The 60,948-nt window shown below is 39.9% G+C and overlaps 2 protein-coding genes across 2 annotated transcripts; both read right to left on the bottom strand.

The window, feature by feature from the left end:
* Window positions 1–3,201: 3,201 nt before the first annotated feature.
* LOC105160092 (uncharacterized) lies at window positions 3,202–7,232 on the bottom strand. Its single transcript, XM_011077356.1, has 4 exons — window positions 7,028–7,232; window positions 5,392–6,964; window positions 5,100–5,241; window positions 3,202–4,932 (listed from the first exon to the last, which is right to left on the bottom strand). The coding sequence occupies exons 1-4, from the start codon at window positions 7,230–7,232 to the stop codon at window positions 3,202–3,204; spliced, it is 3,651 nt and encodes a 1,216-aa protein (XP_011075658.1).
* Window positions 7,233–32,047: 24,815 nt separating this feature from the next.
* On the bottom strand, window positions 32,048–34,698 carry LOC105160035 (PLASMODESMATA CALLOSE-BINDING PROTEIN 2). The gene is made up of 4 exons (XM_011077298.3): window positions 34,424–34,698; window positions 33,842–34,081; window positions 33,645–33,684; window positions 32,048–32,650 (listed from the first exon to the last, which is right to left on the bottom strand). Exons 1-4 carry the CDS (start codon window positions 34,476–34,478, stop codon window positions 32,329–32,331), a joined length of 657 nt encoding a protein of 218 aa, XP_011075600.1. The 5' UTR covers window positions 34,479–34,698; the 3' UTR covers window positions 32,048–32,328.
* Between the last annotated feature and the right edge of the window lie 26,250 nt (window positions 34,699–60,948).

The following is a 60,948-nucleotide window of genomic DNA, read 5'->3' as shown; positions in this document are numbered from 1 at the left end:
CCTTCTTAGACCATTCCTCCAAACCTTCCTTAAATGAGTGTACAAGCTTGGTTACCTATGTGGTCCAGAAACATTTAAACATAAAGACGCTATCAAATGCATTAGATGTAGCAAATGTCTGCACATATATATGAACTATCGATGCATTGGTTAAAAAGATAAGTAGTTGTTACAACGAAGCCTTAACCAACCATCAATCATGAACTTATAAGGCCATCATATAACTAAGAACAACATGAATCATTACATACACACAAATACAGCCAAAAGTGACACTCTTATAAACAAGACCGTCGTGCTTTGTTATGTTGATCGCCAACATGGTAAATCCTAAAAGGTACCTAAAGTTGCAGTGCTTACAGGGTTAGCATTAGGTTATTTACACAAATTGGGTCCTTAAGTTTTAGCTGCTGCACTTTTGGTTCACAACAAAGCTTCTACATTTGGCTGTGAATTATTAATCGCTTGCATTTAACAGAGTAATGGGTTGATTGTGCTTACATAAACTTCACATCAGTATCTGTAGTCTTTAAGAATAGCAGTTGAAATTAGTGTCAGAATCTCACTTTTAGATGGAAAAAAGAAAAACAGAAATCAGAAAAACACTTTAGCCTTAAGACTAAGAGACAAAGCAATGAGCAACTATACAAATGCAGATAAATTTACCTCTGAAAATTTAGAATAACATGAACAAACAATTAGCTAAAGAAAAAGGACATAATTCAAACCACATCCACATAATCTACATCAAGAAAACAAGTGACTTTACCATGTCAAAATGTAATTCCACCGTACAAAACCATGCATATACTGGAAAACTAGATACCTACTTTCACTGTGTCATCTGCCAAATGAGCCTCTGCGACATCACACAACTTCCCAGTGATATATGAGGCAGAATACTTGCCATCTGCAGTCTCGTATTCACCCAAGACCCAACAAATTACCTGCAACATAAAACAAGTAAAGAAAGCAATGAATCAACACAGCAAGCAAGCGAGGGAACCTCTCTGGTGGGAATAGAGAGAGAGAGAGAGAGAGAGAGAGCAAATCAGAAAAAAAAGAATAAGTAAAAAACAATATAGTAACTGAAAATGGGGCGACATAAGAAAAGGGATGGGAACTGGCCTGACAGAACTTACATTGAAAAATAATAAAAGGTATCCTAGATGTGCTATAACATACTTGAAGAAAGGCAGATGAAAGTTTTGGCTCTCCCATGATTTGAAGATACGACTCCACCTGCACTCAACAGATTACAAAAGATTCTTATGAGAAGTGCTAAAAAGAGCACAACCATCCACTCAAAAGAACAACTAGCACTACCAATGAACAAATGAATTGGTTCGCAATAAGTTTCAGATCTATTAACAAGTTGCATATTTTCGAGAGCAAATACAATAAAAGGGTTTTGGGGGTAGCTGATCATAAATCAATCTTGAGTAGCATAATCATTCATGATACATGTACTCAGAGCTCCGCAACTTAGTACATTACCAAATGAAACAATATTTGAGCAGAAGCTCATCAGCTTCAATATTATCCAAACGGACTAAATACAGGATTATCACGAATAACGTCTACATAAGACCAAACTGTACAGAAAATCCTAAAAGTAGTATCTAAAATCCCATCCCACATGACGTACCAGAGAAGCTTACTCATCCGTCCAGATAGTTAGATGCCAAAATCCCAGAGATTGCAACTACATGCTCATGTACATAAGTCCAACATTTTACATAGCAACAGGCATATCATGATTTGAGAAAGGAATAGTAAAGGCATATGCAGACAGTATGTCTACTGTTGTAGGCAATTTTAGTATATAGCCATATTGCACTCGGAGAATCAAAATAATCAATCGTCCTCTAAAATGCTCCGATACGTTATGACTTAGATATCCACCAAATTACTTACATTTAGCTCTAACTAGCATGCATCATTCCACAGCACAACAGAGTAAGTAGCATTCCAATTTGTGATTAAAAAAATCATATATTACATAAATGAAGCTATTATTTGCATATATCTCAACTTTAATGTCATAATCATTATCTTACCAGAGGATTTCTGCACAGGGGCGTGATATCCTGTAACAAACGGAAAATTTCACAGTTAAACTTAAGAAAATTCAGAAATGGGGATGAGGAGAATGCAGAGAATGAGATGAGAAAAGAACCAGAATTTCATTAAAATTGATAAAACATGTCTTCCTTACAATTCGTTTCTCCCTTTTACAATCAAAGCTCACAATGTTCAGACAAACGTGTACGGAATAAAAGCTGAAATTCATTAAAAATCCTAGCAGACTGCAAGTCTGTGTTGTCCTCCCTCTACTGCAATTGGTTCTTCAATTTCGCATGTATGAGGCTTTCCCAAAATGAGGACGACAGCAGCTGCACAACGGCTCACTCCTTCTCCGCCGTCCACGTGTCAGTTGATTGTTCAAATCGGGAACAATCGACCTCTCCAAAATCCCCAATCTTTTCGTCCTCAGCATTACGCCCTAATTGCTGCAAAACGACGTCGCCCGGAATGCTCGATTTAAAATTTGCCCCAATTGCTTTGGCGCCCTTGATCTGACGGTTCCCGTCTCTTCCTTCCATCTGACGGTTCCCGTCTCTTCCTTCCATCTGACGGCTTTCATTTAAAGTTGCATTTCTTCCCTGAAACACGACATTCCTTCCTCCTTTTTTAGATCCTTGTCCCCAAGGATCAAAACTTAGAAACTTAGCAGCAATTGCATGATAATCCTCCCAAGTGGCCTGCTCGGGAGTGGAGTGCGACCATTGGATTAACACCTGAGAGACTCCAACATTGTTTCTGGGCACTAACCTTCTTCCTAAGATTGCAATGGAGTAGACTTTAAACACCTCATCCTCAAGTTCAGGCAAGTTAACTAATGGGAAATACTTAGAGCCAATCTTTTTTTTCATAACGAAACATGGAAAACAGGGTGGATTTTGGACCCTGCTGGTAATTCAAGCCTATAAGCCACCCTTCCAATCCTTTCAATGACTCTGTAAGGGCCAAAATACTTGGCAGATAGCTTCAGCTGTTTCCTTAAGGCTACAGAGGTCTGCTTGTATAGCTGGAGTTTAAGGAATACCTCATCACCTACCTGAAACTCCCTTTCTGTCGTCTTCTTGTCTGCGTACAACTTCATTCTTTGCTGAGCTTGTTCAGATTTTCCTTCAGCAACTACAACACCTTGGTTCTTTCTTGCACAAGTTCAGCAACATCAGAGTGATGACTTTGCAAATATGGTCCTATGGGAAGCTGTTGAGGTGGATATCCATAAAGAGCCTGAAAAGGAGTGGCCTTCAACCCCGTATGATAGTTGGTATTGAACCAAAGCTCAGCTAAAGTGAGCCACTGAGCCCATTTCTTGGGTTTCTGCAGACACATGCACCTTAGGTAGTTTTCAAGGCATTGATTTATCCTTTGTGTTTGTCCATCAGTTTGTGGGTGGTATGAGTAGGACATGTCCAGTGAGACACCTGATGAGGTGAATAACTCCTTCCAAAACCTGCTGGGCAAAACCTTCTCCCTATCTGAAATGATACTGATAGGCAATCCATGGAGCTTATAAATGTTATCAAAAAACACCTTAGCAATGGAGGTAGCTGTGTAAGGGTGTTTTAGTGCTAGGAAGTGAGAGTACTTGGGTAACCTGTCCACTACCACCAGGATAGAATCCTTACCATCCGAATTGGGCAAGCCTTCAATGAAATCCATAGAGACACATGACCATGCTTGTTCAGGAACAGGTAAGGGCTGCAGCAACCCTGGGTATGGGTTGTTCTCATGTTTAGCCCTCTGACAAATTTCGCACCTTCTCACCCATTCTTGTACATCCACCTTCATGGTAGGCCAATAGAATAAGGGTTTAAGTCTTTGATAAGTACCCTGCATGCCTGAATGACCACCCAATGCAGAATCATGCATTGTCTTGAGGACCTTTTCTCTGATCCCTCCATGGCTTCCTACACATATACTTCCTTCCTTCTTCAGCACTCCATTTTCATAAATATAGTCTGGAAATGAAGTGGTGTCAAGAATTTTGGACTGTATGATAGTCTGAAAAAGGGTATTCCCTTCATAACTCAATTGAACCTCTTGGATCCACAATGGGATCTGAGTAGATATAACATGTGTTTGAGGGTCCTCCTCCTGATAAATCCTCCTGGAGAGGGCATCTGCAGCCCTATTCTCCTTGCCCTTCTTGTAATGAACTTCATAACTGAGCCCCAACAGTTTGGTCACCCCCTTTTGCTGCAACACTGAATCTATCCTCAGGTCAAGAAGGTGTTTAAGACTCTTTTGATCAGTCCTTATGATGAAATGGTTACCCAAAAGGTAATGTCTCCACCTTGTAACTGCTAAGAGAAGGGCCAGAAACTCCTTCTCATAAGTGGACAACCCCATATTCTTGGGAGCTAATACTTTGCTGAGATAAGCTATGGGTCTCCCTCCTTGCATCAATACAGCCCCTATTCCCTTCCCACTGGCATTAGTCTCCACAATGAAAGGCTGAGAGAAATCAGGCATGGCTAGCACAGGAGCTGAAACCATCAGTTCCTTGAGATGGTTAAAAGCCTTCTCAGCCTCTACATTCCATTCAAAAGAATCCTTCTTCAGTAATGAAGTGAGGGGCTTACTAATGATCCCATAACCTTGTATGAATCTTCGGTAGTAACTAGTGAGACCCAAAAATCCTCTTAATGCCTTGACATTTGTTGGTACAGGCCAATTGAGCATGCATTCAATCTTCAATGGATCTGTAGCCACACCTTGGTGTGAAATTACATGCCCCAAGTATTCTATCTCCTTCGAGCAAAGGAACATTTTCTCTTCTTGGCAAATAACTGGTGTTTTCTGAGAAGGTCCATCACTTTTCTGAGGTGTATCAAATGCAAACCCCAGTCCTTGCTATAGATCAATATATCATCAAAGAAAACCAATACAAACTTCCTCAAATAAGGCTCAAAAATAGCATTCATCAGAGATTGGAAAGTGGATGGAGTATTACATAATTCAAAAGGCATAACAAGAAATTCATAGTGGCCATTGTGAGTTATGAAACTAGTTTTAGGTACATCTTCTTTCCTCATTTTGATCTGAAAGTAACCAGACCTCAGATCAATCTTTGAAAAATATGTAGCCCCATGTAACTCATCCAACAGCTCATCAATAATGGGAATGGGAAAATTGTGCTTCACTGTAAGTTTGTTGAGATACCTGTAATCAACACACATCCTCCAGCCCCCATCCTTCTTCTTAACCAGCAATACAGGAGAAGCAAAAGAACTCTGACTAGGTCTGATAATGCCACTGTTTAACATTTCCTTCACAATCTTCTCTATTTCAGTTTTCTGTCCTTATGCATACCTGTAGGGGTGTTGTCTTCTAGGTATGGCCTCAAGTAGTAGCTCAATACGGTGCTCAATTTCTCTTTCAGGGGGAAGAGAATGAGGTTCCTTGACTATGTCCTCAAACTCCTGCAAAACCTCTTGCACCCTGGTATTACCTGCAGCTTCAGTTGAAGTGCTGTGACTCAACAATAATTCCCCTTGTGCTTTAGGGCTTCTTCCTCTAACAAGCTTTGATAGGGAGTGTGTGGTTACTGCCTTGGATCCTGTTTTACCACTGAGAGCCTTTAGGATCACCTTGCTGGAATCTTGACTAAGGGTCACCCTACCCTGGTGGAAGTCAAGCTCAATCGGATTGTGTAATCCTAGCCAATCACAGCCTAGGACCAGATCATACCCTCCCAACTTGATCAGCTTAACTGGATGCGTAAACTTGTGTCCTTGAATCTCCCAGCTAAATTTGTGACAAGCTAGTTGACTGGTAAGTTTGCTCCCATCTGCTACTCTTACCATCATGGGGTGTGTCCTTACTAGTTTACACCCTAAAAGGTTGGCCACCTTTTCATCAAGAAAGCAATGTGTGCTACCACTGTCAATGAGGATGAGGATCTCTTTATCCTCCACAGTTCCTTCAAGTCTCAATGTTCTATAATTGAAATCCCCCTTCATAGCATGTAAGGACACAGATACATCCCCTTCATTTTCCAGTTCTATCTCAATGGCTTGCTTCCCTTGCTCCTCTTCACCATTATCCTTATCTCCTCCATCTTCCAGCAACATGTAAACTTGTCTGTATTTACACCTATGTCCAGGGGTATAGGGTTCATCACACCTATAACACAAGTTCTTCTCTCTTTTTGCCCTGACTTCAGCTTCAGTTAAGAACCTGGTAGGTTGTGCTGGTGATCTCTGTGGTGGATTCTTGTTGGGTGGTTTGAAAGGTGGCTTGGGTGGTAAATTTCTGGTAGGGTGGTGGGCTCTTTTGAGTATAGCATTGACTGTTTGTTCTTGGTTTCTGGCAAGGTTAATGGCTTGGTACAAGGAGGTAGGTTCACAGTTTGTTACATAAAACTTCACTTCATCCTTAAGACCACTGATGAACTTCATCATGAAGAAGTCCTCATCTAGATTCCTGTTGAAGATGAGCATCTGATCCTTCAGTTCTTCAAACCTCTCAAGATAATTATCCACTGTAGTCTCATGATGCAGCCTATTGAACTCAGTTGTCACCTTAGCATTGTTAAGGGCTTCAAACCTCCCCAATACATTGGCTACAAACTCTTCCCATGTCCTGAACTCCTTCTTCTCCACGTACCCTTGGTACCATAGTTCAGCCTTACCTTGCATATAAATGGAAGCCATAGACACCCTTTGGTCCTCAGGTATTGGTATTAGCTGAAAATACCTCGAGCATCTCCTCACCCATCCTCTTGCATTTTCCCCATCAAAGTGTGGAAACTCTAGCCTGTTCAAGATATTATATGTCCCAGAACTCTGATTCCCACTGGGTTCATGCCTTGAACTGCTTCCTCCTTCTTGTCTGAGGACATTGTGTGGTGTGGCCCTGAAATTTGATCCCTTGTCAACAGTTGCTGTTAATCATTCTCCTAGTATCGATTTATTTCTATTATACTGCTGCATTTGATCAGCCATACTTTGTAGTTTTTGCTGTAAGCTGGCCATGTTATGCTCCATATTGAGCATTGAAGCTTGAAGGCCCTCTTGTACTTCTAACATTTGGTCCATCCTTCCATGGAGTTCATCCACACTAGCTTCCCTCTTTGCTCTTTCATCTAAGAACATAATGTCTGCTTTCTTTTGAGCTTCTTGCAGTTCTTTTAAGCGTGTCCCATAAGCCATTTTCTTTTAATATTTCAACTTCTTAAGGTCCAAGGAAAGTCTGGCTCTAAGGCCAATTGTAACAAACGGAAAATTTCACAGTTAAACTTAAGAAACTTCAGAAATGGGGATGAGGAGAATGCAGAGAATGAGATGAGAAAAGAACCAGAATTTCATTAAAATTGATAAAACATGTCTTCCTTACAATTTGTTTCTCCCGTTTACAATCAAGGCTCACAATGTTCAGACAAAAGTGTAAGGAATAAAAGCTTAAATTCATTAAAAATCCTAGCAGACTGCAAGTCTGTGTTGTCCTCCCTCTACTGCAATTGGTTCTTCAATTTCGCATGTCTGAGGCTTTCCCAAAATGAGGACGACAGCAGCTGCACAACGGCTCACTCCTTCTCCATCGTCCACGTGTCAGTTGATTGTTCAAATCAGGAACAATCGACCTCTCCAAAATTCCCAATCTTTTCCTCCTCAGCATTACGCCCTAATTGCTACAAAACGACGTTGCCCGGAATGCTCGATTTAAAATTTGCCCCAATTGCTTTGGCGCCCTTGATCTGACGGTTCCCGTCTCTTCCTTCCATTTGACGGCTTTCATTTAAAGTCGCATTTCTTCCCTGAAACACGACATATCCATGGGAAAAAACCCATATGATGTCGCGGCGTGGTGAAAGTCAGACCTGAATCTGGATCATTGGATTGGGCCAAGAAGGATTGTTCAAACAGCAGTAACATTTTGCAATACCATAATTTGAGGCCTCCTTCTCGCACTGTCTCTCCCTCTTGCTTTTCTTGGTTTTCTTTCTTTTGGATGAGAAATGAACACAAGAAAAAAGAAATGAAGGTGAGAGGGTTTCACCATGTGGGTGTGGGTGGGGTTTGATGGTGGGGAGAAAACGGTAGTTTAAGGGTTTTTAACAATGGGGTTTTCCTTTCTTGGATTTGTACCCACATCCGTCGGTGCTTCTCCCGCGGGTGCTGCCGTGCAACGGGATACCATCACATTCGACACCTTGAGTTGGCTATACCACCAAGAACTTCACCTGCTTTCCTTGACTTTTTTCCTCGGAGAAGTGAACAGAGGAGAAGGGAAATGGTTTGATGGTGGGGTTGAGTGAGGGTATTTTGGCGGTGGGAGGATGGAACTGCACCGTCTCTTCTTCGCCGGCTTTGGCTTTATTGGAGGGAGAAAATCTGTACAAGTATTCGAGGGCTTACGAGGGGTATTGGTTGAGGTGTGAGAAAGAAAATTGCAAGAAGGGTTTTACTAGTATGGAGATGCTGTAAATGCCGCTGATTGTGCCGGCATATCAGTGCTGTGGAGGTTTGTGGCGTGGAGAGTGGAGGAGGGAAATGGATGCCGGCCATGTTTGGGTGCGTTTTGTGGAAACTTGGAGAGTGGGAAGCAAAGAAGAAGACAAGAAGACAAACCATAATAATAATAATTCATTCTAATCCTAAACTAACTATATATCTGATAATAATTCATTCTAATCCTAAACTAACTATATATCTGAACTAAGTTGATGCTTTGAGCATTACGCTCTCTATTAGTGCCACCATTTCAACTTCTACTTTTATGAGGAAAATTAATTATAAATCAATACAATAGTAAAAATTATATATATATACATATATTAAAGTTTGAGTATTTTGAAAAAACAGTTTAATATTTATTATATTATCATACAAAATTGCTTATAATTTTTTACTTTAAAATGATTTAATTTAAACAATTAAAAAATAAAAATTATAATTTTCAATAATAAGTTGATGACACATACACACTATTTCCAATACATACAATAGTACCCCAAAGTTTGTTTCTGTTACTCAAAGTTCAAAGAATTTGTTAATATTAATAAAAAAATTAGATGAAAATTCATGATTCCCCCCTTCACTTATTATTAACTTATTGCAGATCAAACAAATCTTTTTATAGTCAAACTACCCTACATCTTCACATGTTAATACATGTAAGGTAGTATATTTTCTAGTTTAGTCAGAAAGTATTATTTTACCTGAAATAAATTAATTTGGCGTAAATCTAAATTGTCATCCTTTTTTTAAAAAAATATCAGCAATTTTTATGAATTTTAAGTGACGAATGGGTAAATTTATTAGACGGAAGCAAATCTCATGAATACTAAATGTAAATTTCTAAACCACATGAGATCTACGTGTAATTACACCAAATCTCAGGGAAAAACAATGTAATTATTTGGGTCAAACTGCAGAAAATCCCCATGTGGTTTAAAAACTCAGCAAAAGCCCCCCTTCTGATTTGAAAATAGGCAAAACACCCCCTGTGTCTAATAAATTCAGCTCAATCGCCCCTGTTCGTTAAATATGACCAACGACGTTAACTTTTTTATAAAATAACCATTATACACTTAATATATTTTATTTGTTATTTTATTGACAGTTGGATTTAAATTGATCATACTAGAACAATCAAAACTGATAAGTTAATTTTAACTGTTAGATCTTACATTTATTAAAAAAATTAAAAGTTCATATTTTATTAATTAATAATATATATTATAAAAAGATATTAGAAAAAAAATTAAACCCCCATCCACCCACCCACCCCTCGCTGCCCCCTTTCTTCCCCCCTGCGCATGCCCCGCGCCACCACCCGTTGCCTCCCCCCTCTCCCCACGTCCCACCTCCCCCCGCATATGGGGGCGACTGTCACCCAAGCAAAGAAAGAACATCGCCCTTCTGTGTAGGGAAAGAGGTTGACGGCATCGTTGGACAGCAGTCGTCGCTGTTGACCCCATTTTTTAATTTTTTTTAATTAATTTAATTTTATTAATTAAATATATTTTAATCAATTAAAAATAATTTTAGATAATTATAACAAACATGCAGAAAAGGAAAGAGGAAAACCCAAACTTGTGATAAATTATAAACCTCTTAATAAAGTCTTAAAATGGATAAGATATTCGATTCCTAATAAGAAGGATCTGTTAGATAGATTACACAGGGCAACAATTTTCTCAAAATCTGACTTAAAATCAGGATATTGGCAAATTCAAATAAATGAATCAGATAGGTACAAAACATCATTTACAGTCCTATTTGGACATTATGAATGGAATGTTATGCAATTTGGATTAAAAAATGCACCTTCAGAATTTCAGTATATTATGAATGATATTTTTAATCAATTCTCTAATTTTATCATCGTTTATATTGATGATATCTTAGTCTTCTCAAATAGTATCGAAGACCATTTTAAGCACTTAGAAATGTTTAAAAACTTAGTTATCCAAAATGATTTGGTATTATCAAAATAAAAAATGAGTATTTTTCAGACAAAAGTTAGATTTCTTGAACATCATATTAAAAAGGGAGAAATTATACCCATCAATAGAAGTATTGAATTTGCAGATAAATTCCCCGATAAGATCATTGATAAAACTCAATTACAGATATGTTTAGACAGTCTGAATTATATAGCCCCATACTATAACAATCTTGCTCAAGATATAACAATATTGTATGATAGGCTTAAGAAGAATATATCAGAATGGACTGATGAACATACAAAAGCAATTAGATTAATTAAACAGAAGGTAAAATCATTACAATGTCTAACTCTTGCTAATCCAAACTGGAACAAAGTTATTGAAACAAATGCCTCTGATATTGGATTTGGAGGAATACTAAAACAAATTGATGAAAATAAGCAAGAATACTTAGTTAGATTCCATTCGGGGAAATGGAAAGCAGCCCAAAGAAACTATGCTACGGTTGCTAAATAAGTTCTTGCTATTGTTAAATGTGTATTGAAATTTTAAGATGATTTACTTAATCAAGAATTCACCATTAGGACAAATTTATGTTTCATAAAAATTTTAAACATGATGTTTCTAAACAAATGTTTGCTAGATGGCAAGCACATCTTGCCCCATTTAATTTTTCTATTGAACATATTAAAGGAGAGACAAATAGTCTCCCTGATTTCCTATCAAGAGAATATATTGATGGAAATAAATCCGCATGAATTTGGAAATGAAATGCTTAGAGGGATGAATATTTCCTCAAAAATTCCAAATGGTTGGATGGAAGAATTAGTTATAGGAGAAAGATTTTTTATGAACGGAGTCCATTGGCCTATTTACCAATGGAAATTCTGGGATGAACCAATTGAATATAAGACAAGATTGAAAAGAACTCAAAAAATAATCAAAAAGCGAATTGATAAAATCAAGAAAATAATTTCTGACATTCTCATATAATTTCCAGATGCAAACATCATTGCAGAAAATCATATTAAACAACTTTGGATAGAAAATTTGCTATACCATCAGCAAATTGCTGGTTATTATGTTGGCTAATGAATTATCTTTATTTTTCAGGAATGCTCCCCCAAAGTAGAAGAGGAAGAAATTCCTCCTCTAATCAAAGAGGAGGTAGGTTTCGAGCATGTGATATTGTCAGACATGAAAATAGGACCTTAGTAAGGAAAATATTTCCAAAATTGGAAAATTTAATAACATCCCTAAAGAAAAAAATGAACTCTTCAAACAGTTTTTTGAATTTAAAAAGGAACATAAAAAATTAACAATTGATGAATCATCAGTATCTTATGCAAAGATAGTGCAAGAAGATGAAGATAAATTAATTAATTACAAATTTAGTGAACACTACGATATAATTATACTTCTTGAAAATGATGGTTTGAGATGGGAAAATGATCCTGGTATCTAATGAAAAGGTACCTTAATGTTGCATCTTTTTCAGCAGGGTCATACAAACCTAGGGCATATTATGAATGTATCCTTAAGGCAACTCAGAGTGTTGCAATTAATCACACATTCTCCAGCAATGTGAAGGAATTTAATTATTCAAAAGCAGTAATTAAAAAATTTATCATTACTGTTGAATGGGGAATTAACCCATTAGGAAAAAAAGAATACTTTCACCCAGAATCAAAAAATACAATAAAGTTTAATTACTAGGACTATGTTGAAGCATTGAATAAAGCTTTTCTTTATGAAAATTATAAAAGAAAACATACATGGTTTTTTAAAATTTGCCCATTGATTTTCCAACAAGAAATATCGAATTGGGTATTCCAATGGTGGATAAGTTTTGGTCCATAAATTTCTATTCTTCCTGAAATCTTCCAGGAATACTATACGGAATGGCTAAATTATTCGCCAAAAACAATCCAAGCAGAAAAATCGAGAAGATGGATTGAAGGAATGGCTTCTATTTATTTTTTTATGGAATTCTCTATCCCATGGATCTGAAAGTGGCTACCAGACGTAGGAATTAGCCTACAAAAAATCCCATGCATAAAAAAGAAGGTATTGTTCAAAATTTTGGAACAAGTTGATGCAAATTAATCTCGAGACCAAGAAATACTATGGTCAAGAAATCATCAATGACATGGAAGAAAAATTGCAAGAATATAAAATTCTTGCAGAAAAAGAAGAGAATTAGACACCTAATCCTTTTGAACATATCTCCCAAAGAATTCTGAATAAGGGGTAATCACGAAAGATCAAATGATTGAGGAATACCTCAAGCAAATGCAAAATGATCTCAAAAAGAATCTTTCGGGAATTGCTTCTCCTATGGAGGCTTCAAGCAAAAATGGAGAAAATAAACTTTCTTGTCTCGCTGGAGAATCTCAGAATCCATTGGAGAAATTTTCTCAAGAGGGAATTTCTTGATAATTTACTCAAAGGAATCTGGGAGACATTAAAGGAAAAATCAAAAATGGAAATTTCAGAATCATATGAAGATAAAGAAGACCTCAAGCAATCGGGATGCGAATCAGAAGAAAGCAACTTCTCCAAACTAATGAAGAAATAAGGTGACAGCAGAGCAAGTCAATAAAATTGACCAAATGACACGTGCCAACAATGAAGCAACACTTGGCAAATGAAGGCCATGCAGACGTGAAAAAATAATTTCAAGTTCGGACCATCTGGTTATAAATATAACCCTTTCTCCCCTTTTTTGGAGAGCCCTCAGAAGTCTTCATGTGTTGAAGCAGAGGCACTTGTACTTGTAATTTCTTTCTCCTTCCTTAGTTATTTAAAAGTTTCATTTGGCATAAGAAGAGATACAAGCTACCTGTGAGTTCTCGTATTTAACTTTCTGCATTTGTTACTTCTATTATTGCTTCTGTTTTATTTAGCCTAATGCAAGGCTAAATTACTGCTACTGAATTATTCAACTATAACGGAGATAGCATGGTATATAGGTAAAAAAAAAAAAAGAGTATTTTTCATTACTGATAAAGATAAGAAAAAATTGAAAGAATATAAAGATAAGACATTCTGGATCGTCGATTTAAATTATGAGTATGAACAAGGTCGGCCTTGCCATTACTGCCTAAGTTTGCCGTTCTTTGGCGTTGTTTTTGGGCTTTAGTGTGGTATCTTCTGACCAAAATCCATACCTATTAGTATTAAATTGACGTAAAAGGTTCCATATTTAGTCTCCCCTTATGTTATTCGATTCTCTTTATATTTATTATAATAAAAAATATTCTTTTGATGCATTCCGCTTGCATGGTCGGTTTTTTCTACCGCCTACATGGTCGGATTTATCGTTTTACTTTTATGCATTCCGCCTACATGGTCGGTTCTTTATACCTCCTCATGGTTGGATTTAACTTTTCTTTTGAGATTTTCAATCGAAGGTCATGGCTTAATAACCATTATGAAATATGAATAATTAAGAAAAAATATTATATTAATATGAAAAATTATCTAATTACAAAAATAAAAAAAAATTTAAAATTTAATCTAACTCCTCCTCGTCAGCGACGTCTATATCGTCCTGGTTCGAGGCCGAGGGGTCTGTTGAAGGGGGCTCTGGAACGTCTCCTATAAAACAAATAAAATTATTAGTACTTTTAATCAAGACTTAATTTTTTTTTAGAAAAAATAATAGTAATAATCTACTTACCGCCACCTCAGTCGTCCTCGGTCCGCTCCAACCGTCGTCTTCCTTTTTCTTGTAGCACCTTTCAAATAACTCCATCTACTTGGGCGGCCGACCAAGCTCTGCTTCCTATAGAAGAAAAAATAGTTAGCTTCTTATTTATCAACATTGTCTTTTATTGACAAATGAAAATGGATAAACTCAACTAGTTCTACTCACAAAATTCACTTGACGGGCTAAACAAGCTTAAAGGCATGCGTGATCTATTTGTATGTAGTTACAAAGGAACTATATATTTTTAAATAATTATTAATTATTAAAACTATTGTCCTCAATTTATTTTCTATTTCTAATGATTTATAATTGTATTTTAATTTGAAATATTAACTTAATATTGTTATTGTGGATATTATTTTGTAGATAATATTATTATTGGGATTATTGGTCTAAAATTTTGTGATTATTGACATCATTATGTAAAAATATTATTATTGAGAATATTAGCCTAATTTGTGTGATTACTGACATTGTTATATACATAATGTTATTATTGGAAATATTAGCCTAATTTTTGTGATTATTGACATTGTTATGTAAATAATATTATTACTGGAAATTTTGATCTAACATTTTGTGACCATTGACATTATTATGTAAAAATATTATTATTGAGAATATTGATCTAATTTTTGTGATTATTTATATTATTATTTAAATAATGTTATTATTGAGATTATATATTGATCTATTTTTTGTGATTGTTTATATTATTATTTAAATAATATTATTATTGGGATTATATATCGATCTGATTTTTGTGATTATTTACATTATGATGTAACAATTATTTTATTGGGAATATTGGCTAATGACATGTAAAAAATAATATTACATTGATAAGCCAAATTATACACTAAATTGCACATCTTTACAATAAATTACACAATAATTGCATAAATTACACAATTATACAATTAATTTTGAAAAATTACACAAATTACATAAAAATTACAGAAAATAGATATATATATATATTTCTATAATTGCAGAAATTACATAAAATAATTTTTTTTACAGAATGTTTATAAAAATGAGCAAAACTTTACATAAAATTATTAAAAAAAATAGAAAATTATGAAAAATATTAAAAAATACAGAAAATTGTTAAATTTTTAAAAATTTTTAAATAATTTTAAATTACCAAAAATTTTTATTGTTTATAATAATTACAGAAAATTCTTAAAATTACCAAAATTATGAAATTGTTCAAAAGTTCAAAAATATATTAAAATTTCAAAAATTACAGAAAATTATTAAAAATATTTATAAAAATTACATAAAATTTTTAATAATCTCAAAAAATTAAGAAAAAAATTTAAAATTGCCGAATTTTTTTGATTTTTTTTAAATTTTAGAAGATAAAACATTGGTAAATTTATAGAAAATATAAAAAAAATCTGAAAATTATAAAATTTATTCAGTTATATTTTCTGAAAATATGTTCAGAAACATATTCTGAAAATATTTTAACTTTTTTTTGTCAAACATGTATGAAAAATATTTTCAGAAAATGGGAGGAAAAATGAATTAAAGTTGGAGGGATAAAACAAAGAAAAATGAAGAAAAAAGGTGGGGGGGGGGGGGGGAGGGGTTCACAAAAGTAGGGAGGAAAAAAAAATCGATAACTTACCTCTACTAGTGTCGAAGAAGGGGTGCCGGCGGTTGATGGCGGGGATGGCACGGTGTCACAGGTCGGCTATTACCTGTGGGCAGCGTGCGGGCAATCGGGTCGATGTAGGCCAGCACGGGACGACATGCGGGCATCTCGGGTTGATGTAGGCCAGCATGTGGCGACGTTGTGCGCAACCTTAGGCACGAGTAGAAGCAAACGTGCGGAACAGAGTGCTTTGATACGGGAACAGAGTGCTCTAGCCTTGGAGATGCTGAAAAAGTGCACTCCTCGGCCCTTTCAGTGTGCTACTCATGGGAAAAGTGATTTTTTTTCTTAAGCCTATTATAAGGGGGACATGATACGGTGAGCATCAGCCGGTCCTCCCCGTGCACGACGGCAGTAGCATGAGACGACGTGTGCACAAAGTGAACATCTCTTGGGGGCATGATGGGGGCCTTCAAGAGCCGGCTCTAGGCAGCTCGTGAGCGGAGCGCTAGAGTCCCCGAAGGGCTGGGAAACCTGACGGGCAGCGTAGGGCCAGGATGGCCTACGTTGGGCACCGATTATGCCGAGAGGCTCCGTGTGGTGCCCCGCGGGCTGCGAGTTATCCGGGACAACGCCTCTCGTGCGAATGGGTGATCGAGACAAGCAATGAAAGACCTCGTGATCCAACTCATGGAACGCGCTATCGAGTTCTAGCCGTCCGTGGGGGTCCGTTGGCTAAGAATAGGCGGTCGTGGGACGACGCCGTACAGTAAGCCTAAGCCGAAAGGCAAGAAGCATGTCGGGCACGTTGTACGGGAGAACGACAAGGTGTCGGCATATCGATTGGGCCTCGGACTTATGATGATGTCCTACTCGGGCGAGACATGGAAGGCGGCCATCGAGGGCAAGCGCCTAGGATGTACCGAGTGTGTTGGACAAGAGACGGGCGTTGCGTGCGCAAGTGTAGTGCCGTAATGCCGAAGTGGAGCGAGGATGCTCCTAGCCATTGGGCAATGTGTCGACAGGTTCCGAGATGATGTGCGAGACGCAAAGGGCACGGATGTAGAGAGCCTCAGCGAGCACCCGGACTGTCGCGAACTCTGATGTGTGCAAAGGCCGGACGAAGGTGGGTTGGCACCTTTGGGGCATCACAGGCCAAAATTATATGAGAAATGATATTCCGCTGCACTGAAGATTGGCAGGCCTGTGACATATGGTATCAGAGCCTCGTTGCCTTCACGGGACGAGGCGCATTGCGAACTTGGAGGACGTGACCCTCCAGTCGACGAATGGAATATGAGCCCTGATACTGTGACAAGAGGTATCAGCTTTCAGTCGACGAGTGGTATAAAAGCTCTACGTCTGAGGTAGAGACGAGTTGGAATCCGTAGAGACCATCAGTTGAGACAAGATCAGACCGGGTTGTGACGGGACGATTTTGTGGGACGTCTACCTCTTAGAAGGCGTTGGGGATACCTCTAAGAGGGTGTTGGTTAGAGTCCTAGGAGAGCAAGCGTCTACGGTCCAACTTCGTTTGTTGTTGGTTGGCAGGTGAGTGAGCGCCGCAGATGTGTGGGCGAGCTGTCAACTGTGGTGCAGAATTTCTTTTCGGCAGATCGATATTCGGACTTCAGAATTCACTTGGCTTCCCTAAGTGAGAGGGGGACATGCCGATGAGTCGGATGGACTGCGAGAGCCATGTTTGTGAAGTAGAGGTAGCAACCATGTGTGCGGAATTTCGCAAGTCAAGAGGCGGCCTAGTCGCCAAGGCCGTTTTGGTGGACGGAACACCACCTTGAGTTGAGATTGGTGGACGAAGGGCCACATTCTCAATAATCTGAAGAACCTTCCAGCAGAGGAGGACGTGCTGAATATTCATGAGCCGAAGCACAGTTGGACATGAGGTGCGTGGAACAAGCCACCCTTGGGGTTGCGAGGAGTGGACGTTGAGACCCCTTTATGGGCAGTTGTCAGTGCAAGCCGTGTGTGGCAGAGCAGAGTTATGGGATGAAATGCTATTGTGGTAGATGAGGGTGCGTTAGGGGAGACGACACGCTTCAAGAACCAAGGAGCATAAACATCCGCTATGTGTGTGAAAGACAACTTGTCCGACACATGAGTGGGAGCAGCCCACTAAGTTGTGTGTTGAGTGCTCATCAGGAGCACGAGTTTGAGCACGATGGGAGCAGCAGGCTTCATCGATGCCGGGAGCAAGCAGGCTCCATTAGCACCATGAGCGGCATGGTGTGGTCGGCCAAACAGGGATTGGGAGCGGGAGACCCCAACCTTGTTAGTGCGGTCGAGATGGGAGTTGGATACTCCCCTTTTTTGTTGGTGTTCGGACCGATGCGAGACTGGTGTTTGGAGGTGCTGCCGGACGGGGATTCAGAGATCCTATCCTTGCAGTTGCGGTCAAGCGCTCGGGACGAGGCAACGAGATTGTGTTTTGCGGTCAAGCTAGGAACGCTTGGTCGTCAGCCAGATTTGGGACAGGCGATCTCATTTCCGTGGAGGGTTGAGCGGCAACCCTTTTGAAAGCTGTTCGGGTCGCGAGTAGCGTTCTGCCGACAGTCGGGCAGGTGGCCCGTATTTTGCGGTCAAGTTAGGAAAACTTGGTCGTCTACCGGATTGAGAACAGTGACTCCTTTCGGTGCGGGGTTGAGTGATAACCCTTTTTCGGTCCACGAGTGGTGTGGTTCCGACAGCTGGGCAGGTGGCCCATGGTGTGTTCGCAAGTGTTTAAGTGTAGTCTACCGCAGAGGCGGATCTGTGTGTTTGCCGAGGACGGCAACACATCGAGTGGTGGAGAGAGTGTGAAGTGTGACGCCGGGTTTCCACACTTCCGTATCACAGACTCCACACTTCATTCGTTCCAGATCAATTCGGGTGTATTGAGACACTGTCTTGAGGAGCATTGGGATTTGAGAGGCGCACTTCACAAGACTTGGAGCACAGTTGAGAGAGTCCAGAAGAGAGTGTAGAGCCAGGCACAGACTTCCGACTACATTTGAAGTGAGTGTAAACGTAGTACACAAACTTCCATCTTGAGGCGATCAAGCGAGTGTATAAAGGCACTGTTTGTGTGCGAGCTATCCGACACCATAGGAAGAGAGTGCAGTGAGGCGCAGACTTCCGTTCATGTTTAGTGTTGATTGAGTGCATCAGAAACACTATGTTTTGTGGAGGAGCAGCTTAGCGTCGCCTTGAGGAGATCTCGTGTTGTGTAGAAGAGACACTTCACGATTGGAGTGCTCAAGGGAGCAGGAGGTCGGTCTGGTGTCACGAGATACTTAGAGAGTATTGGACACCGCATACAAATCCTTTGTGTGTGTGTTGACGAGGATGTCAACAGATCGAGTGGGTGAGTCTCTTGTGGACGACGTGCGGGCGACTAGGGATGTCGACCAGCACGCAGTGGATGATGACTCGTGTTGTGCAGGAGAGGCACTTCACGACTGGAGCGCTCGAAAGGGCGGGAGCGGTCTGGTGTCGCGAGATACTTGGGGAGTATTGGGCACTGCATACACTTCAATCCTTCGTGTATGTGTTGACGAGGACGTCAACAGATCGAGTGGGTGAGAATGTCACAGGTCGGCTATTACCTGTGGGCAGCGTGCGGGCAATCGGGTCGATGTAGGCCAGCACGGGACGACATGCGGGCATCTCGGGTTGATGTAGGCCAGCATGTGGCGACGTTGTGCGCAACCTTAGGCACGAGTAGAAGCAAACGTGCGGAACAGAGTGCTTTGATGCGGGAACAGAGTACTCTAGCCTTGGAGATGCTGAAAAAGTGCACTCCTCGGCCCTTTCAGTGTGCTACTCATGGGAAAAGTGATTTTTTTTCTTAAGCCTATTATAAGGGGGACATGATACGGTGAGCATCAGCCGGTCCTCCCCGTGCACGACGGCAGTAGCATGAGACGACGTGTGCACAAAGTGAGCATCTCTTGGGGGCATGATGGGGGCCTTCAAGAGCCGGCTCTAGGCAGCTCGTGAGCGGAGCGCTAGAGTCCCCGAAGGGCTGGAAAACCTGACGGGCAGCGTAGGGCCAGGATGGCCTACGTTGGGCACCGATTATGCCGAGAGGCTCCGTGTGGTGCCCCGCGGGCTGCGAGTTATCCGGGACAACGCCTCTCGTGCGAATGGGTGATCGAGGCAAGCAATGAAGGACCTCGTGATCCAACTCATGGAACGCGCTATCGAGTTCTAGCCGTCCGTGGGGGTCCGTTGGCTAAGAATAGGCGGTCGTGGGACGACGCCGTACAGTAAGCCTAAGCCGATAGGCAAGAAGGCATGTCGGGCACGCCGTACGGGAGAACGACAAGGTGTCGGTATATCGATTGGGCCTCGGACTTATGATGATGTCCTACTCGGGCGAGACATGGAAGGCGGCCATCGAGGGCAAGCGCCTAGGATGTACCGAGTGTGTTGGACAAGAGACGGGCGTTGCGTGCGCAAGTGTAGTGCCGTAATGCCGAAGTGGAGCGAGGATGCTCCTAGCCATTGGGCAATGTGTCGACAGGTTCCGAGATGATGTGCGAGACGCAAAGGGCACGGATGTAGAGAGCCTCAGCGAGTACCCGGACTGTTGCGAACTCTGATGTGTGCAAAGGCCGGACGAAGGTGGGTTGGCACCTTTGGGGCATCACAGGCCAAAATTATATGAGAAATGATATTCCGCTGCACTGAAGATTGGCAGGCCTGTGACACACGGGGAGGTGAGAGGTGGGGGAAAGAGAGAGAGGGCGAGAGTGAGGGCAAGAGAGAATGGAAAGAAAAAATCTGTCAAGTGTTGTGTATATGTTGATATTTGGAACGGGCATTTTTTAAAAATTCGTTCCAAACAACCAAGACGACGTCGTTTCAATTTACGAGCATTTTTAACAATATTGTTCCTAAAAATAAAAACGATGTCGTTTAATCCAAAAATGATGTTTTGGAGCATTTTTAACAAAACCGTTCCTATTTGGGGAAAAAAAAACGTTCCTAATTGTATGCCTAAATTATTTTCTCTAAAAAATTAGAAAAATAAAAAATGCAGAAAAAACCGTCCCAAACATGTTAATAATCAGAGAAAAGTAGACTATAAATTAATTAAGGCCATTGAAAACATATAATACTTTGAATTAAATTGATACATATTCAGAAGATCAAGTATATTTATATATATATGATTGTTAGTCTTACATAGATGTAAGTAGCATTAAACTGTTAAAATTTTAATCAGACCGTTGGATATTATTAAATCACAAATACAACATTTGATGAAGTTTTGAACATTTTTATTATACGGATATTGAGATATTGTATCTGATAACAATCAACGAGATTAAAAACGATGCAATTGTCCATCAGACCATGTGATTTTAGATCTGACCTCTAGATATTTTCACATATGGAAAGTATTGTTACGCGTTTAAGCTTGGAATTAATCAACGTCCCGAATGTTGAGATATGGTAATCGAAAAGTGAATGAGGAATCTGTAGATATATTTAGGAAGGGTTTTTGAACTCATTTAGGAATGATTTTTTGTTAATCATTTTAGGAACAGATATTTTATACATTTATGCATGATTTTATTTAAATTCATCTTAGAAACAGTCAGATATTTAAAAATCGTTTCTAAGTTTGATTTTCCTCCACGTTCCATTTGGCGCGAAATTAATTTTTTTGGAACTGATTTTGGAACAGTTAGAATAAATTGTTCGTTCCTAAATTTTGATTTTCCCTCTTTTTTTATTTAGGATATTGTATATATATTTAAAAATATTTTTTTAAAATCTGTTCAAAGTTGGAATGGTGTTTGGAAGGGTTTGTAAGTTTTGGGACAGTTCCTAAATATGGAAATATTATTTTTTTATTTTCAAAAATAATTTTATTGTGTGAGAACATTATTTTGCAAATTTTCCACAAAATTCGCTCCAAAAACCGTTCCAATTTGTAGCGATTTTGGGAAGATTTTTGAAACACATTACTTCTTAAGTAAAACTCATAATTTGGAACGATTTTTGGTATAATTGATTAAGTGTACTAAAACTGTTTCAAATTATACCTCATTTTGGAATACATTTTCTAACTGTCATCTTTTGGACATCCATTGTCACACATATAGGAATGGTCATTGCAAGACTGTCCATAATTCTAATAATGTGTTCCAAACAGAGTTCCAAACATTAATCTTACTATTTTGGAATGGTCTTTGGAATCAATTTTGTAACTGTTAGTTTGGAACATATGTTGGAACGATCAATTATAATCCGAAAAGATGTGGATCATAATGTCATCTATCAATATATGTTCCTCATGTATTCCAAAGCTCGTACCAATATGGAACTAGTTTTGGAACGGTTTCCTTGCTCGTGCCAAATTCCGTCTTTTTTTATAATGCTAGATGCCTAAGTGGGCACATCAATCCTGAATTTTCTAGTCTTGGAACTAACGATCATTGTTCGAAATAATTTTTCGAGGTAGGGCATGCCTGTTGACTATATTTTTTCAAAGGAATTTGAGCACTTCATGTCCTCCTTTACATCATATGTGCCCTCCATCTGCTTAGTCACCAACTGGGAACCAAAATAGGACGTTAGATTCCCCGCTCCTGCATCAAGAGCCATTGTAATACCTGCTATAAGGGCCTCGTACTTAGTCTCATTGTTTGAGGCTTTGAAATCAAATCTCAGGGAAAACTCTATCTCATTACCCTCTGGGCTAGTTAGCACGACTCTGGACCCACTACCAGCATAGATGGAGGAGCCATTTACATGAGTAGCCACCTACATTCATCTTCATAAGTCAGTGTTGCCTCAAACATGAATTTAGCTAGTGTTTGGGCCTTGATGGTCATTTGCGTTAGTAGGAGATATCATACTTGCTGAGCTCTACAACCTATTTGATCATTCTACCTAAACTCTCAACTTTCCCCAGTTTTTGCTGCAGGGGGTGTTAGTGCATATAATAATAGAATGGGATAAAAAGTAAGGACATTATTTCCTTCCAGTTGATACTAGGGCGAATGCTAATTTTCTAACTCAGGTAGCATTGTTCAACGCCATGTAATACCTTGCTAACATAGTAGATGGGTTTCTGAGGTCTGTCCTCCTCCTTTATGAGCATGGAGCTCACAGCGTGCTACCCTACTGATGCATACTAGATTTTTAGCCGCACCACAAGGTTCTTAGGGTATTAAGAGAAATCTTAAGATTAACATGGACTAATTCTGCAAAACAAAGATTAACATGATGGTTAAGTCAGTAACAATTTACTAAAAAAGATGAAAGAAGACTTGGATCAAAGAGACAATAATGGTGAAAAATATTGATAAAGTACTATATACTCGTGTGGAGTGAAAAATATAAGTTTAAAATAGCTTAAAATCTAAAGAGATTTAAGAGAATAAGTGAGAGTCTAAGAGAGAGGATCGATGTTATGAAATAATTACATACGACCTCTATTTATAGGTTTTTACAAAGTAGAAGACAAGAGTTTACTATAGAGAGTCCTATGTCGTTTGAAATCTCCTTGAATTATCTAACTAATTGAAAATTTTGTTCGGGATTTGGATCAATATTGACTTAGATATAATTGTTTTACTAGGTCTTGCCAGGTCTACTTGGAAATCTGGAAATTAGATACTTGTAGATTACTAGCTCGTTTGTCATCAATCTATTAGGAGTCACGTGGAGATATTTTAGGAAGACAAGTCTTAATATGTTGGCAAGTTGTATGACATGTTCGCCTAGCTGAATGAATACTTGTCCTACTGGAATGGAATTGATTCTTAGATCTGCTATTGTAGTATAGTTGAGAGAAAGGGCTTTGTGAGCCTTCCTTACCTACTCATGAGCTAGCTGGGCTGGTGTGTATGCTTTGGCCCTACTTTCTTAGCTTTGGGATTTGTGAGCAAAAAATATTTGAGGGGGCATCACTAATAGAAAGATAGAGATACAACAGTTCACCTAGTGAGGGCTTAGTAAGCAATAGCAACTCGATTAGGTAGGCCTTCAAATCCTGGAAGGCTTGTTGATGGGTCTCATCCCAGGTGAAGTCATTGGTCTTCCTTAACACTTTGAAGAAGGGCAAGTTGCGCTCTATAGAGCGGGATATGAACCTGCTACGGGCACTTATGCAGTCGGCAAGATTTTGTATCTCATTGAGTGTGGTAGAAGCTTTCATTTCTTGGATTACTCGTATCTTGTCTGGATAACCTTGATGCTTTTCTCGATCACCATGTAGCGGAGGAGACATCCACTTCGTACGCCAAATACACATTTTGCTGAGTTCAATTTCATATGGTATATATTTAGTGCTCCGAACATCTCAGCATGATCAGTGATATGGTGGTCATCTTGTTGGCTTTTTGACCATAATGGCGTCGACATAGACGTACATATTGTGTCCTAGTTGCTCTTGGAACATGCGATCTACCAGCTGTTGGTAGGTAGCACTTGTATTTTTAAGCTCAAAGGCATAACAATATAGCAATATATTCCCCTCGATGTGATGAAGATTACTCGCTTCTGGTCATTGAGGTTAAGCATGATTTGTTGATGACCCTGTGATGCATCCATTAGACTTAACAGTTCATGACCAGAGGTCGAATCTACCATCTAGTCTATGCAGGGGATAAGGTAGAAAAACTTTAGGGCATGCTTTATTAACATCTTTAAAGTCGACACACATGCACTATTTGTTACCAGGCCTGGGGACTGATATAATATTCGATAGCCATTCTAGAAATTGAATCTCCTTAGTGTGCCCACAACAAGGAGCTTACTTACCTCTTCATGGATGACCTTGTCCTTCTTAGGACGAAAATATTTTTTCTTCTATTTCACATAAGAGAAAAATAGATCTAAGTTCAAGCTATGAACCATTACATTAGGGTCAATCCCTATGAAGTCGTAGGCGCACCACGCGAAGATGTCCACATTTTCCTGCGGGAAAGTGGTTTGTTGCCCAGCTAATTCGGGCTTTGTTGGGAGTCGATCCTGGTGGTTTTTTCCTGCTCTCCTAGCACTATCTAAATGCTCAGCAGCTCCTCTGTAGGCTGCAGTCATGCAAGAACTTTGTTTTCCTACTCGTCACACTGCATAGGTCTTTTTCCCATCTCTCTGTTGGGTTGAGGGAGATTTATCTCCATGTCCTCCCTATTGCCTCCTTTTACAGATTCAATGCAGCACTTTCGTGTTGTGTATTAATCGTTGATTACCTCCCCTACTCTTTCTCTAGTGAGGAATTTCAGCTTCATGTGGTAGGTAGAGACTACAACCTAGAAGGTGTTCAACGCAAGTCACCCTAGAATGAGATTATATGCAGAAGGATTATGAGAAAGCAGATCTTCTTAACGGGTGTTTGGCTAAGCTTTTTTAAAACATCTTATAAGATGTTTCAGGAACTTATTTAAAATAAGTTCCTAAAGTTTTTTGATAAAATAAGATGTTAAAGTTTATAAAATGTGAAAATATCTTATAAGATGTTAGGGTGTTTTGCCACAATAATGTCTTTTATTGGTAAAACAACTAAAATAGGCATGATACTATTAGAATCAAACAGTGTTATTTCTTGACATATTTTGCTTTAAAAAAAATTTAAAAAAGCTTTTATAAATAGTACACATTAGTTTAATTCCAAAAAAAAATTTAATAGATAATTTTTTTATAATAAAAAATGATGAATTATTACCTAAATCTTTTAATAAGAATAATATATATATATATATATACATTGATGCTAGTCGATTATTAATTAGATATATAATTTATATTTTTTTTGTTAATATAATGATTGTTTCTAGTCATGTAATTTATAATTTCTTAAATTTATATTTTTTTAATAAATATAATATCAATATTAATCTTATTTTTATTTAACTATAATAATTTATTATTAAATAACTGAGTATTTTCTCTTTTCCGAGAGTTAGAAAAATTAAATAGTAATATTTTTTTTTAAATCCTAAAGAGAGAAAGGGTGTGTGTGTGTTTGTGCTTGTGTGTGTGTGTGTGAGAGAGAGAGAGAGAGCAAGGAGAGTGTATGAGTATATGAATGAGATATTTTTATCTTATGACATATTAACTTTATATAGCTTATAAGATCTTATAGAAAAAGGTTATGAAAGTTAACTTTTTTTTGAAAAAGCTTATGAGACCCAAAACATCTTATTTTGAGATTTTATAAGCTCTTTAAAAAAAATTATCAAGTACTTTTTTTGAGCTTATAAGCTCTCTAAAAATCTTATAAGATGTTTTTAGAAGCATATAAAACTGAGCCAAACACCCTTTTAGTCTTTCTATTGAGCTTTGCCCTAAAGATAAGGGGAGCAAGATCCATCCCAAGAGTTGTATGACCTCTCATGCAAAACCATATAATGATGGGCTTAATGCAATTTACCCCCTTGTGATATTATAAATGAGCAAATTACGCCCCTATGATAAAAAGAAAAAGAAGAAGAAGAAGAATTAGCAATTTACCTCCCTATGCTTTTTAAAATAAAGCAATTATGAGGTAAATTGATTTATTTTAAGAAGCACAAGGGGGTAAATTGTTGCATTTTAAAAAACACATGGAGGTAAATTATTATTTCGTTTTTCATAACAGTAACTCGCTCATTTACAATCACAGAGCGATTGCTTGCATTTTTTCCTATAATGATGTGTCTACCGACTATAGTGGGATATCTTCGAGCTCTATCTACCGATAAACCTCATAGAATAGGATATCTGCAACACTACTATAATCCACAAAAATACGTTGAACAGTATAGTTAGCTAAAGTAGCAATATATCAAGAGCATCATATGGGGTAAGTAACCACTTATGTATCAGCAAAACCAAAGTGGATCATGGGATCCCATGTTAATACTTTTCGATCAATTTCCATGATTACCCTAGCAGCGCCAGCATAGGCTTGCCTAGCTCTCCTGGAGTCCCCATCAGGGGGATCGCCCCTCTGAGAGGGATTTTTTTGGGGCTCTACTCCTCAATAGGAGCATTCTCCTTTCTGTTCTCCCTCCTCGGGGATCAACTGCTCACTCCTCGCTTCTGCAGGAGTCTCGATGGTGGGACTGCTCCTTATTTTGCTTGCATCATCGATCTTTTTCAATGTAATCTTTAATATAGCTAACCTGGATGAGCCTTTTTATCGTCTGTCTTAATTTGCATACCTACTAGTATTGTGTTCGTATTTCCTATGCTAATTGCAGAAATATTTGATTTAGGAAGTGAGGTCATTTCTCAGAGGTTTTGGGCTACTACAGAGCATGGTATCTATCTCTAACCATTACGAATTGTGGTAGGCTGGTGATAAACGGGGTGTAGTGCTCATTCTTTGGGTCGAGGGGATTGAACAGTCCTTTGGGTTCTCCCCTGCTTTTGCGTGATGAGGAAATCTCACTATCCTTCCTTTTGTTATGATGGTCACTTGATGCCCCCTAAATACTTCATGGATTAAGCCCACAATTAAGCCACACCAGCTCAGTTGGTTGCGAGCGCAACTGGTATATTAGTAGGGAAGTAAGGCCCAAAGACTTACTTTTTGCTTCGCTAAACTGGCAAGACCAAGAAACAAGTTCATTCCAGCTAAACATGTCATCATACAGCTAACGAGCATGTCATATATCTTGCCAAGACACCAATACACGTCATACTAGACACCTCACTTAGATTCACACTGATTGGATGGGAATTAAGTTGATAAGCTACTAGTAACACTTTTCTAGAAATCTCATCAAACCTAGCATAACTTAGTAAAATACTCATATCTCTTTCAATATCTATCTGAATCACAAATGGGTTCTTTTGGATGAAAGCCAACTCAAAAGGATTTCGAATGGCATATGGCACTCTACAACCAACCTCCGAATATGCTCTTTAAACGCCTATAAATAGAGGCCTTATGTAGCCATTTGATAATATCAATTCTCACCCTCAGATTCTCACTTCTCTCTAAATTTTCAGGCTATACTAAGCTTATATGTCGCACTGCACACAAAATTACACATTTTATCATCATCTTTTTACCATTGTTCGCACTTTGATTCAAGTTCCCTTTACAGTTTCTCAATAAAACCGTTTTTTACTTAAACATTAGAGTCTAACTTTTGTTTTGCAGGGTTAGTTTTCGTTGATCTTAGGATTTTTAAATCCTTCGACCTTGTGGTGTGACAAAAAATCTAGTACACATCATTGACGCCGTTTTTGGGAAATTGAGCTTAAGATGTGAGAAAATGCCAATTCAAACAATGGAGGTGGCTATGGATCCTGATGCGTTCAAAAAATGCATGGGTCCAATGGATTCGGACAATTGTTCAAAACTTAGGTCGAAACGAATGCAAATCCTGAAGGGAGAACCTGCAAAAAGGCGATAGCACTCCGACTCCCAAATTTGTATTGGATTTGAGATTGAATAAAGTAAAAACGTAGTTAATTTAATTAAAGATCGAGATATTGTGAATAAAGTTAATAAAAAGTGTAAAGAACACGTAATAATATGATTAGAGAGAGTTTAAAAGATACTTTAGAGAGTGAGAGGGGAGTTTGAAGAGTAAGAAGTGTGTGAGAAAGGTATCCCGCACCTAGAGGGACCAAGGCAGTATTTATAAGCAAGTTCCCCTATTAGCTGGGGTGTCTATCTCACTCCCTAGATATTTGTGTCGATTGGTTGGGGTGGTTAGGATAAAGAGTAGGTCATCCTTATCTGCAGCTGAATATACGTCAGTAAGAGTCCTCTTTGTATAGGGAGACCCCTCATTTGCAATAAGTCCTAGTCGCCAGGGGGTCCTCCTTGCTAGGGTTGATATGGTCCAAGTGGCTGCTGACATGTTACATGGGAGAGTGGGTTTCCACGTGTGTGGGATTTTTGGGCCAAATATTTTATCAGGCTTTAATCATAGTCCGAGTCGAGGGATGTCCTTGGTCTTCCTCCCTTATACCTGCATTTCTTGTGATGTCTAGGCTGTTTGGGCCAGCCTAAGTAAACTATGGGCTGGAACATCCTTGGCCTCCTAGAGAAACTATAGGTGTGGGATGTCCTGGGCCACCTGTAGGGTGCCGTGGGCTTTTTGTTTCTTTCTTCTTTTATGGCCAGCTCCGGCCTCTTTGGGTCATCTTATTTCTATGTACATCAATAGCCCCCTCCCCCCCACTCTAGTAAGTGGAGATTGGGTCCGAAGAGGGAGTTTTTTTTCTTTTTTTTAATTCATAGAAAGAATGTTAGTAGCATAGCTTACAAGTCCCCCAAACAAAGACCTAACTACATGCCCGAAGGAAGACTCGGGTACCTCTACGGAGGAGGGTCTCTATACCTGTGTGGAAGGCAAGGTTTTTTATGAGAGGGTGCCTGCCTAGGGGCAGGACTTCAAGTTTCCTTTAATCTTTTTCAGTAAATCGGTAATACATCGGAGTGCCAACCATTGTTTTGCAGGGCTAGTCCCCGTTGATCTGTGAATTTTCCTTGAAGATCCTTCAACCTTGTTGTGTGACCAAAAATCTGGAATGCATCAGTCAGCCTTCTTTACTATTTGGGTATCTTCTAATTTCATGTATCTTTTTGTCGAGGCCAATAGGTCATGAAAGTCATAGACGGGCTTCTTGGTCAATGATTCAAAGAGCAGTCCAACGTGAAGTCCATGTCTGATAGTGTTGACCAATATCTCTGGGTGAGTGGCTGGGACTTCTAGAACAATTTTATTGAAACGTTGGACATACACCCTCAAGGTTACTTTTTCATCCTAGTTTACCCAAAAAGGCTGCTAGCAAATCTTCGGTACTTCTTGTTGTTAGCGAATTAGGATAGAAAAATGGAACTCAGTTCTTCAACAGATTGTATGATCAACTGGCACCTAATTGAATTGTTGGGCAGAAAAGGTTGTGCAGCAAGAGTGCATTCTCAAACTTACAGATGTGTTTAGCCGAGTCTGTGATTTCGTTGTAGGAAGGCGGATGTGCAGGAGCCCTGAAATGAGCAGGGAGCTTTTCTTCCATGATGTCACAGCTTGCTCTATAGGCAGGCTTCATTCCTTACCTATTGGCGGAGACCACTTCCTTCCTAAGGGCCGCCAGTATTCAGGTGGCTCAGAATTTGATACATCCTTGCTAGTGGGATCAACAGGTATTTGTGCGTCCTGCTAGAGCATAGCGGATTTTGCTTGTTGGGGAGACTCTCTCTTGCTGGGAGATTTGTCTTACTCCACTAGCTTGAGAACCTTAGAGAGGTGAGTTGATTGTATCCATAATAAACTGGTGGAGCTACTCACATAAGAGGGGGTTAGCAGCAATAGGCAGAGCTGCTGTTAGGTCAAAAGTTGGAGCAGGGGCATTGAGAACCTTTAGTGCCTATGGTGGAAGTGGAGAGAATCCCTCGCTCTATGGGCAGGGCTTCCCTCCTTACCTCTTGGCGGAGACCACTTCCTTCCTAAGGGACCTCCATTATTCAGGTGGCTCAGAATTTGATACATATTTGCTAGTGGGATCAACAAGTATTTGTGCATCCTACTAGTCCATAACGAATTCTGCTTGTTGGAGAGATCCCTTCTTGCTGGCAGAGGTGTCTTACTCCACTGGCTTGAGTACCTTAGAGAGTTGAGTTGATGGTATCCATAATAAGCTGGAGGAGCTGCTCACATAAGAGGGGGTTAGCAGCAATAGGCAGAGCTGTTGTCGGGTCAAGAGTTGGAGCGGGGGCATTGAGTCCCTTTAGTGCCTGTGGTGGAAGTGGAGAAAATCACCCGCTCTATGGGCAGGGCTTCCTTCCTTACCTCTTAGCGGAGACCACTTCCTTCCTAAGGGACCGGCAGTATTCAGATCGCTCAGAATTTGATACATCCTTGCTAGTGGATCAGTAGGTATTTGTGTGTCCTGCTAGAGCATAGCGGTTCTGCTTGTTGGGGAGACCCTCTCTTGCTAAGAGAGTTATCTTACTCTATTGGCTTGAGAACATTAGAGCCTAGTTGATGGTGTCCATAATGAACTGGTGGAGTTGCTCATGTAAGAGGGGGGTAGCAGCAATAGGCAGAGTTGTCAGGCTGGAGCGAGGGCATTGAGGCCCTCTAGTGCCTGTGGTGGAAGTGGAACAATAGAATCTGCTATAACGGGGAGGGAAGTATTTCCCTCGAAAGATCCATTATCACCTCTGTTATCCGAACATGTCGTTTCTCACGTCTGTAGCTCAAGTTTTCCTACAGACGGCGCCAATAATGCATACCGAGATCGAAGGACTTATCACAAAAATCTTATGATTAAAGGGGGGCTAACCTACAAAACATATATTAGCACTTTGACGCTTGAGTTAGTAAGAGTTTACTGAAAAAATAAAAGGAAAAAAACTTGAGATAATATGATAATAAAGGTTGAAAATGATGCAAAAGTGATAAAAATTATGAAGAGTGCAAAAAGTAAGTGAAAATAGCTTAGAAACCGAGAGAAAATAGGAGTTGGACAAGATCCAGAAAGTGGTTATGGTATATCATGCTCCGTTGGAAAGTTGACAAACGTGTTAGCTACTCAATAGAGAAAAAAAATGGTTCGTCATTTGGATATATCCAAACAAAGATACAATGACTAAAACTTTGCCAGTCTGTCCAAGAGTCCGAAAATCTATTACTTGCCAGTTAAGGAGTTAATTCCAACCAGATTACTTGGAATTAGTTAGAGATCTTTCAGTATATTGTGTCATTGAATGTCAGCAATGTATATGGCTCCCTGATGTATGCTGACTCAACAAGCTTTATTTGGCTAATTTCTTGAGTCTACTAGATTAATGATGAAAATATACTATGAACTTAATACCTTGATCATAGACCAGTAAAACCTGACCCGTTGAACTTAATATCTTGATCATATACCAACAAGACCTGACTTGTTGAACTGCTCGGTGGGAGCCCACTCCTTGGCATTGGACGAGGAAAAATATTTGAAGAGGAAAAATATTTGAAGGGCATCACTATCCATGGGTAAATCGTTAGGTCAATTGGCATTTGAACCAATGGAATAAATTAGACAAACATCCCCACAATTAAATCTAATTATACAAATTCCATCATCAAAAGTAATACCATCAACTGTAGAGACATAAATTTTAGTTGCCAGAAAATATTAATATAAATTACAATTACAACTTTAGAAAATGTGAGATGAAATATATTTTGTATAATTAAGCCTAACTTCAAAAGAATGCGTCAGCAATTTATTTCGTATTGATGCAAACTGGACCAGTTGAAAAGAATCAAACTGGATGTCCAGACACAACAGAAACACACATGAGTATTGAGAACCTGCAGTAATAATATAACACTAAGTAACAACGAACATAAGCATTAGGGTTCAAAATCTCATTGAAATCTGGGAAAAAGAAACATTATAAAATAAAGTAAAATTTCACTGCTCTGCCTTCCTACCTAGATGTACACAGCAAGAAAGACTAAAGAAAAGGGAATAGAATCAGCCAAACATTTCCACTCAAAAGGGAATCAAATTCCCCTGCTCTTTTTCCCCACTGGAGGAGTTGTGTCCAGATGAAAGTAAGAATCACCCTTTAGCCTCCCCTCAGATTCTTGGCCACATCAAACCGGAAATCAGAAGAGTTACAGAGACCGAAACAAGCGTACAAGTGCCGCTTTGAGATAGTAGTTTCGTGCCAGCGCTGCCGTCCGTGTTGCTGAATCCACTTCCTGTTGGTCCAAGGCCGAAACCTGGAGTCATGGTTGAGCCCGGAACAGTGCCCGGGTTGGTGTTGCCGACTGGCACAGTTCCTGGGCTGGTACCCCCGACCGGTACGGTGCCTGGAGTGGTGGTGCCACCCGTGGTTGGAGTGGTTGGAGTTCCTCCGGTGGTCGGGGTGGTCGATGGGGTCGTGCTGCCTCCGATGCTACACAAGATTTTAATAAAATCAAGATTGATTTACAAGTCTTACACAACAGGAATATGATGATAAAATTAGGAATAATTATATTTACACCCCCTGACCTATAGTCTATTTACACAAACCACCCGTTTTTGGATAATTATAAAAACTAACCCTGACAGCCAAAGAATAGGGGAAGTTAGTGTAATGCTGTTAACATTTTTAGAGGGTGTGTATGTAGATTTTCAAAAAAGTAAGGGGTAGCTTGTGTAAGTGATAATGATATTTTGATAGGTGTATATAAAATTATCTAAAAGATAGGAGTGATTTGTGTAAACAAGCCATAGATCAAGGGGTGCAAATATAATTATCCCTAAAAATTACAGCCGAGCCGAACCTAAGTTCAATTAAAAAATGCATGAACAAAGGCATAATCAGAGATGGACTAAGGTTGTGTAGTTTGGCACCAAGACAAACAGACATAAATACTTAAGCATCAGCATCATGACAGCTCACATGATTACATTTGCGTTTTTCGGCCAAACCTGAACCAAATACATTAATTATGAACTTAGAAGAGCAGGTAGGAATCTACCATTCCCTTTCAACTCTGCAAGAATGACAACATTTTTAACTTGAAACTAACAAAAAAAATCATCTGACATCTCCTCGTACCAACAACAGCAATTAATTTTCTAATACCTACCAAGAATCTGAACAAACTGCATGTTTTCAGCCACAGCAATTGTAAATGAGAGTAGTTCAACCACAAACTATAAACTTCTACAGGGGAACGTCGAAACACCTTAAAAAAACCACTGTCTTCCTCTTCTATTGTTGCTGGTAAGGAAGATTCAATTTCCCAATCAAGAAAACAGCCTAATAACTTCATAAAACAATTCAACATCTTAAAACTGAGTAAATATTTAACTTAGATGTTCATGCTGATTTGCAAGCCTAATTATGAAAAGCCATCCAAAATTTCTCCTTTCCAAGGCAAAAGAACACATGAACAAACCTGGGACTGGATTGATACACACATCCACCACCACCTGAACCTGTGAATCATCAAAAAGGACAACAAAGAGGAACAGAGGTTAGCATCTGGAGATAAATGTTTTTTGGTGAATTTGGGGAGGTTTTATTTTTTTTCTTACAGAAAGAAAGAGAGAGAGAGAGAGAGAGAGAGAGAGAGAGAGAGAGAGGGAGAGTTACTAGGAGGATTAGGTGTAACTGTGGCAGTGCCCTGAAAGTCACAGCTTCCAGGGATCTGGCCCTTCCTCTGGTAGTAACTATTAACAGCATAATTGCAGTGATCTTTAACAGTGTTTGGGTTAAAACAAGGCCCATTTTGGAGGATTGCTGAACAATCAGCTCCAGCTCCACAGGCATAATCTATGTTCTTCTGAAGAACACTGTCACTCAAAGCGCTATTGCAAACACAATAATTTGCATCTGTAAAATCAAAAAAAAAAAAAGAGGAAATCCAAACAAATCAAATGTCAGAAAACCCATCATGAAACCTCAAACCTTTCTTGAATAGCATGAAAATTGAGTGAAGCCCTTGTGAAAGGGAAAGAAGCAAAAAGATCAAATCTTTTCATAAGCCCTTTTGCCTGCCCTTCAGGAAAGGGAAGAATAGAAGGAGCCCTTCACTTTTATCACTTTCTTTCCCCCCTTTTTCCCCCCTTACAACACATTACATAGTACTAGTAAACTACAAAGGAAGAACACAGGATGAAAACCCACATCAAATTTCAATTTTTCTTTTTAAATAAATAAAGCTATGAACTTTACCTGAATGACCAGCCAAGCCCAAGAACAGAACTAAACCCACTACAAAAACAGCCATAATTATTCAAGAAATCACAAGAAAAAGATGGCTACAACTCTTTCCACTCAAGCTGGTTAGTGAAACCAACACAAACACCAAACAGGAGAGAGAGAGGTGAGAGAGGGAGAGAGATGCTAGTGAAAGGAAAGAGTGTAGATGTGGGGAGTGGAGATTTCTAGACAGGAAGATGAGAATGACGGTGCCAGGTATATATATACATGTATAGACAGTATTATTATATTATTATAGTTCCTCAAAAGTGTTTTTCGTGTATTGAACATTAGCGAAGCTCAAGAAGCCTTTGTCGTCTATACTGAATGTAGACGTACTGCGGATGTGTATTTATGTGTGTGTGTATGTGTGTGGGATTTTAACATTAACACTACCTATTTGCTACTCTCTTTTTTTTTCTTTTTTCTCTCTCCTCCTTTTGAGACATTGCTGCAGAAAATATCAACTCGAATCTTCTATCCCCATTTTGATTCAATTTGAATGATCTGCAACATTCCTTGCGTTGCATCTGATGTGACAATGTTTTTAGTTTTGAATTCTTGGAATTTGGTGTATGAAATTTAATAATAGATAGGTACAATTACATTATCTTTCCTTAAATTTGATAATTACACATGGATTTTTTTGGTTGAAAAATTACATTTAAAACACTCCTAAAATTTATTTTCGTCTAATAAATAATTTTTTTATTAGTCAAAATTTACTGAATTTATTAATATTAATAAAAAAATTAAATAAAAAATTTATATATACCCTCAATGGACTCATTACTACTTACTGCAGGTGAAATAATTTTTTTAGACTAAACTACCCTTATAATAATGAAGATATATCTCCTTACATACATTAATGCGTAAATACGTATGAGGGTAATTTGGTTATAGCAAGATTTATTTTACTTGTAATAAGTCAATAATCAATTAGTTAAGGGTTAATATAGATTTTTTTAATTTTTTTATTAATATCAGCAAATTCAATAAATTTTGACTATTGAAAAAACTTATTTGTTAGACGGAAGCGAACTTCAAGGGTGCTAAATGTAATTTTTCAAACTACAAAAAATTTATATGTAATTACATTAAAACTTAAAGAGATGAGAATGTAATTATCCTAAAAAGATATTCAAAAAATTCAAAGTCTGAGATTTTAATTAATAAATTATTTATATCCAGATGATTTTACAAATATATGCTTTATAACTATTAATCACAAAATAAGTCTATAATCGTAATTCTAAACGTTAAGAGGACATTGTAGGGTTGAATTCATATTATACTTGACGTGTTATGTATTGGATGTATAAATGATTGTTATGTGTCTTTTTATTTTCAAGAAGTTGGATATGTGATAAGTATTTAACTATTCAGTGAATTTAATATCGAATATAGCATCTATAAGATCGACTTAATAGCTCGCACAACCAAACTATCATACATCGTTACACTATAACACCTAACATTCAATGATTTTTTATTAACATGGTTTGCGTTTTGATCTATGTCTTATGGCATAATATATTGTCTATTTTGACGTTATAGGAGCCTCAGAGATTTGTTCTAAAAAGGCGTCTCATTAGAAAGAGGAAACATTGGGGCTTATAAACCTTTTGAACTCTTCCTCTACAACCAATGTAGGATGTTTGTCTACATCATCAGCCTCTCAGACAGGGGCTTGGAAGGGGATACATGGCCTTATTCCCACATATGCAGCCAAATAATGTGGCTTGCAATCCCAATCGATACCCCGTTGCTTGATACTTTCTACTCTGGTCTCGGAGCCTTAGAAGTTTGTCCTGAAAAAACTTCTCGTTAGAAAGAAGAGTCCTTATGACCGATAACTCACTCAAACTCACTACAAAAATATTATTTTATTGAAATGAATTTTTTCTTGATTTTATAACATCTTCTCATTTTGGAACGATTTTTGTTAAGGCTACGCGTACCATGGCTATACGAGGCATTATAAACTATTTTTAACGGCTTGTCGAAAAGTCGTTGCTAATTGTTACGGCTGTTGTAACCGTCTATTGTAGTTACAAAACTAGTAACATGAAAAAAAAGTTAAGTTGGAACGGCTTTTGTGATTTGATATAAGTGTTATTGTAATGGCCTTTGTAAAACATTTAGGTATGATTTTGCCAGATATTTGGAACGATTTTGTAATGCTCTTTGTAACTGTTTTATATTATATTTGTATCTATTTTTGGCACTGCATTTTTAACTGTTTTTTCCACTCATTTTGTAATAGTTTTTGGAACGACATGGTATTTAATTTGTAACTGTTTTGGCACATTATTTGTAACGACCTGCCGATTTTATATTTTATTGGTGTATTACAAAAGCCGTTACAAATGCAGTTACAAAATTTATTATTTTTAATTTATTTTAATATTTATTTTTCTTTAATTTATAAAAAATTATTTTATATATTTTAAACTTATTTTATTTAATATATTAAAAATCTATCTTTGTAAAATTAAATAAATAAATTTATATAAAACATACATAATATAACAAAAAAATAATAATTCAATTACAAAAATTAAAATGTTATTATAAAATTGTATTTTTAGAAAATACTGAAAAAAATCCTAATCTAAATTATTATCCCCAGCGAGCACGTGTTCGTCGTTGTCGGGTGCCGGGGATCAGCTAGAGGCTCAGGTGCTAGATAGTCGGGCAAGTTGGGATCGACGCTTCTGATGTAGCATTCGAGTGCAAACACCTGATCATCTATGTCGAGGCACTGCGGGTGTGGTGGCTAGGGCGAGGGAGCAGTCGATTGGGTCGCCTAGGATGGTCCAACAATCAAATGGTGGGCCTCGGAGCTGAGACCGAAAACTCGGCCCCTCTTCTGGCCACTTGCTACTGACATCTAAACCTGCTGCTCGTCTAGAGCCACGGAATCTTGAAAGGATAATAGAGGCTCTTCATTGTTGTTCTGTTGCCTTTGGTATTCCTCCATCATCCTCAAGAACATCTCCTGCATACATGTTAAATAATTAGATTGAAAAAATAAATTACGTAAAAAAAATTTAATTACTTACCGCAACCTCCTCCGCCCCTCAGGCCGCTCCACTAGTCGTCCTCCTTTTTGTAGACCTTCTCGAACACCTCCATCTAAGTGATGGGGCATCCGAGTTGTGTCTCTTATTAAAAAATCAATTTAAAAAATGTTTAAAAATAAAAAAAATAAATAAAATTATTAATATGATTTGAAATACTTACCATCTTCCACTTGTGCGCCCCAACGAATGACGACCCCCTACAGTAGATGGTCGCAGTTGTTTCCAGGTTTGTTGCCCGGTTGAACTTATTTTTGGCCAACAGTGCCTAGAATTCTGGGCTCGACCAGAACTCCAAGAGCTGGCGCCAGATCTCCTCGGTCAGCTACAACGGTCAAGCCAACTGGTTCTGTGCGTTAGCAAACCAATTCGGTTGGAACTTCCCTACCTATGACTTGACAAGTTTGAACATGCTCTCGACGTCGCAGTCCCACCAATGGCGGTGGTGGGGCGGGGGGGAGTGAAGAGAGAGAGAGAGAGAGAGAAGAAAAATCAACCAAGTGTTGTATATATATAAAATTTTATAACGGCTCGTGCCAAAGAGAGTTACAATATTTGAAAAGACATTACAACGGCCATTACAAAATATGCACTCTCATGTAATCGTTACAAAATTCATTCCAAAAACCGTTACACAAATACGAATACGATGTCGTTTGGGTTACTTCCATTACAAATAATCAATTAATTTAATTGAAAATATTTAAAAAAAAGATGCCGTTTTCGAGGATTTAATGCTGTGGAAACGTTTCATTATAGTGGAACAATATAATTGAAATACATTAAAAAAACAAAAAACATTATTTGACGTTCATACATATACGCAGTATACAATAAATTTGTATATTCATAAATGTTAGTATTACATTAATGTAACTGTCGTCTTATTAAACTGCATGGCTTAATTGGACCGTCAAAACTAATATCAAACCGTTAGATATGATCATACTTATGAAATAATTCATTTGGCTAAGTTGTAGTGTAATTGGGTATACGGATTTCAATATATCATTTTTGGAACATAATAGTAAACATTCAGATCGGTATATTTTTTAATCGGGCCATATGATTTAAAATCATACCGTCTGATGTGATATAATAGATACATACTTGTACAATTTATATTTGGTATAAATCGGGTGGCTAGATGTGAAGATATCGTATTTTTCAATCTGAATTTTTGAATGACCCATCTTTTATAACAGCCTTGTAATTTACACTTGTAACGACCTTGGGACAACATTTATAACAGCCATTCGAATTTAGAATTTCCACCATTTTTTTAATTTATCCGCCACTTTTACCACTTTCATTTGGAACGGTGATCGTAGCGATTTTGTTATTACAACGACCGTTCCAATAATTAAGTTATTTTGTAAAAGTTTTTGGAATGGCTGTTGGAACTCTTCATGTTCTATTAATTTGGAACGACTTTTGTAACCACCTCTAATAAAAAAAAACCGTTTCAATTGTTATGATTCTTATAATTTCATCTTTTTGTACATTTTTCCGCGGTTTTTCACATTGTCATTGTAACAACTCCTTAAAGCCGTTACAAAAATCGTAGGAAATTAGTAACGGCCAATAAATTATAACGGTTTTTCGCACACCACATATTTGTAACGGTCGAAATAAAAGTACTTTATTACCCTCTCAATGACTTCAACACGTACATTCCGTTACAATGGCCGTTCCAATTGGATCGACGATTTGGCCGTTCCAAAAAACCCATTATAAATTCCACCTTTTTGTAGTGATTTTTTATCTGCAATTAATATCAGATGTTTACCTACGTCGTCTATATTAACGTATAAATTATAATTTGAGAATTTATCAATATAAAAAAAATATTAAAATAGTCTTTGGATTCATATAATTTAATAAAGAAATTCTTGCGCACGAAAAGGGTCCTCAGCACTAGGGTTTCTATTTGCAATCTTCTTGAATGTCATGTCACTATTGGGCACCACTATGCTTGGCCCCTTTAGTACAAGCATCTAATTCCATGCTACAACTCATGCCCTACCCCAAACCCCCCCCCCCCCCAGCAATCAATATCTATATTAGTATGTGATATTTTGTAATAATTGAGGTGAAAAAACTTGTATAATGTGGACACAAGATCATTAAACACCGCCTAACCAATACTTTTTAAAAATTAAATTTATCCTAAAAGATTCAAAATCTTAATCTAAATGCAAATGCAAAAAATATTTAAATATAAATACGAATCTACTAATAACTTCCGCGATATGATCATAGAAATCCCACTCACTGTGAAATATTCAATAATCTCGGTGAGGTTATCACGACACAGAAGAAAAGTTTCTATTCAGATCAAGATTGATCAGACAAAATCCGTAACATAGCAAGTATGATATATTGCCATGTGATTTATTACATTTCTTAAATTGTACATCAATCACAAGATAAGTATATTAAATCTGTAATATAATCGGTTCAGGTCTGACCAAACCCAATTCAATTTAAAATTTCCCCGCGACAGAATTATAGATATGAGAAAAAAGGGTCAAAGAGGCAAAAGATCCAAAAGTAAAAGGTAAGAAAAGATATTTACAGCTTTTATGTGTCCTTTGGGTGTAAAGCTACAGAAGGAATATGTGGCTTTAATGTGGAGATCCTTACATTCTTTCAATTTCTACATATATGCACACACACATTTTAATTAATAATTTCATATCATAACAATGCTAATTATTGCAACCCTTTTTATGAAAAGTGTTGTGGTCCAGGTTTTTTTTATGAAGGGATAAAACTGAAAATTTTACCCGCAACACGATAACTCATCAAGTGAAAAATACGATTTTCGATGGAGTTTTTATGTAAGAGTGGTCACTATCAATGAAATAGCAGTAAGGTTAACGAAAATAATATTTTTGGTATTTATAGTAGTGTTGAAAGTTATATTGTGTGGTGGATTGTATTTGTTTAACATGTGCCTCATATATGTTAAATTACTTTTTAACCCTTACAGGCTAACATTTTTTATCAATATACATTATAAAATAATTAAGAAATCAAATTCTTCTCTATAAAGTGGGACAATAATTTGTTTTTTTAATTTAAATGTAGTATATAAGATAATTATTTCATTTTTATTTATGCATTTTATGGTTAAAGGACAAAATTTAAGATATAATTGACGTTTAATTTATTGCTAATTGCTCAATTAAGAAAGTATTAATTGCCTATATCAAAAGCTTTTAATTATTTATAGAAGTTTGAAACTTACGTCTCAATTTTCTTGATTAATTAGTGAGGGCGTGAATAAAGTTATGTGGATGGAATAATTCGATATTCCAAATTAATTTTTGTATTAGTTTAAGTGATTAGATATATTGTTATACCACAAATTTCAAGTAGTATATGGATCATAATCACCATACAACAATTTACAATAAATTAATAATTATTATTATTAAAATAAATAAATTTCGTAATTTAATAAAATTCAAACTCATAATCTTATAATTACAAATTTTTCCTGACAAACACAGTTGAAATTGAAATTTTTTGAATAAATTGTTAAAAATTCAAATAAATTGACTAATAATTACGTTTTAAATTAAAATCCATATAAATTTGAGCTTTATATATTTCATCAAGATAATAAATTCGCAATAACCGTATCAAATTTAGGGCTTGTAGGCTTATACATTTTGATGGACTGACCTATAAAAGAGTTATAAAATCATTCTCTTATTTTGGAGCGACTAATTACGCCAACGCACGTTTAATTACGGTCATCGGGAGATTGGCTCACCAAAGAGCCGATAGTATTCAAGGTCAATGTAAGTGAGTTGTAAGCCGAAGCTCTAGTTTAATGTCTATAAAAAAGGGCCTTCAGAGTTTAGAGTACTATGTACATACATACAACAAGGCACAACAAATGCAGAACCATTCAAGTCTAAAACTCTCTAGCACGACGAAACTCTGTAACCACGAGGTTCCATACATTCCTTCTTCGATATCAAATTTTCATAGCCTTGATATCATATTTAAAAAGGGTTTAATGTAATTTACCTCCTTGTGATATTAGAAATAAGCAAATTAGCCCTCTATGAAAAATTAATAGCAATTTACTCCCTGTATTTTAAAAAATCAAACAGTTTATCTCCCTGTCTAAGGAGGCAAATTGCTTCAATTTTAAAAACATAGGAGAATAATTGTTACATTTAAAAGAATACAATAGGATAAATTACTATTTTATTTTTCATATAGGAATTATTTGCCTATTTTTTATAACACAGATAGACAGATTGTAATCTATTGAAAAATAACTCCACCTACAAATTATAACTTTCTCTTTATGCATAAAATTGGTTATCCCACTTATAATTAATCATAGCTTACTCATGATTACTTGTAAAAAAGTCTAGAGCTATTTTCTGAGCTTTAAACGAATCATGATTAAACATATGAGGGATCATTGAAGTTGTGGGTTTTATGGGGCCCTTTTACTTGTCTCTCTATCTGTTTATCTTTTCACCTCATTAATACCCTTGTGACTAAAACCAAAAATAAAAAAAAAATTAACCTAACGGCTATAAGATACATGGGCCCGTTTACTTTAATACAATATTTATTTTATTGTATGGAGATTTGATATACAACCAAAACCCTGTACTAATACCTAAATAACAAATACAGGTGGTATAAAATTAGTCTTAATGTTGCATCAAATGTTAATGACCATTGTGTCCTTGAATTTGACTGAATAGTAATAATAATAATAACAATAACAATAACAATAACAACAACAACAACAACAACAACAACAATAATAATAATAATAGTAATTGATGGGTGTAGCCCCACACATTTCGACCCAAGAACAAGTTAAAAAATCCAAAGACTCCACCCCCTGTGCATGGCCATGACAATGAAGGAAACCCACTACGCACGGCCCAACGCGCTCAGCCCAAACACTCATAGCTGGGCCACTCCTCATACACACATCAGTCCTTGAAGCTTGCGTGGCACACACATGACCCTCCACGTAGGCCTTCTTAGCTGTCAGGGAATGCGCGTGGCAGGAAGGCCTCCCCCAAGAACGCGAACTCTAACACCCAGTAGACTCCTTACGGGCTAGGAGTCCCCATCTGTCTCAAACTCTCTTCCCCACTTAAATAATAACTCTAACAACATGATCCTTCAAATATTGAATTCGATTAAGTTTTACCTTAACTAATTCTATCCATTTCCCATAAGAATAGGGAGCATTATCAGTTCCACAGCAAAAGAGGACATTGTTCTATAAATAAGGGATTCATCCCAAATTAGAGGGACACCTTCACCCTACGAAAATCTGGCTATCACTCTGCCTCGCCTCTATCATCTTCATAGACGCAATTCATTTCTATTTTTCTATCATTATATCACATCCTTTCAATATTTTTTATTATTTCAAATTATTATTCTTCAAATCCAGTACTAACTTGGGCGTTGGAGTGCTAACGTTTTATTTTGTACGTCTCTTTCTTTCAAATTTTGCTTTAAGCCATCCAGGCCCAACGCTTAAACTGGAATCACTGAACTCGTGCTAAAATTGCACGCATAAAGTGGTGCCGTCTATGGAAAATTGAGTTCAAGGCGTGAGATACTATGGAGACCTCCAACAGTCCCACTAACAAACAGAAGACCGTGGAGACGCCCAGCAACAATCAGCCTTTGTAGGTTGTTGCGAGAAACTCCCTGATGCTAGTAGGAGGGTCCGTCCCATCCTTCTCAGTTCCTATGCTGCCTCCTGGAATGACGGAATCGTTGGTCGATCCTCCAAGGCGAAGTACCTCTACAGATACCACATCAGGCGAAATTTTCCCAACTTTGCTGGGCACAATTCAACAAGTAGTTGCAGCAACCGTTTGGTAGCAAATGGCAATGCTGATACCTGCTCGCTCAGGAATGGAAGGAAGCCCCCCAGAGGCAAGAGTAAATTGTGATAGAGGCCCTGCCTACTGTAGCATAAGGGCTCCCTCTAGCAGCTCCCTCAAAAGTCCCCCAACAGTGGCTGACTCATTTGGAGTCTCTTCAAAAAGACCTACAAGACGTGCACCACCAGATAAAAGGAATTCCATGAGAAGAGCTATAGGGTGTCCCCTTCACAAACATTGTAATGACAGACGAGCTCCCTGCAAATTGTCGAACCCCTGCTATTACTGAATACGACGGGTCGACTGACCCCCTTCGCATTTTGAGAACGCAGCCCTGCTGCACAGGTGTACGTACGGGATCAAGTGTTGAGTCTTCGTGACTACTTTCGCTAGGGCCGCTCAGCAATGGTTTAACCAATTGCGTCCTAGAGCGATAAGGAGCTTCCAGGAATTCAGGTCCCTGTTCCTGCACCAGTTTGCTAACAGCCGGAAACTTCAGAAAATGGAGCTCAGCCTCTTCACATTGCGACAAAGGGATAACGAGTCGTTGAGGGAGTACCTAAAAAGATTCAACGTTACAGCCTTGGAGGTACCCTCCGCCATGCAAGAAGTAAAGGCCAACGTCTTCTCGCAAGGTCTCTTGGATGGGACTTCTTCAAGTTCCTAGCCAAGAACCCAGTTTCGAAATTTGATGCCCTCTTAGCTCGCGCAGCCAAGTACATTAATTTGATGCCTATCATTTAGGCCCTCATGGCGGTCGGAGAAAAAGGTCTGCTCACCCGCCCCCGATCATGGAGAGAGCAACCTTAGTGCCTAAAATCCGATAAGTGTTTTATTTTCACAATGATCATGGCCATACTATTGAAGAATGCGGGCACTTAAAGAATGAGATAGAAAGACTCATTCAAAACGGGTACCTCCTAGAGTATGTCTGCTTGGGAGAGGCCTGGGGAATAGAACCCTACATCAAGCAAGAAGCAAACAAAGGAAAATAACTGAAGGTTTCTTTTCCAGAACTTTCACTCAGCGAAGAACGTAAAAACATCTTTGAAGGAAAACCTGAAGCCAACAACCCCTCCCCCCCCCCCAAGAAGGGGATCATACGGATAATTGCAAGGGGATCTCTTGGAGGTGACTTCTACCATGCCAGAAAAACACAAGTCAAAGAGGTAGGTAGTCCACCTCCCTTTATGGATTTGCAGGGTAGGTAGTCCACCCAAGAGGCATGGTCTCACTCCTCTGACTTTGGGCACTAGCGCTACTCGAAGAATATGCCTATTAAAATTCCTAGTGGTGGATACCCTCTCGGCTTACATTGTCATTTTAGGAAGGCCTACCCTCAACGCATTCCAGGTCGTAATATCCACCTATCACATGAAAATAAAACTTCTTACGTTAGGAAAAGTAGGATAAGTACAAGGGGAACCCCTCCAATCTCGTAAATGCTATGTGGAAGTTGTGCTCAGAAGATAAAAGAGAAGCAGGGATGAGGATCTCAAGGGGATACCCTCCGAAAAGCATGATAAGGGGACACCCTCCTACAAACGCGACAAGGAGCTACCTCTCAACAAATGTGAAAAAGCTGATGACGAAAAGAGTGAAGATGGGAAGGCACCCTCCAAGGTCCAATCAATGGAAGAGTTGATGCATATCGAAATTGTAGCCAAAGAGTCAGAAAAATTCACACGTATTGGTTCTCAACTAGAAGGTGCAATATGCGAAGAGATAATCGGATGCTTACGTTGTAACGTAGACATTTTCGCATGGACTCCTTAAGAGTTGGAAGGAATCGACCCCAATGACATAACCCACCACCTTAACATCAATCCTCGCATGTAGCTGGTGAAACAAAAAAAGAGATATTTTGGGCCTGAAAAGGACAAGATTATCCAGGCAGAAGTGGACAAGCAATTGGCAGCTGGCCATATTCAGGAAGTACAATTTTTCGAGTGGCTGTCTAATGTGGTGTTAGTTCCTAAGCCCGGAGGAAAATGGAGAATGTTTATCGACTTTAGAAATCTCAACAAGGCGTGCCCTAAGGATTTTTATCCTCTTCCTCGAATCAATCAGCTGGTGGAATCCACATCTAGGTGTGGACTTTTAAGCATGATAAACGCCTCACAAGTGTATAAATAATGCTAGCTCCTAAAGACCGCAAAAGAGTTAGCTTCATTACATCTGCCGGAACCTTTTGCTACGTAGCCATGCCATTCGGCCTAAAGAATACTAGTGCTACCGACCAACGCTTGGTGGATAAAATATTCCGTCCTTAGCTTGGAAGGATCATGGAAGTATACACAGACGACATGCTTGTAAAAAGTAAGAAAACCCAAGATCATTTAACAGACCTGGAAGAGACATTTACTGTTTTAAGAGAATACCGATTGAAACTCAATCCGGGAAAATGTGCATTTGAAGCAAAAAGAGGGCGTTTCTTGGGATTCATGGTTACTTAGAGAGGAATCGAAGCTAACCCCTTAAGATCAAGGCTATCCTAGACATGCGCCCTCCAACATCAACAAGGTATAAAGGTTGACTGGAAGGATAGCTGTACTAAGCCGATTCATCTTTAAATCAGCAGAAAAAAGCATGTCCTTCTTCAAGGTCCTCTAGAAGGCGAAAGACATTAGATGGGATGACTCATGCAAGCTTTCGAGAGCCTCAAGTAGTACTAGGCGGGGCTCCCCCTGTTGGTGAAGTCTTCCCCAGGAGATACCCTTTATGTCTACCTATTCAACCACCCCTCAAGCAACTAATTCGTGAAGAGGGAGGGAAACAAATGCGAATCCATTACGTTAGCAAGGTCCTCAATGGAGTAGAAGGGCAGTACACCATCATAGAAAAGATGGCCCTTGCATTGGTCACCACTACTAGGAGACTACGCTCGTATTTTCTCTCACATCCTATTGGAGTGAAGACCAACCTACTCTTAAAGCAAATGCTAGGCAAACCGGAAACTTCAGGGCGATTAGTGAAATGAGCGGTCGAATTAAGCGAATACGATGTCTCCTATCTACCCCGAACCACCATCAAGGCCAAAGTCCTAGTTGACTTTGTCCCAAATATGGTAGGCACCCCCAAGCCGACAAATAGCTGTTGCATGTAGATGGGTCGTCCACTTTCCAAGGCAGTTGCGTAGGCATAGTCTTTACCTCACTTCAAGGGGAAGACTTGGAGTTCACTTTTAAATTTGGGTTCAAAGCTTCCAACAACGAGGCTGAATATGAAGCACTTGTAACAGGGCTTAGGAAGGCATGTGATGTGGGAGCCAGACATGTGATAGCCTATTCAGATTCTCAGTTGATCGTGAAGCAAGTGGAGGGCTCTTAAGAAGCCAAGGAGAAGAACATGATCCAATATCTAAAGCAGATAGCAGAGCTCAAAACAAGATTCGAGAATTCTCAAATCGTTCAAATTCTGAGAGAAGAAAACATGAAAGTCGATTGCCTCTTTAAATTAGCCAACACTCTAGAAGATTGTAGAATGATGCACATCACCATACAGTACCTCCCTCAACCAAGAGCCCAAATTTTCATTCAAGCAATATCTTCCTTGGAAGACTGGAGGACCCCTGTCATCCGATGGTTAGAAGAAGGACACCTTCCAGACAATAGATAGGAGGTTGCCCGACTGAAAGCCCGAGTTACCCATTTTCTATTACAAGAACGAATCCTGTATAAAAAATCCTTCACACATCCTTTGCTCCGATGCATTATCCCAATCAGAAGGGATGCTTATCTTGAAAGAGATACATAGTGGCTGTTGTGGGGCGCATACAGGCACTTGGGTACTCGCCAACAAAGCATTGCGGGCAAGTTACTTCTGGCCTTCCATGAAACAAGACGCAAAACAGCTGGTGATCAAATGCGAGAAATGTCAGAAGCATTCCTTCCTTATACATCAACCTGCGGAGCCCCTTACAACCATGTTGTCACCTAGTCCCTTAGCATAATAGGGGATAGATATCGTAGGACCATTCCCCTTAGCACCTGGCCAAAGAAAATTTTTACTAGTGGCCATCGGTTACTTAACCAAGTGGGTGGAAGCGAGACCACTCGCCTGAATTACACAAACTGAGGTGATGAAGTTCATATGAAAAAACATCATTTGCCGCTTTTGGCTCCCCCGAAATAATCTCAGACAATGACCGATAATTCCAAGGCCACAAAATACAAGGCTGGTGTAAAGACCTACTTATCAAGCAAAAATTTACATCAGTGGTGCACCCCTAGCCAACGAGGAAGTGGAAGTTACCAATCGAATACTCGTCCAGGGGATCAAAAGATGATTAGAACGAGTAGGAGGGAATTGGACAGAAGAATTGACCGGTTCTTATACGCATATCGAACAACTCCTCGAGGGTCCACATGAGAAAACCCCTTCACCATGGTGTACGGAACCGAAGCTATCATCCCTGCAGAGTTGGGAGTACCCTCCCATAGAATACTACATTTCACCGAAGAAAATAAGACAGAACTACTGAAAGAAAGCTTAGATCTCATTGAAAAACTAACATTATGTTTGGATTTGTGTTTTAATTGTTTTGTTTTGTGTTTTGGAAATAGAGAAAGAAAAATAGAGATAAGTAAGTGTGTGTTGAAAATAGATGATATGTTTGGATTTGTATTTTGAAAAAATTTAAAATATTTTAAAATAAGTGGTGTAGGTTTGATGTTGGGATTTGGGAGACAAATATCACTGTTCATTGTCAAATCATATATTTTTATATATAAATATGTATATATATTAATATTTTATGTTTAATGTTGTACTTTTGGGAGACAAAAATTACTGTTTATTGTCAAATCGTGTCTGTTTTATATTATGTATATATATAAATATATATATATATTATATATCGAAAGTTGAAAAATAGAAAAACACGCAGATAAGGTGTAAAAACACAAAAACAAACATTGAGTGTGTTTTATCTTGTCTCGGGAATTGCGGAGTAACAAATCCAAACAAAGCCTAAGGGAACAGGCTTTCACTCATATCCAAAGATACAAAAGCACCATTATCAACGGTCACAATAGAAGGATGAAGAGATGAAGCCTTCAACCGAATACCGTCATGGATGCACCTCCCACGAAAGACAGAATTTGAAGAGCTTTCTCTTTCAGAAAGTTTTGGGGACCCCTCTTCAAAAGACTTTGAAGAGGATACCCCCCCTCTCAACAAGATCTGTAGGTATTCACACATCAAAGAAGCAAACCTCATCCCACAAGAAAAATAGCGAGTACGGGAAGAAAGATTACCTAATCAAATTTCAAGGCCCCTGGCCTAAAACCATGGCCAGGGGCAAATCATCCCATCAAAGCAAGAAAAATAAAATTGTTTCATCCCCATTTTTAATTGGGGAAAGCAAGCAAGAAAAGGAAATTATTTATTCCAGCAAGCACATTACATTATCAATTTTTTTCCCCACAGGGGGGGCTTTCATCTTTTTCCTCAGGGATCATAGCAGCAGAGGCTTCAGGGAGGCAGGCTTCAGGGGCATTCCCCTCTTTCAGGGCTCCATCTCCTAAGAGGTCCCCTGCTATAGAGTTAAATGCTGCTTTAGGGGGGACCCCTCACTTTGACTTCAACCTCTCCCAATATATTATTTAAGTCCTCCTCTACGCAAAAGGAACAACTTGTTAAGAATAACCCCGACAAAGGAGCAGTATTAAATTAAGGGAATATCGATCTAGAAAATAAACCTGATTCAGGAGGGAGGCCTCTACCTATAGGAGTAGGAGCATCTAAAAAGGGATGTGGAGCATTCTCCATGGCAGCAACAATATCCAAGAAGGAAGGCCCCTCACCTGATGGAGGATACCCCTGCGCTTTGAATTATTCTTTCCATGCCATGAAGCCGTGTTCGAAGTAGGGCCCTGTTATCTCAACCAACTCCCTTTGATAGGCATCAAACTTCTTGAACTGCTCCAAACGACTTTCCCAATATCCCTCCAAGTAGCGCTCCCATCTGCTATGTCAGGAAACTCGAGGGCCGCCTTCTCCATAGCTTGCTTAAGGGCGTCCTCATGGCCTTGAGCCTCTTTCTGCATGTTCTTCATTTCTTTCTCCAACTGGTGCGAACACCCACTTGTTCTTTCTTATCCTCCCTGAGTTTGATGTTCTTAGCCCTCAGGCGCTCCAGCTTCTCCTCTAGTTTCCTCCTTTGGGCATTAGGTTGGGTGCTGGAAGGACAGAAAAGAGTTTCTTGCAAATAGAAATAGACTAACAAAAGAAGGAAGAGATAAACACACCTTTCGAAAGGAGAGAGGGTATCCAAGAGAATCGTACCTTAAACATGTAAGAAGAGGCTATCCCTTCCAGTTCCCCTTTTTCAAGGAAGATAGCAAGTGTTTTATCCCCTGGGCCAGCACCCCTTTCATGAGCTCAGCCACCAATGGAGCATTGCTTCCCATCTCCTGATCCAGGGATTGACGAGTATGCAGGCAGGCATAATAAGATTGGGAGTACTTAAGAGACATCCTCTTCTCATCCTTGAGGGAGGGTGGTGGAGGAGGCCTTAAAGGTGGTCTGGCAGAACTAGAGGCCCCGATTGAACTTATCTTCGCCCTCTTGGAGGATCTCGCTGGAGTAACATTGAGGGTAGGGGAGGCAGTGCGTTTCCCCTAGATTCACTAGAGAACCCTCTAGGAGATCGAGCAGGAGGGATCCCTCCAGTCCAAACCCCCAAAGCATGGTCCTACATCAATTTACTGAACATGATGTTCTTTGAATCAAGAAAAATATAACAAGTATCCTAATCTTGGATTGGCACAAATAAAAAGAAGACAAAAAACGCCGATGGAAATACCCAAGGAGTCCCCCAAAGGCTCTATCCAGGGACTTAAACCAAAGTGGCCCAGCAACCTTTCATCAATGAGGGACCGACAATCATAAAGGCTGTAGTTCAAGATTTCCAGTAGGGAAGTTAGAGCAATAGACCTCTCCCCAACCTGAAGAGGAGGGGGAGTCTCCTGAATCCAGTGGTCAGGAAAGGACCAAGGGCGAGAAGGCAAAACAAAAAAAAAACTCTTCTTTCAGTTTTTTGGAGGATGGGGAGAAGGCAAGAAAGAAATTCCAGGGCGAGGCATAAACACATAAAAGCCTGTCTCCGCCCTCTTCAGGCGGTAACACTGTGCAAAAATACTGGATGAAACAGGGAACTGATGAAAACGAAAAACTGAAGAAACTGGCTAAAAGTCTAAAAGGGTTGGGGACTAACTGGTTCAAAGGGACATTGAAAAGACGCGCCACATCGGAGTAAAATGAAGGAATGGGGAAATGAAGGCCTGATTTCAACTAAGCGGAAAAGAAGGTCAAGTAGTTGGGGAGAGGAAGGTGAGAACGGCTCATGGGGGAGGGAGTGTAGAGGACAAAGGACGGAGGGATGTGATACTCTTGTATCAACTGCTCTATCCCCATGACTTTGAGGACAGAAGAATCCCACTCTAGAGGCGAAGGAGAAACCTCCCTCTCCTCTTCTCCAAGGGAAAAGTCCTCCCCTTCCTTTCCCCCCTCGTCAAGATCGGCATCCTCCCGTCGATCGAACGACGGGCCGCCGCTGCCGCTTGGCGGAGACTCCTCCTCCGACCTAGGCGAAAGACCGCTTATCACCCTCGAAGTAGCCTTCGCGGGATCATTGTCCGAGAAGGTCTTGCCTATAAAACGGATAGACTCATCGGAAGAAGATATACTCTACACAACAAATACCTAGAAAAACTTTAGAGGGAGGGGAACAATATACTTACACAGGTCTCGATGGAAAAGACTGGTGATGCCTCACGAAAAAGGAAAGAAAAAGACATAGGGAGGAGCTACCTATTTAAAGACATGGGCGAGAAGTTGAGGGCATGCTTTAGTAACCACCAGTGACAGGAGGGGCTCGTAACCGTCCTTGCGCGTGGTGGAGGTAGTTATCAAGCCCCAGCAATCAAGAAGGCTAGGCATAGGCCTGGTCATCATTCATTGATAGAGGTAGAAACACGGTGCTCGAGTTGGGCAATCAAAAAGACACGTGTGGGTGGGAAAAAACAAAGGATGAAGGAAGTTGATTCAAGGATCTCCCATCCAGTTGACAGAAGGACCCCTCCTAGATCAAAGGGGACAAAGCTCCTACTTTAAAAAGGAGTGGGAGGCATCCTTCCTCCTTAGAATGGGTGGGACTGACTGATGGGTGTAGCCCAATGCATTTCGGCCCAATAACAAGTTAAAAAGCCTAAACACTCCACCCCCTGTGCTTAACCACGACAATGGAGGAAGCTCATTGTGCACGACCCAACGCGCTCAGCCCAAACACTCGTAGGTAGCCCAAACACTCGTAGGTAGCCCACTCCTCATACACACATCAGTTCTTGAGGCTTACGTGACACACACATGGACTCTCCACATAGACCATCTTAGCTGACAGGGAGTGCGCGTGGTAGGAAAACCTCCCCCAAGAACTCGGATTCTAACACCCAGCAGTTGCGGGCTAGGAGTCCCCTCCATCTCAAACTCTCCTCCCCATTTAAATAATAACTCTAACAATATGATCCCTAAAATATAGGATTTTATTAAGCTTTATCTTAACTAACTCTATCCATTTCCCACAGGAATATGGAGCATTATAAGTTCCACAGCAAAGGAGGACACTCTTCTATAAATAAGGAATTCATCCCCAAGTAGAGGGACACCTTCACCCTACGAAAATCTGGCTATCACTCTGTCTCGCCTCCATCATCTTCATAGACGCGATTCATTTCTATTTTTCTATCATTACATCACATCATTTCAATATTTTTTTATTATTTCAAATTATTATTCTTCAAATCAAGTACTAACTTGGGTGTCAGAGTGCTAACGTTTTGTTTTGCAGTTCCCTTTCTTTCAAATTCTGCTTTAAGCCATCCAGGCCCAACGCCTAAACCGGATATAGCTGGACTCGTGCTAAAAACGCGCGCATCAGTAATAAAAATAAAAATATAAGGATAATAACAATAATATGAAGAAGAAGAAGAAAAAGAAATAATAATAAGAGCGCTTGGGACAGCCCAACCCCCAATCCAGAACATGCAGGCCTAAACAGCCTAGGTAACCAAGAAACGTGGAAGAATGGGGAAGCCAAGGACCTCTCTTAACTTGTTCCATGATTAGAGCCCAGCAAGGCGTTCGACCCAAAAGGCTCATACACATGGTAGCGCACTCTCCCACGTGGCACCCAATCAACCTAGGTGCCAGCAGCCACCTCAGACCATATCAATCCTAGGAAGCTTGCGTGAGCGAGGGACTCTTTGGCGGCTAGGACTCATTACACGTGAGGGGTTTTCCAAGTTGAAGAAGACTCTTATTAATACATATCCAACTACGAATAAGAATGTCTTATCCCTTATCCAACCATCCCAACCAATCAATGCAAGAATATCCGGAGGGGGATAGATGCCCAGCAGATAGGGGTACTCCCTTATAAATATTGGTTTGGTCCCTCCAGGCGAGGGACGACTCTCTCACTCTCTAAGCATCCCAAAAATATTCTTTAAGCATTCTACAAGCATATTATCATATATTCTTTCACTTTTAATCAGTTTTATTCACCATATCACGATTTTCAATTCAATTTATTTATTTTTTTTTACTTTATTTCATTTTGAATCCAATACTCTGGGAGTCGAAGTGCTAACGTACTTTTTGCAAGTCCCCTCTTCAAGATCCGCATACATTTCGGCCAAGTTTTGAACGGTAATCCAGATCCATGGACCCGTGCTATTTTTGCACATATCAAGTGGCGCTGTATATGGGAACTCAAAGTTAAAGACGTGAGTAGCAATGGAAATACCTAGCAACGCTTTGAGCAAGCAGAAAGTCGTGAAGACAGTTGGTAGCGCTCAGGCTCTGCAGGTCAAGCAAGGGGCACCCTTGGGCCCCGCCAGTGAGGCGACAGTCCCAGGACCTCCCAGGCCCACTGACTTGCTGACTGAGCATCCACGTTGCCATACCTCTTCAAGTGAATTGTCCCCAGCACTCCTAGGGACCATACATCAAATGATCGTGGCCACCATAAAAATACAAATGGTATCACTAGCCTCAACGTACGCTGTGACTCTGTCAGATTTGGATGTCCTAGAGGAAGAAGGTGAAAGGGTACCCCCTGCCACTCCCTCACAAGCCCAGCAGGATGTTTCTCAGTGGCTCACATGCCTAGAGTGCCTACAGAAGGGTCTCCAAGACGCCAATATAGATTGCGGGATCGCCCTTGGAGGAGCAGTAGGGTGTCCCATTGACAGAAGGAGTAATGGCAAACGAACTACCTCTGATCTGTCGTACTCCAACTATAGCTGAATATGATGGTACAATAGATCCACGGGAGCATCTTTTGCATTTTGAGAACACAACTCTCTTGCACCAAACACAAACGTGATCGAATGTCGTGCCTTTGTCACCACCTTCACTAGGGAGGCCCAGTAGTGATTCAACCAGTTGTCCACAGGCACGACTGGGAGATTCCAGGAGTTTTGATCCCTCTTTCTGCATTAGTTTGCCAGCAGAAAAAAGCATAAAAAAAATCAAACTTAGCCTCTTCACTATCCAATACAAGGATGTAGAGTCTTGAAGGAGTAGTTGCAATGATTTAACATGACAGCCCCGAAGGTGCCCTCGGCCACTCAAGAGGTTAAAACTAGGGCCTTCTCCCAAGAATTCTTAGATGGAGACTTCTTCAAGTCTCTAGCAAAAAAGCCTGCTACCAAGTTTGATGCCTTCCTAGCTAGAGCCATGCAATATATCAATATGGAGGATGCCAAAGTCTCCAAGAGGGAAGGATGTGGAGAGAAAAAGAAGGAGATGAAGGAGGAGACCACTGCCAAGAAACCCTGGACGGACTCACGGGATAATAAGCTACCTTTACAGAGGGTGAATCCTATATACACCCCATTGAATGTCCCCATAACTCAAGCTCTCATCGCGGTAGAAGGCAAGGGTCTGTTGGCACATCCCAAAATGGCTGAGGATAGCCCTCACCAACCTAAGTCTGACAAATTCAATCATTTTCATTACGATTATGGCCACATCATGAAAGGATGTCGGCACTTGCAGGAATCCATATGCTGGGAGAATGCCAAGGCACGGGACTATATAAAAAATAAGAACCAGATCAATCTAAGAGGGGGAAGGACTCCAATCCGGAACTAGGAGACGCCTAGGTCCCTGGCTGGCGAAAGGTCTGAGGCCAGGGACCCCCCAAGCAAGGGGGTGATACGGATGATTGCAGGAGGATCTATCCTAGGTGATTCACATAGAGCAAGAAAAGCTCAAGTATGAGAGACACATGTTGTAACCTTGAAGGAGGTCCTAGACATAGAAGTTCTAGAGAACACACCGCTCATTCAGTTTGGACGAGCAGAGTGATGCTTTGATCATCACAACCTTATTGGCTATTTATGAAATGAGACTAATCTTTATAAATTCAGGTAGTTCTGCAAACATCTTGTTCAACGAAGCTTTGCTTAGATGCAATTAGGGGACATCCCTCTAGAAGTAGTAGACACTTCTTTATACGATTTCGCAGGCGAAGTGGTGCATCCCCGTGGCATAATCTCGCTCCTCGAACCCTAGGGACCGAGCCATCCTAGAGGACTTATTTACTGAAATCCCTGGTTGTAGACATACCCTCAGCATACAACGTCCTCCTTGGGAGACCCACGCGTAATGTTTTTCAAGTTGTGATATTTATCTATCAAGTGAAGATTAAATTCCTCGTACCTGGAGGCCTTGGTTAAGTACAAGGAGACCACTTGCAATCTCGCAAGTGCTACGTGGAGGCTGTTCAAAAAGGGCAAAAAATGTGTTGAAACAAGGCGTCTAAAGAAGAAACCCCTAGCAAAGGAGGGAGATTCCGTGTTGGTTGAAGAAACCAAGGATGGAGAGGAGACACCTGTTAAGGTTCAACCAGCTAAGGTTACTTGCTATAGAACTCATGCTAGAGAATTCTAAGAAAACTACTCGGATTGACTCCCAAATGGAAGGTGTGATTTGGGAAGAGGTGACTCAATGCCTCCGACGTGATGTGAATATCTTCACTTGGACCCCCCAAGACTTGGAGGGGATAGACCTAGGTGTCATTATTCACCATCTCAACATAGACCCTAGCGTCAAGCCTGTAAAATAGAAGAAAAGACACTTCAGATTAGAGAAGGATAAAATTATCCAAGTTGAGGTAGATAAACTACTAACTGCAGGACACATTAGGGAAATAAAATTTTCCAAGTGGTTGTCCAATGTCGTCTTGGTAGCCAAGTCAAGAGGAAAATAGAGAATGTGTGTGGAGCTCAGGGACCTCAATAAAGCGTGCCTTAAGGACTTCTACCCCTTGCTTAAGATTGATCAACTGGTGGACTCCACATCAGGATGCAAACTACTAAGTATGGTGGACGCCTCGCAAGCATATCATTAGATCATATTGACTCCCGAAGATCACAAAAGAATCATTTTCATCATAGTTGCTGGTACTTTTTGTTACATTGCCATGACATTCAGCTTGAAGAATGTTAGAGCCACGTATTAATGTCTAGTGCATATGATATTTTGACCTCAATTAGGGAGAAATGTCGAAGTCTACATAGATGATATGCTAGTGAAGATCAAGAAAGCTGAAGATCATATCACAGATCTAGAGGAAACATTCTTGGTCTTAAGAAAGTACAAACTGAAGCTCAACCCAAGCAAATGTGAATTTGGAGTGCCTGGGGGACGCTTCCTAGTGTTAATGGTAACTCAAAGAGGCATTGAGGCCAACCCCCTCAAGATTAAGGCCATCCTTGACATAAAGGCCTCGACCAATAATAATGAAGTACCGCGGCTAATTGGGAGAATAGCAACACTCAGTCGATTTATTTCTAAATGCACAGAGAAAAGCCTACCCTTCTTCAAGATGTTGAGGAAGGCAAAAAACTTAAAATGGGACATCAGTTGCCAACAGATGTTTGAGGAGCTTAAAAGGTACTTGGCAAGGCTCTCTCTACAGGTTAAATCCTCGTCAAAGGACACCCTCTACCTCTACCACTCTGCCACGTCAAAGGCAGTTAATTCTGTCCTCATTCAGGAGTATGGAGGAAAATAAATGGCCATCTACTATGTCAGAGGTGCTCAATGGAGTAGAAGAACTGTATATCCCCATAGAAAAAATGGCGCATGCGATGGTGGTCGTGGCTAGGAATCTGCGCCCCTACTTCCTCCCATATCATATAGGGGTAAGAACTAACTTACCTTTAAAGCAAACTTTGGGTAAACCAGATACTTCAGGACGATTGGTGAAATAGGCCGTAAAATTAAGTGAGTACTACATCTCCTACTTACCACGTACAACAATCAAACCCCAGGCTTTGGCGAACTCCTTCTCCAAGATGATAGGGACATCCTTGGAGGAGGCTCCTGAGAAAGAGTTGTGGTTACTTCATGTGGATGGATCGGCCATGACACAAGAAACTGGAGCAGGTATAGTCATTACCTCCTCCCAAGGGGAAGACATGTAATATGCTATAAGATTTGAAATTCATAGCCTAGAACAAAGAGGCCGAATATAAAATACTCGTGATAGGCATGAGCATGGCTCACAAAGTTGGGGCCCAACGCCTGTGACCTACCCAGACTCTCAACTAATAGTCAAACAAATAGAAGGAACATATGAAGCCAAGGAAAAAAATATGGTTCAATACTTACAACAAATAGAGGAACTGAAGGCAAAATTTGAGAGCTTCTAGCTCATATAGATCTCGAGGGAAGATAATATTAAGGTTGATTGCCTCTTCAAATTAGCGAGTGCCTCAAAAGATGTTGAACTAGGTGCATCACCATACAACATTACCATAGCCCTAGCCTCCCTAAAGCATCCAAGCCAGCTCCCATGGAGAAGATTGGCGAACAATTGCGACAAGATGGTTAGAAAGGGGACACCTCCTAGATAATAGATGGAATGCTGCTAGACTCAAAGATTAAGCCTCTCGATTTTTGTTGCAAAAGGGGATGTACAAGAAATGTTTCACACACCCCTGGCTCTGATGCTTATCCCAACAATAAGGGATACACGTACTCAAGGAGATACATAGTAGGTGGTGTGGAGCACATGTTAGAACTTGGATTTTGGCTAATAAGCCTTACGTGCCGGATATTTTGGGCCTAACATGAAGCAAGATACATGATAATTGGTGAGCAAATGAGAATGATGCCAAAAGCATTCCACTCTTATACACCAACCAGCAGAACCCCTCACTACTATGCTATCATCATGTCGTTTCTCCTAATGGGGTATAACATAGTGCGACCTTTCGTGCACTCGGGGTCTTCTCCTTCTTTTCCACCTAGGCAGCAAGGGCAGGTTCCTCCTAGGCTTTGGGGGCATCCTCCTTCATCTACTTGGAAGAGCAAGCTCTTGGGACGTTCTCATCAGCAAAAGTTGGCAAAGTATCTTGGGGGAGGGGGACTCCTTTCTTTCGCTTCAACCTCCCCTAGAATGCATTCAAGATCTTCTTCTGTAAATTCCTTTTGAAATTTAAGTAAGCAGGCTAGACAACTTCTGTTCAAAAATAAATTGAAGGATGGAGGTGACCTGATTCCATGGTGGAAGCTCGAACACAGGAGCAGTAGGCTTGGCAAAGGGATCCAGGACACCCTCCACCATCGCATCGAAATTGAGAAATGAAGTTCCTTCTCTTGCGGGGGGAGGGGGTATCCCTGAGCAGCAAACTGCACCTTACAGACCTGAAAGTCGTAGTCAAGGTAGGCACCGCTACCTTCACCACCTCCCTCTGGAATTCTTCAAACTTTTGATACTCCAGCAGGCAGTTGGCTCAATAACCCCCCAAGTACTCATGGACCCCATGAGTGTTGGGGAAATTAAGCTCGGCCTGGTAAGTGGCCCTCTTCATCTCACCGGCCTGATCCTCTTTGAAAGTGGCCCCTGAGGTTGCGAAAGGAACTCCTCCCACAAGGATGCTACTTAGGACATAAAGAAAGTTAAAAGAAGAACAACCAAGAAACAAGAAACGATAGTGATTAGAGGTGTATACCTTAACCAAATCAAAAGATATCATCTTACTAAGATCCTCTTGGGGCACGAGGGAGAGAAGGCGCTTGTCCTCCGAGGTAAGCACCCCCTTTAGAATCTCAACAGCCAAGGAGAACTCTTCTTCCCTCTCTTGGTCAAGCGAATGATGAGTGTACAAGCTCCCAGAGGAGGAACGATGGGGCTTAAAACGTGTGCTCCCTGAGTCTCGAGGAGGAGTGGTAGAAGGACACGTGGAGCCGGTTGGAGGGGTGCCCATGGAACTCACCTTGACCCTCTTGGGATGTTCTTGGCGTCCCAACAGTGCGCCACTTACCCTTTGACTCGCTCGAGGTGGACATCCCCCTGGAGGACCTGGACAGAAGAGTAATGGCAGTTGCGCGGCCTCCCCCAACCACATGCTCACGCATTAGCTTGCTAAACATAATGTCCTTTGCCAAAAGAACAAAACACTAGTCAAGAGTTTATATCAACAACATATCAAGAACAAAAGAAAAATAAGATCAAGAATAGCAAAGATACCTAGAGGTTCCCACAAGGCTCAACTCGAGGGCTTAAACCAGAGTAGCCCAAAAGCTTTTCATTAACCAAGCACCTGCAGTCATCAGGCTTTTCATTTAACTCTTCCAATAGCGAGGACAGGGCGACTGACTATAAGAAGAAGAGAAAGCAACAGTAGGAGGAGAATCATGGATCTACCTATTAGGGAAGGTCCAAGGGCGATGAGGCAAAACATAAAAGAAACTCCCTTTCCAACACTTCAAAGGAATAGGAGCAGGAAGGAAGGACACCTCTCGATGGGGAGAAAAGTGAAAACCCCCAGTCTTAGTGCATTTCAATTGAAAGCATAGGGAAAAAACCTTAGCAGTCACAGGAGCACATTAAAATAAAAAATCATAAAATAATTGGCCAATATACAGAAAGAATTTGGAACCAATTGATTTAAAGGAACTTGACAAAAAAGCAACATCTTCAAAGAAATAAGGGATGGGAAAGCGAAGGCCAACCCTATGCTGGGAAGAGAAGAAATTTAAGCCATTAGGGGAAGGGGAATATGGGCGACTATTGGGGGAGGGTACATAAATAATATAATTCGATGGAATCCAAAACTCCTCCACCAATTGTTGAATGTCTAGAAGTTTGAGGCAAGAAGGGCCCCAGCCTGCCATGGACTGGACGACCTCCTTCTCCTCCTCCCCATGAGAAGAACCTTCCTCCTCATTGCCCGCTACTCCCTCTTCCTCATCAGATGACTCATCTAACAAGCGATGGGCAGTACTGTAGCTTGCCTCAAACTCCACCTCCGACCGCTAGTATAGTCAGACAGATTAGGGCTACCCTTCTTAAGGTGGCCTCAGAGTGATCATCGCCTGGTGGCACTTCCCTCACGAATCTAATGGACTCATCGAAAGATCCATGGATATTCAAGAAAAATAGAGAAGAAAAGATGCGACAAAATAAGAAGACGAAGTAAGAGAAAGGAATAACAAAGAAAAATTACAAACTCGTGGGAAGAAGCTCTCTCTCTTCAAGGTGAGGGATAGGGAGGAAGGAGAAGGGGCTGGGCTTTGAAGCTGGAGTAAAGCAGAAGTGGGGAGGTTAAGCCCATGTCCAACCCAATAACCGCCCCCTCATTGGGCGATTACCAACAAATGTGAGCGCGTGGGGGGAGGGGTCCCTAGCCTTCACATTAGATCTAGTAGAAAAGTAAGGCGCAAGGCCCCAGTCAGCAAACTGTGTCAGAAGAAGAGGAAGTAGGAACATCCATTAAGAGAAAGCCTTGCCGAAACGATGAGGAGAAGCTCCCCCACGCATAAGGACCCTCTACTCTAAGAAAGAGTTGACCGGCGTCCTCCTCCTTAGAATGGGGGGGGGGGACTAAAATATGTGTATGTCTGGGATGGCCAACCTAAAATGCCATGAGCGCTTGGAATAGCCCAACCGCCGATCCAAAACATGTAGGTCAAGACAACCCAGGTAACCAAGAAACCCAAGAAGAAGGGTGGAGCCCAGGACCTCCCTTAACTTGGTCCATAATTAGATCCTAACAAGGAGTTTGGCCCAAAAGGATGTGGCAGCCCACTCTTCCACGTGGTACCCAATCGACCTAGGTGTCAGCAACCACCTCAGACCACATCAGCTTTAAGAGGCTAGTATGAGAAAGGAGGGACTCCCTAGCGGCTAGGATTCCTTGCAGGCGAGGGGTCTCCCAGGCTGAAGAAGACTCTTACTATACACATCAAGCTGCAGATAAGGATACCTTATCCCTTATCCAACCATCCCAACCAACCATTGCAAGAATCTCAAGAGGGAGATAGATCCCTAGTAGAAGGGTGCACTCACCTATAAATACAAGTTTGGTTCCTCCAAGCGCGGGACAACTCTCTTACTCTCTAAGCATTCCAAAAGTACTCTTTAAGAATTTTACAAGCATATTATCACGTGTTCTTGTACTTTTCATCAGTTTTATTCACTGTATCACGATTTTCA

Source organism: Sesamum indicum, linkage group LG4 (genome assembly GCF_026168435.1).
Source record: "Sesamum indicum cultivar Baizhima isolate 11 linkage group LG4, ASM2616843v1, whole genome shotgun sequence".
NCBI classification, from domain to species: domain Eukaryota; kingdom Viridiplantae; phylum Streptophyta; class Magnoliopsida; order Lamiales; family Pedaliaceae; genus Sesamum; species Sesamum indicum.
Note: the sequence above shows the minus strand (reverse complement) of the source record. Positions and strands in the feature narration are given on the sequence as shown.

Excerpts from the sequence above, each read along its gene's own strand:
- LOC105160092 (XM_011077356.1), bottom strand. The coding sequence starts at position 7,232 with ATGGCTTATGGGACACGCTTAAAAGAACTGCAAGAAGCTCAAAAGAAA. Across the intron at positions 5,242-5,391 it reads AGAAGACAACACCCCTACAG|GTATCTCAACAAACTTACAG; the intron begins GTATGCATAAGG and ends TGTTGATTACAG. Across the intron at positions 4,933-5,099 it reads TCAAAATGAGGAAAGAAGAT|CAAGGACTGGGGTTTGCATT; the intron begins GTACCTAAAACT and ends ATTGATCTATAG.
- LOC105160035 (XM_011077298.3), bottom strand. The coding sequence starts at position 34,478 with ATGGCTGTTTTTGTAGTGGGTTTAGTTCTGTTCTTGGGCTTGGCTGGT. Across the intron at positions 33,685-33,841 it reads AGTTACACCTAATCCTCCTA|GTTCAGGTGGTGGTGGATGT; the intron begins GTAACTCTCCCT and ends GATGATTCACAG. Across the intron at positions 32,651-33,644 it reads GTGTATCAATCCAGTCCCAG|CATCGGAGGCAGCACGACCC; the intron begins GTTTGTTCATGT and ends AATCTTGTGTAG.